General features: G+C 33.4%; 7 protein-coding genes, 1 non-coding gene and 1 pseudogene across 8 annotated transcripts; 2 read left to right on the top strand and 7 right to left on the bottom strand.

The window, feature by feature from the left end:
* Positions 1-4,017: 4,017 nt before the first annotated feature.
* LOC118059157 (uncharacterized) lies at positions 4,018-4,877 on the bottom strand. The gene has a single exon (XR_012170647.1). It is a non-coding gene; the product is annotated as an uncharacterized protein (transcript).
* A 2,451-nt stretch (positions 4,878-7,328) lies between these two features.
* On the top strand, positions 7,329-8,194 carry LOC118059159 (uncharacterized). The gene has a single exon (XM_035072006.2). The coding sequence runs from the start codon at positions 7,407-7,409 to the stop codon at positions 8,079-8,081; it is 675 nt and encodes a 224-aa protein (XP_034927897.1). The 5' UTR covers positions 7,329-7,406; the 3' UTR covers positions 8,082-8,194.
* Positions 8,195-10,676: 2,482 nt separating this feature from the next.
* LOC118059160 (methylthioribose kinase) lies at positions 10,677-14,001 on the bottom strand. The gene is made up of 6 exons (XM_035072007.2): positions 13,691-14,001; positions 12,966-13,275; positions 12,658-12,832; positions 12,355-12,556; positions 11,845-12,059; positions 10,677-10,999 (listed from the first exon to the last, which is right to left on the bottom strand). The coding sequence occupies exons 1-6, from the start codon at positions 13,874-13,876 to the stop codon at positions 10,831-10,833; spliced, it is 1,257 nt and encodes a 418-aa protein (XP_034927898.1). The 5' UTR covers positions 13,877-14,001; the 3' UTR covers positions 10,677-10,830.
* Positions 14,002-14,868: 867 nt separating this feature from the next.
* Positions 14,869-18,836, top strand: LOC118059164 (triacylglycerol lipase 1). The gene is made up of 9 exons (XM_035072012.2): positions 14,869-15,157; positions 15,609-15,719; positions 16,356-16,496; positions 16,700-16,810; positions 16,900-17,043; positions 17,126-17,166; positions 17,270-17,346; positions 17,528-17,623; positions 17,845-18,836. Exons 1-9 carry the CDS (start codon positions 14,990-14,992, stop codon positions 18,165-18,167), a joined length of 1,212 nt encoding a protein of 403 aa, XP_034927903.1. The 5' UTR covers positions 14,869-14,989; the 3' UTR covers positions 18,168-18,836.
* Positions 18,837-20,260: 1,424 nt separating this feature from the next.
* On the bottom strand, positions 20,261-22,050 carry LOC118059161 (gallate 1-beta-glucosyltransferase 84A24). Its single transcript, XM_035072008.2, has one exon. The coding sequence runs from the start codon at positions 22,034-22,036 to the stop codon at positions 20,435-20,437; it is 1,602 nt and encodes a 533-aa protein (XP_034927899.1). The 5' UTR covers positions 22,037-22,050; the 3' UTR covers positions 20,261-20,434.
* Positions 22,051-25,853: 3,803 nt separating this feature from the next.
* Positions 25,854-27,639, bottom strand: LOC118059163 (gallate 1-beta-glucosyltransferase 84A24). The gene has a single exon (XM_035072011.2). The coding sequence runs from the start codon at positions 27,548-27,550 to the stop codon at positions 26,042-26,044; it is 1,509 nt and encodes a 502-aa protein (XP_034927902.1). The 5' UTR covers positions 27,551-27,639; the 3' UTR covers positions 25,854-26,041.
* A 2,537-nt stretch (positions 27,640-30,176) lies between these two features.
* On the bottom strand, positions 30,177-34,336 carry LOC118059009 (UDP-glycosyltransferase 84B1-like; annotated as a pseudogene).
* Positions 34,337-35,218: 882 nt separating this feature from the next.
* On the bottom strand, positions 35,219-37,043 carry LOC118059162 (gallate 1-beta-glucosyltransferase 84A24). Its single transcript, XM_035072010.2, has one exon. The coding sequence runs from the start codon at positions 36,947-36,949 to the stop codon at positions 35,441-35,443; it is 1,509 nt and encodes a 502-aa protein (XP_034927901.1). The 5' UTR covers positions 36,950-37,043; the 3' UTR covers positions 35,219-35,440.
* Positions 37,044-43,831: 6,788 nt separating this feature from the next.
* LOC118059165 (gallate 1-beta-glucosyltransferase 84A24-like) lies at positions 43,832-45,772 on the bottom strand. Its single transcript, XM_035072013.2, has one exon. It carries the CDS (start codon positions 45,580-45,582, stop codon positions 44,107-44,109), a length of 1,476 nt encoding a protein of 491 aa, XP_034927904.1. The 5' UTR covers positions 45,583-45,772; the 3' UTR covers positions 43,832-44,106.
* Positions 45,773-51,285: the final 5,513 nt, after the last annotated feature.

Below are 51,285 nucleotides of genomic sequence, written 5' to 3' on the forward strand. Positions count from 1 at the left end.
CAATGATTCATGCCATTCTCTGCTTGATTTGGGAATTGCACAAAATAAAGTTTTGTCTTCTTGTTGTTCATATATAATGGTGTACTCCGTTTTTCATTTTATTTTATAATATTAATAATAATTATATTAATGTATTTTTGCAAAAGAATAAATCTAGCCTGATTTTATCCATCATATAAACCTGAGATGTTTGGATTATTAAAGAATAATATAAATTATATCTGGAGATCTTATTTAACAGCTTAAATTATTGGATTGAGATGGTTATTTGAGATTATTTTAGAACCTTAATGACTAAGCGGTCACATGTTTGAATCTCACCATTTCTATTTATGTAATAAAAATTAAGCACAAGTTAGTGTGGGCCTGTGCAAGTTTCAAGATCAGAGGGTTTTCACTTGAGGGAATGTGTTAGATAATAATATAAATCATATTCTAAAACCTCATCTAACAGCTTAAACTATTAGATTAAGATAATTTACTTATATTTAACATCATTTTTAAAGCTGAATATTACATTTCTTTTAAAAAATTAAAATTTGAGGTACATGTGCACTTTTATTTATTTTTTATAAAGTTAATCTAACAATGTATTTTGAAAATTATATATATCCCGATCCTTGGTTAATGATACGATGAATTTGTGTTTCATTTTTTTTTTTCGTTTCTCATCTTCAAGGTCCTGTATTTATGTGCTTCTTCTGATCTATCTACCCTGTCCTAAACATCTTCATGCTTTCTCTCGCTCTATCTCTAGCTAGCCAAACAAACCTTCATCAAAATAGCAGTAAGAACATCTCCAACTGGAGAGGCAAATGAAAAGACAAAATTAAAAAGATATCCTTTTAGCTTTTATTTTCTTAATTAAGCATTCCAACCCAGCAGCCAACTGGGAAGACAAAATAGCTCTTTAAGTTGAGAGGAGCTATTTTTACATGTTACTGTAGAAATAGCAAAAAAAAAGTAACTTTGCCAATGGCTATTTTTATAGCCATTGGTCAACAATATTTTTTTTTTCTTTAAAAACAAGGAAATAAACTTGTTCTTGTTTTAAATTTTTTCAAAGCATGATTTTTTTTTAAAAAAAATTGAAAATCAAAATTTAAAATATTAATGGTTTTTTCAAAGTTTGAATTTAAATTTACTTTTAAAAAATTAAATTTTTAACAGTAACATATAAAATTGAAAATTAAAAATATTCATATAAATAAATTTTAAGTTTAATTTTAAATTATATCTTTTAACTTTCATATTATTTCATTAAATTTTATATTATTTTTATAAATTACTCATATTAATTATATAATTAATTACATCATAATTATATTATATATAAAATATCTAAATTAGTTACATAATTATATAAAAATAAATTTAACATGAAATATATTAAAATATAAATGGCTTTTCTAAATAGCTTTTTACCATTGGAATGCATATAATCAAAAAAGCTATATTTATACTATTCAAAAAGTCATTTTATCAATTTAACTTCTCAATTTGGCTTTTTGCATTGGAGATGCTCTAAGAAAATCACTTCTGTGCTTTCTCCACCAAAACAAGTTCTAAACTTGTTACCTTCAAATGTCTCCAGCTCTTTTCTTTTGCATTTCGTACTAAAAAAATGATAAAATTCTTTGTGGTGGACAGTTTAGCAATGACAAATCTTTTAAGAGACCGGGGCGGGCAGTAGCCTCCCCTAAGATTTTTCATTTTTTCCATCGTATATACATTTAAATCCCTGTGATTTATAGTATTCAATTATACCCCTACATTTCAAAATCTATTTGCAATTAAATCTTTTATTTATAATTTTTCTTCTTTTTAAAAGCTAACCCCTCCCTCTATACGCACATATATACATATGCACACACACATTAATCTCAAGCAATAAAATACACATTTTAAAAGAATAATGCTTGCAAAATAGCCTTTTTTTTCAAGGAAAAGTTATGGTTATTGTAAGGCTTGATGAGCTCAATAAGTTCTTTATTGTGATTTCTTTCACTACGAATGAAATTTGCAACGAAAATGAAATTTTTGTTTTGAAAGGTTTTAAGTACGCAAAGAAATTTCAACCATGGAGGTAATTATAACGAAAATCCTTCGGGACGACAGCACATGGGATTTTTTTTTTTTGGCATGATCTTTTCAATTTACTACTAGTAGCAAATTTCATTCGTAGTAAAAGAAATCACAATAAAGAACTTGTTATAAATGACAAGAAAAAAAAATCAACATTAAAAGACTTCTTTCTCCTCCCTCTCCATAACATCACAAAATCCCCATAATTTTATTCAATTCTACAAATATTCCAATAAATTTCTATCCTTACATCTCCATTATAATGTTCAATAGAGTCCGAGCTAACTCTAATAAAGTTTGGATGGGTTTTAGCTGCTGACCCGGAAAAGCTCCTTACATCTTCATTTTAATGTTAAATATAGTCCGAGCTAACTCTAATTAAGTTGAGATGGGTTTTAGCTGCTGATCCGGAAAAGCTTTGCATTATCATTTCCACTTCTTGATAATTTTTCTGTCATTTTCTCTTTGTTCGAACGTTTTTCCAATGAACTCGGAGGCCAATTGTAAGGTTTCTTGGCTCTGTAAGAATCCGCATTTCATTTTCAGATCTTTTGCCTCCGGGGGTGCCGGTGGGCGGTGGCGTTGTTAATAACTTGCAAAAGTTGCCATGACAAGGAGGATGTCGAAAAGATTCAAGAAATACATTTTGCCTTGAGAATCTTCAATTGTTGTTTTCATGTGACGTACGTGGTTCTTCGAACTCACATTTATCGCTTTATATTGATAATCGCTTACAATAGGTACCTTTGCAAGTACTGTTCTCCTCGGTATCAACAATGCCGAAACTGTTACTAATTGGAACCATGTACTTCGTTGGAAAGTGCGTACGTAGCAAGAATTTGTTCCCCACATACCTGGTGTGTATATTTTGCAGCAAGAATTTTGTTTGCAGGAATGATTCTAGCAAAACATGACAAATATTAGAACATATAATTGTAGTTTCACTTAACAATCATGGTATGGTGTGCTCTGGTCTGGTCTGTTAGATGAATTGAAACTACCAAAAAAGTTCTAAGTATCTATGGAGTCCATGTTAATTGAGTAATGATGTGTTCTGACCTGACCACCTCAAAAAGTTAAGGACCAGTTCCGATGGTCGGAGAACAAAAAAAAAAAAACCCACTTCCGCTCCTGTAAAATGATAAATAATGAAAAAACGATATACATTTGTCCTTTGAAAAATAAGTTAAGATTCGCCGGGCTTTAGAGTTAAGACCCAGCTTTCTTATGGGCCTTCTTGGGCCCTAACAATATGCACTTATATTTCTTGATTCTAAAACAAACAACATTTGGGAAACAATTGGCTTCCCTAGTCCAGATAGTCCTATGATAAACCAGGCTGTTTTTTTTTTTTTTTTTTTTTTTTTTTTTTTTTTTTTTCTAGATTTCTTACTAAAGTTCGCAATTCTACATGACCATGTAGTGCATTCGTGTTTCTGTAGGCCCGGTTGCTAAATACCAAGTTATTATAGATGGAGCTGCCCAACACTTGCCAGATGGGTTTAAAGATGAACTACCCGAGGCCCAAACTATCTACTTCCTTTTAAACTATTAGTCCCCTCATGTTGTGGGCCTATCCATATAATGATATTTTGAATATTACAGACAACAATTAATTATTTTTTACTAAAGCTTTTATATGCTATTTAAAATATTACATAATCCAATCCATAATCCAAGCGTTGTCCTGAGCAGTTTCATTTCATAAATTTTCACGCAGTGCATAAAATATCAAAATGCCAAAACCATTCAAGAATTTTACAATCTCTTGTTCAAAAAACATGTATTTGAAGAACAGTGATTTTGGATTCCTTCAAATACAGTGGAAAACTTATCTTATTTAAAAGGCCTCCACAACTTTAGATGAATATTGCAAAATGAATAATATATGTATATCTGGAGTGTTAGTTAAGGTGATCAACACTATTTGGAAAAATAAAATACAAAGCCCAAATATATGTATATAAAACGGATACACGGCCTTAGAATTTAGTGGCAAATTTATTTATAATTTAATTAGAGGGCAATCCCTCATTTAGTTGTCTTATTTCTACTGGTATACATTAAAGGTATAAATATGTTGCTATAATATAATGGTACGTGATGCATTCTTAGTTCCCAAATTTGGCCTTGTAGTCCCTCCACAACTGATCAACAGGCTTTCCTAGCAGCTCAACAAAGAAGTTATCACTGTAAGTAACCCTCATCTTCTTGTTAAGTTCTGCCACAAACCCATTTCTAAGATCATTGCAGTAGTCCAGAAACCTAGCTGTAACACTATACCCTTGATCCCAGCTGTCACCCTCCCCTGGTTTCACCCACTGGCTAGGTGCATAGTTAGCTTTTAGCCTCATAAAATCAGCAATCCCTTCGATCAATCCAACAGGAGCTTTCGTGCCCGCGGAGCCGTCCCATTGCCAAGTGTGTGCCATCTCATGGTAAAGCACGCCATTGAAATCCCATTTGATGTCACCTTTAATGCCTTCAATGTAATCGTCACCTACATGAATCTCGTTGTTGCTTGCGTAGGCGATCCCTTCCATGTCGTCGACAAACAAGGACACACGAGGCACGTCCTTTCTGTCTGCTTCAGTATTTTGCTGGAAGAGTCTCCAGAAGAAGATAGTTGCTTGATCCATCGTCTTTATGGTGTAATTGTCTCCAAGTTCGTTACTGAATCGGATGCCACCAGGGGTCGTTGGAGCCCAATTGATAACAGTGTGACTAGGCATTGATATTTAGGGTCGTTAGGGTTAGAAGAAAATAGCGAGGAAGATAGATAGGCAAGCCATTATAATGGTGTTCTCTTTGCTTGATCATGTGTTGTGTTGCTCTGCCCTTTTATAAAGATTTTTTTGGTAATTACTAAGCCTACTGAATAACGTTGAATGCTTCGGTTGTTGTTTTGTACAAGTTGTTTAAAGAGATATTTTTTTTTTAGTTTAACGTGGGTTTTTTAGTCCGGTATTTCATTCTTATCTTGCGTGCACAAAACTCATTTCATTTCATATCTTATTAGCTTATAATATTATCCATACACATATTAATTCAACAAACCCATGGACCCTGAAGTTTGGAACGAACATAGCATATAAGCAATAATAGCTCCAGTGGCCACCATCAAATGTTTTTCTTGCGTGGAGGTTTCCTAATTAATTGGGAGGGAAGGGGGCAATTGCCCCACGTGGCTTGAACAGTGTACTGGCATTGATGCTTTAAGAGAAGAATAGATAGGCAAATGATTGTTCTCTTTGCTTGATCAGTCTCTGCCCTTTTAAACTCTTACTAAGCCTACTGAACCATAACGTTGAATGCTTCGGTTTTTTGAATTGTTAAAGAGATTTTTAATAAGAATAGTCCAAAGTCAACTGAATTTGTGGATACATGCGCTCCACCCGGTAGAGTCTCAATTTTTCTCTGTTGAGAAAAAAAAAAAAAAAAAAAACTTGGAATTTATCTCTCATTGGAATTTGGAAAAAAGTGCTAGCAGAGGTCAAGCGAGGGAGCCCTACTTTTAAAGAGGACGCAGTAGTCAATATACTTTTTTTTTTTTTGGCTAAGGTGCTGCTTTCCTTGACGGGGAAGGTTTCAACATTTCTGTTACGAAAGCATTTAATACCTTGGGGAAGGAGGAAGGAAACTTCTTGTAAGACCATTCTCGCTAGAAATATATCTAGAAACTAGAAACAGTTACAGATTGATCTGATCTAGAACAGCGGTCTCGTGCTTTGCTCATAAATCCTAAAAAGGAGCTCTCGGGGATTACATGACGATTGGAGGAAAACTAACTCCATTACTATGTGGTCTAGAGCCCACTGGTTGGGGTTAAAGGGACGGAATAGTAAAATATCCTCTTTTGCTCATCTGGTAATACAAATTAAAGAATCTATAATTCGAATGGAAATTTTATTTGGGTCTAATTCATAGAATAAATTAAAAGGTGTTCTATAGCATGTAATGCCGTGGCTAATTTTTAGAAAATCAGCTATGAATCTTTCATACTCGAACCCGACTTGATTAAGTTCAATGTATTTATTAGGCATTCATAACTTGAAATCAAGCTATAGCTAGTTTACCTACTTGATACACAAATTGGGTAGAATATTCAAAGGATAATAACACAAGCGACCTTTGTCTTGTCGGGATGCATGCTCGAACGAACAAGGATGAATGCCAAATTAATAATGGACATTTGCCCGCAAATTAAGCAGACAAATCTAGTGAATTTTTATGACTAGTATATGCAAGGCCAGGACAAAATGAACCCCATATTTGCAGGGACTAATCCAAGAAGGATCACTAACATTGGGGACCGAAAACCCTTTTTCCTTTAAGAAAGTAGAGGGCAAGTATTTAAGGACGTCAAGTTATTAAATCTTTTTTAGAGAAAAAAAAAAAAACAAGATTTAAGGATCAACGTAAATTTTCTATCTCTGGATTGGAGGGTGAAGTTTGTTAATAAAAGAATCACGTTAGGGAAAAAGGATTAAATTCTTCACTTTTAAGGGATTAAGCTTTTAAAAAACGAAGTGCCAAATATGTTATATCAACAAAGAGGAGGGCGCAAAATATTTTTTAACTTTGAGTGGTCAGGGCCTAGGGGTCTTGAATTTCCTATATTTCTTAGGAGCTGCAATAACTTGGTTGGAGTGAAAATTATGATTGATTTTTAAATAATTTTTATATTAAAATATTTTGATATCATTGTATTAAAATAATTTTAAAAAAATAAAAATATATTAATTTAAAATTAATAAAATAATTTTAATTTATTTTAAAAAATACTTTTAAAACCCAACACAAACAGAAATTTTTTTACGTGGGTGTTCAATTTAGTTTATAAAAGAGAATCTCAGCGTCTTTGGTGTATCGTAACGGTTGCTTTTTAAATAACTTTTCATGCTGAAATGTATGTTAATGATATTTTTTATTTTTTAAAAATTATTTTTAACATTAACACATCAAAATAATCCAAAAGATGGGAACACGGTTTTGCACCACTTTCCAAACGTAGTATGTGTCAAAGATGGTAGGCGACACGGTTGCCCGCCTAATTGAATTACTGTTTTGAATTTTCGAGTTCGAGGTCGGCAGAGAGCCAAGTCAAAAGTCCTCTGGGCCTTCGAAATGAATTTTTGATTTTTGGTTTTCATAAAACCTCTTTTTATAAATAAATATTGATAATTACTCATTGAAGTTTAAAATTTCTTCCTACCTGATTATCTATATAAACCATATACATTGCTACGACAAATACGTACCCTGCACAAATCAAAAACAGCAATAAGAAATCAACCTGTTTCACTACTGCTTGCTTGACCATGTTTCGCCATGTTTATGTCCTCTCTTTGCTAGTACTCCTAGCAATCAACACCGTCTCAGCAGTGGACTACACTGTCACCAACAGAGCCACTGCAACTGCTGGTGGAGCCCGATTCATCACGGACATCGGGGTCGATTACAGCAAGCAAACTCTAGCATCTGCTACAGATTTCATATGGGAGACCTTCCAGCAAACTAATGCTGCGGACAGAAAAAATATTCAGACAGTCAACTTGTTCATAGATGTCATGGATGGGGTTGCCTACGCAGTCAACGATGAAATCCATGTTAGCGACAGTTATATAGCAAGTTATTCAGGTGATGTCAGAACAGAAATCACTGGGGTGCTTTACCATGAAATGACACACATATGGCAATGGAATGGTAATGGACAAGCCCCAGGTAAACTAATTGAAGGGATTGCTGATTTTGTAAGGTTGAAGGCGAACTATGCACCTAGTCACTGGGTGCAACCAGGGCAGGGTGACAGATGGGATCAAGGTTATGATGTTACGGCTAGGTTCTTGGACTATTGTAATGATCTTAGAAATGGGTTTGTTGCTGAGCTTAACAAGAAGATGATGACTGGCTATAGTGCTCAGTTCTTTGTTGATCTGCTAGGGAAGACCGTTGATCAGCTTTGGACAGACTACAAGGCTCGGTACGGGCAATAGAAGAGCTTGGCTAATTAAGAGCAGAATCTATGAAATTTTGTGTTTTCAGCAGCTCGGATCAAACCATATATTCTAAATAAAATTTGAATAAGATCCTTTCAGACTGGCAACAATATTGTTTCATGGACGTCAGAACATAAACGTTGTCTGTTTTTTCGGGTGTCTTCTTCATTTTGCTAGTTGTTGGACCACAAATCTCACAGACGCGAATAAGCAAAATCATTAACCGTGGAAAAAAAAGTAGAACTTCTCTCAAGTTATCCATGAATGCACGACTCCTACGTGATTTGCATGAAATATTTCTGTGAAAATTGACAGCTGACAATTCCATATCTTTATACCACTATGACACCCAACTCACGTCACAATAAAATTCTCTAAGTCTCATAAACATGGAAAACTCATAAAAATATTTTCCATATTTTTGTGAACCCCGAGTAAATCATGTATGTATAAATATTTGATTTGAAAGCAAATATCTTTGATCAATTTTTCTAAGTTTCATAAACATATGGAAATCTCATAAAAATATTTTCTAAAGTAACATTTTCTGCAAATTACAAATGTAGCCTAAATGATTTCGTATTATATACTAATAAATTTATCTTGCATTTTTTTTAAAAAAAAATTCTTAAGGAAAAATTATAAACATATATATAACTAAAACTAGTTTTATTTCATTAGAACAATTAATAAATCACTAATAGGTGTAGACTTGGATAACAATTTTTTTTAAAGTAAATTTACAATTTTGAACTCTTAAATATGGATTATGATTTGCAGCACGTGTAATTTTAGATCAGTTTGTTTTGTGCTTAAAAGAATAACTAAAGTAATTTATTTTTTATTTTTTAAATTAAAAATCAAAACCGAAACATTGTCACAAACACACTATACCAATAATATAAATCTTCATTCTACACGTCATCTCAGTGAAGAAACACATTAACAACATTGTTTTAAAATTCCTTAATAGACATCAAAGCTTTCCGCGCAAGAAATCCTTAATTTAAGTTCTTAGCATGCAAACCAAAACATGTCTCTATTTTGTCATGTATTCAAAAGGTTTGAATCAACTTTAAATATACCTTTGCATATAATTGTCTTTGATTATCCTGGTGGATTATCTCCATTAATGTTGTTTCAAGTTACTCAGATCTAGGGAAAGAAACAACCATATAATTGCTTTTATTTTTCATTCCCCCACTTCATTGTCAACTTAGAGGTTCCCATCACAGATAATAAAGCGATTTTCTTATTTAAGTTATTATTTTGTTTTATTGTTTTCAAAAGAGCGGTTTATTTAAGTTAGAATTCATGTTGCTTTTGATCACGCATGCTTTTCAATACTTTACTGTATAGATGGTAGAAGTTGCTTTTTAAATTGATTTTTTTTAAAAATATATTAAAATAATATAATTTTTTTTAAAAAATTTTATTTTTGATATCAATATATTAAAATAATAATAATAAAAAATTTAAATAAGAAAAATTTACAATTTTTAAAATACGATTGGACGAGAAAAACAAAATACAACTTAAATTGGTAAAGAAAATTACACAACCTTTTCTTCTGATTTTTCTCCTCTTCTTTAATGTTCATCCTCTATCGTATTGGATTTCACGAGGCTTTGATTTGCACAGTCTACACGGTCACCAACAACGCTAGTGCAATGGCTGGTGGAGCCCATTTCATCATGTATATTAATGAGCTTGTATGTAGAATGAATGTGATTATTTTTTAAATAATTTTTTATGTTAAAATATATATTAATGATATTTTTTTTAAAAAATTATTTTTAATATTAATATATTAAAATAATTTAAAAACACTGAAAATATATTAATTTAAAGTTAATAAATTTTTTTTTAATTTTTTTAAAAATATTTTAAAAATACAAAAAAAACAGACTGTTCAAGCAAATACTAGCACGCGTGACAGCTTTCGAATGGAGGAACTTCCACCAGACTGACCCAGCAGATGGAGAAAATGTCCAAAGGGTTGCCTTTTTCATAATAGACATGGATGGTATTGGATACGCTGACAACAACAGGATTCATGTCAGCAGCAACTGATAGAAAATGTCCAAAGTTTTAGTGCTCTGTACCTGGTTGATCTGCTGGGGAAGACTGTTGATGAGCTTTGAATAGACTACCATGGACGGAAAATAGAACAACTTCGCTAATCGCTGAAATTATGAAAGGTTGCACGCTTGTAACCGTTTGCATCAATATATATATATAGGATAGGACTATTGCAGTGCCAACTTCTAAGCAAGGATGACTTTGGAATTGGCTTCCTTTCTGTAACATTGATTTCTTGCTTTTAATTGCAATGCCATGATTGTGATCGACCACGACAGTGAAATATTTTTATACAAGTACGCATCCGACCGTTAACCCATTTTAAAAGCCGGTGTACATTTTGCCCTTTGCTTTCAAATTGGTTATGGCATGGCCTGAGACAGTCAAAATTGAGTTTCTATCGGCTGCCCACATGAATCCACACACGTGTTGAAGTCATCCAATTATTTAGCTGTTCTTGAAAAGGTAAAAATGGAAAGAGTGAAGAAAATTGTTAAAAACTCTCACAGGGGGCAAAAACATTAGATATTTATTTCCATCTTTCAAGAGGACACTGACAGTCTGATAAGTTTACAGTTTAAGAAGTTTTACTACGAGGAAAATGTGAAGATGGGTTACACAAAGCTCCAACATTTGGAGCAAATTTTTACCCCCAAGTATGTCATCACTGTAGTTGCTGAATGGCTGATACTACTTCATCTATGGACTGGAATTTTCGCCTTTCCTTGAGAAGCATCTTCGCCAGGTCAAGAGCCGGCCGCTCACATTGGGCTCGTTTGCTAGCGTCAGGAATTGATTCAAAATCCTCCACATGAGCTACACCAACAATTCTCCTGCCACACAGATTTAAATCAGTGATGTTGTGGCATTGAAATTAATATATTCAATAATTAGGATTTTTATTGTAATTTTACACAAAAAAAGAGATAAGAGTGAATCACAGACTGTAAAATTGCACTTTCCCGGTATAAGACAAGTTATAACCACATTTCCCACAGGTCAAGCATATTCAAACTACAAATGATGGCGAGCTGATCATTGGTTTAATAGATCACATGATCTAAATGAGTCGCACTGATGCCTCAAAACCAAAAGCTGGATCTCAAATTTTGCTTCCAAACGTAAGATGCCCCCCCCTGTTTGGACTTCCTAAATAATCCCAGTCCCAGCGAACTTTAATGATCTATTTAGTGGCTTTAGATGGGACAAAGGATGAGGACATTGCCATGCAGTTTTCCCTGATTAGTTGGGAATCAAGCCATTTAGTTGATCTTCAAACAATACATCGCATAGAAAATCTAAAATCCAATGCCAAAAGTTACAATAAGGGAGAGCATGCCCTGGAAACATATACGATGATGTGGTCTCATACATCATCTCATAAAAGTGCCATGGTGAAACAAGGGAGGCATAACTTTCCAAAAACAGACAGCATAAAACATGATCAAACATAATAACAGTTTATTTTCAATTTTAAGCCATTTCTTCAATTCCCAATGAGAAGATTCACGCATAGCATTTACTTTCTCTAGAACTAGATACTTTTTTCTACAATAAGTTAATTAGCTTTGGATGCTCAAGCTCGGGGAAGAACACCAAAAATCTGAAGCTTGAACAAGGACTTTAAGAACAAGAATAAAGAAACTACAGTGAACAAAATGGGAACCAGTCAATTCACCTTATCATTTTGGCCGCACCAAATCCCAAGGTGTCATGGAACAAGTCTTGCATATATTTTCTCTGTACAAGCTGATGAAGCTCAGGGTTATTATAAATTCCTGGAAGATATGCCTCACCAGAGCCATCCTTGTGCTCGTCCCACAGTGCAGTGAACTTCTTGTAGAAAAGACTCCAAGTCTCTTTAATTGTCCTCAAAATCCATTCTTTATATGTCTGCATGCGAGTACAACTTTCAGAGATAAGCCTCAACAAACAACTAATGCTCCAATAAATATAAATATTACAAAGTAAAATCCACAAGAAAGGCTGTAGCTGTGCCTTCTAGTTCATAAAGAAATCGAAACAACCTCCTCGTTTATTAACACACGACCTATGAGAAGCATATCCCATGATTAAAGAGAGGAATAAGATATTTTGAATGGATGCATAAATGGAGTTTATGAAGATAAAGCATTTGAAACTAAGAAAGAGAAATGTATAAAAAAATAGAGTAGAAACTTAGACTTACTTTTCGGTCATTCCCTTGATCAGCGTGTCCATCTTGAGCATAAAAAGCCAAAATCAAGTTTCCAATAAAAGCTCCAATATCAAAACCCATTGGACCATAAAATGCAAATTCTGGATCTATAACTTGAGTAGATTCACGGGTAACCATGATGGATCCAGTGTGGAGATCTCCATGTACTAAGGCTTGGGCTCTCTCACAAAACCTATGAGAAAAGAAAAAAAACTCTAGTAAATCATACAATCAAATTAAAAGAAGTGGAAAAACTGGCATGTCTTGTGAAATGAATGAGCTAAAAAACAATACTTGGATTTCAACTCAGCAACTTCAAGCTTTAAAATATTATCTTCACGGACAGCCTCAGCATCACGATCAAGATAAGGGGAAGTCCAGCGGTTATATTCGGATACTTTGTAAGGGTCAGAGAAAACAACCTGCTCAGTAAGCCTGCATAACTCCACGTTCCCACAGAATTCAGCAACTGCATTGAGCATTTGAAGTGAGCACATCAGCACATTTCTTCAAGGTCGCTATGTTCATTGGACCAATGAGAAATCAAATATAACAAAAAACAAATCAAAACAAATGATAAACAACAGAGTAGAATAACTCACCGTTGTGTTTATGCTCAGTAGTAGTACGATAAAGAAGCGATGTGTGGTAAAGAGTCTTTGCCATATAATCTGATATGTGTTCTGCTAGCAATGGATACTCAATTCCAGCAACCAACCCTTTTCTCAGGATTATATGTGGGGGCTCCAAATATCGCATACCAATCACAGACATAATACGGTCAAAATGATAAACTTCAGGCACATTTTCAGGGCTCAATCGGCCATGCTCTCTAAGTGTCAATGCCTCAAAGTATGCTCTTTCCTTAGTCATTGGCCATGATTCTCCAATACAACGTACGTATGGAATTGCCTGACCATAAACACTACCAGATTAGAACAAGAACAGATAAGTTCAAACATCCACCCAAAATATTTCCATACCATTTCACTTCATAGGAAAAGAAAGCAATCTTGAACAGTGAATTGGAAAGCTCAACAATTAACTGATCAAACTGAATATGCCTTTTGGTATTACAGACAGTGAAATGCCAAATTTGAAGCAAATTCAATGAGTTTATATGGGAGATAAAATTGACTGGCCGTTTAATATATCTTTGCATACCAGCAAAATTGACTGCCCGTTTTAATTGCTTGTTCAAGATGCTTCAAGTTACAGAATCAATCGCTCAAATTCATTTCGTTTCCTACACTCTTCCATCAACAAAACAAACCCTCAAAGATTTTACGCATAAAATAAAAAACCCAAGTTGATTTCCTTCACTTACCTGCTTGATGACGAAAGAACCAGCTGGGCTAACAACGATGTAGACGAAATTGAGATTTCCATCGCCAACTTCTTTGATCTTCAAGTCGTCAAAATTGTTGCCGATCTTATCTGACAAAGCAGGAGTGGCCTTAATGTACTCCACTAAACATTTCTCGTCCAGTGGCCTGAACTCTGTGAATGCCATTTTTATACCGATATTGATCTGGTGGACGGTGGTGGCAATGAGGGTTTTAAGGAGGGAGAGATTAGACTTTAGGACGAGGAGGCGTGATACATGGTGGACATAATGGTAAGATTTGCGGGTCTTAGCGAACTGTATTGTGGTTCATTGAATCTGGTCAGGTGTTTGCCTGTTTAGTCAGTTTGACGAATACTATGACTAGGATAGCTTATTCCTGCAGCAGCTCCAGGTAGGCCACGTTTGTCACATTAGTTTAACTGGTTTATCATTTTTTTTTTGTTTTAAATTAATTTTTTTTCAATTTTTTTTATTGTTTTGATTTACTGAAATTAAAAATTAATTTTAAAAAATAAAAAATATATTATTTTTAAATTTAAAAAATAAAAAAATAAAATTGACCACAATTTCTAATATACCGTCAAAATTAACTAGTAGCATTTGTTCAGCACTTCAGCTATTTGTCTAGCTGCCTTTTTTTTCCAATTTTAGCTATTTGTGTCATAGATACGAGACCCATGGGGTCAAGGTAGCGACTTTACTTGTGAGTAAAGTTATTTTAATAAAACAATGTGTTTTGGATAAAAATAATAATAATAAAATTGTTTTCAATCTAGCAAGGGGTAAAAGTCATTCATCATAGAGTCAACGTTTTAAATGATAAAACTTTATACAAAAAATCAATAAATTAATACAATTTTTTTTTGTTCGACAAACTGATTTTTTTTTTAATTTTCTGTATTTTTTGTTATTTGACTAAATAATGTTTAACCTTTTTTGTGCTAACATTATTTTTTATAACATTAGCTGGCGCTTTTATTTTCAACCCTCCACAATGGTTTTGATTCATGATAAAAATAATTTTGACTCGCGGTAAAAAAGAAATTTGCTGCTGTAAAAAAGAAGTTATTCAGTAAATTCAGTAAAAAATAGCTTTACCCCTGGAAAATCCAATCCGGTTGTGTATTAAACGCGCTTAATATAGCGCTTAGGACAAGGCCCGATTATCACACATTCCAACAAGAAAAAATCCCACTCATCTCATCGTCATCGTCAGAAATCAGAAGACACCCCGCGGCTCAAAGCCACTTCCCTTCTTATTCACTCCAATCCCCGCTAATGGAGAGGCTGTTACTGATCGTTTTCGCAACAATAATCTCACTTTTCATTTCCACATCTGCCGCCGGAGAATTCAATTTCGAAGCCAATCCCCATCGCCGATCACTGGACGAGACTCTGTGTAATCAGCTCATTAAACCAGCTGGTTATTCTTGCACCGAACACACTGTACCCCCCTTCTCTCTAAGTTCTTAATTTTGGAGGAATTGAGTCGTTTTAACCTTTGAAATTTCGTTCTAGACTGAATTGATTGATAAAAAATAGGCACGATCTTGAAGCTAATTACAAGAATGCCATGAGGTGCTTGTTTGGTTTAGCAAGAAAGTAGATTCAGGAAATGAATAGAATTAGTAACTGATTTCGGAGAGTTTTTGCATTTGAACTAATAGTAAAAGAATCCAAGATTTATTTACTTTTGTATTTTAGTTGCTAAGCATCCGAACAAAGGCTTAATCTTTCTCCATGATTTGCTCTTCCTTTTTAAAGAATCTTTAATGGGATTTTCTTAGAGTATGCGAAATTAGTGAAATTCTGTCAATATTTTTTTGTTTTTGTTAATTTTCAATTAATGAAAGTTACGTTTCGTGTGGAATTCATCAAATTATTTAACTTTATTCAGGTACAAACTAAAGATGGTTACTTGGTAGCTCTTCAACGCTTGTCTTCACGTAACAAGGATCCAGGAGGGCAGAGGGGTCCTCCTGTCTTGCTTCAACATGGACTCTTTATGGTGAATTTGCTCTTCATTCTGCTTATGTTCCCTTTGCATTGATAGAATTTGATATTGAACGTTTGTTTGAATCTCATGTTTTTCAATGGGCATGTGTTCTCAGCTATTTTTCATAAAGCCAGAGTGAGGGAATTGGGGTAAAAATAAGGCTATAAGAAAACTATCTTTATGATTTCGTGACGAGACAAAAAGGAATGTGATAATTGTCATGGAAGAAAAGTGCAATTTAACGTTCATATTATAATAGTTTGTTTAACAAGATGGGTTAATCTTCTGTCTTCCTGAAGTTAAAAGGCATCCTTGAAACTGCTGAGAGAAAATTCCCTCATGTAAAGCACTGGAAGCTCAGGACTGGATGTTTAGACGTGTACAACTGTCTGTATATCATCAAGAGAAGTGTGCATGGAAATGGTTTTTGTTTTTTCTCCTGTTACTTTTCCGAACACTGGTTATGGTTTAAATCGATCTATTATATGGGAATTATGGTCTGAATGGTAATTGCAAGAGTTATAAAACTTAATGTGTCACTGGTTGTTGCTTGGGATAATATATAACTGTGATTCACCATTTTAGAAAAAAGTAAAATGTGATTTCTGGCATTGATTTTGATGTTGCCCTCCTCTAATATGCAAACAGGCAGGTGATGCATGGTTTTTAGGTTCTCCAGAGCAGTCACTGGGCTTCATCCTTGCAGATGAGGGTTTTGATGTATGGGTTGGCAATGTGCGTGGTACATTTTGGAGTCATGGACACGTATCCTTATCTGAGAAAGACAAGGTAGAGAGTATAGAATATGCCTTTCTCCCTGGGTTTATGATTCTGGTTACTTTGTGGATAGTTGTACTGGTAGCAAAGAGTCTGTCGATTGATGCAAAAAGCATGTGAATATGTCCCTGTCCGTGTATGTTTCAGTGGGTGATTTGTTACATATCCTGTTTTTTCATGCTGTAACTATCAGTGAGCACAGGCTTCTCTTTCAGGAATTTTGGGACTGGAGTTGGGAGGAGTTGGCTCTATGTGATCTTGCTGAAATGATACACCATGTACATTCAGTAACAAGCTCTAAAGTTTTCATCGTTGGACATTCACAGGTCTTACACGTCTTTCTCTTGCATCCTAGTACATCTGGTTTTCTATCCTTGCTTTTGTGCATGCGCTTACTTTATTTACTTGTTTTTAGGGGACCATCATGTCTTTAGCTGCTCTCATTCAGCCAAATGTCGCGGAAATGGTTGAAGCTGCTGCTCTACTGTGTCCAATATCATACTTGGACCATCTAACTGCTCCTCTTGTTCTCAGAATGGTTGCCTTGCATCTTGATCAGGTTTGTTTTGTTTCATATTCTTGGGATTGCATTGGAGGCACAGTTCCTGGTGGAAATGATCTTATAATTTCTTTTCTGACAGATGGTCCTTGCCATGGGCATTCATCAATTGAATTTTAGAAGGTTTTATCATACTTCTATCTCTATTTTTTCTTTTTGCTCCTTTTTTCTAGGGTTTAACAATTTTATTTTCGTTCATTTTATGATGTCTTATATTTATCTACAGTAAAATCTTAATTGACCTTTTGGATTCCATATGCGATGGTCATATAGAATGCGCTGACTTGCTAACTTCCATCACAGGTCTTCCCTCTTAGTCTCTCATGGAACAAAGTTTAATTTACCAAATATCATGTTTGGTGGGAAATTTTTTCTTACTTTGTAGTTTGCATAATGCTTGTGGGTAAAGTACCCCAATGTGGCTATTTGTGCAACATGATGTTTTTCTTATCTTTCTTAAGTGGGTGTTTCTTTACCTTTGCAGGGAAGAATTGTTGCTTTAATAGCTCAAATGTGGACTTCTTTTTTGAATTTGAACCTCACCCTTCATCAGCAAAAAACTTGCGCCATCTCTTTCAGAGTATGCCTTGTGCATCTTCTTTAGCAGTCATATATCAAGTTCATGTGAATACATTCTGTATTTGGAAATTTCGTTTTCACTCTCATGTTTAATAAAAAATGAATTCTGGATGCCAATTACTTTGTTTCTTCCTCTTTCTCACCGGGTAACTCTTTTTTTTTTTAAAAAAAAGAACTTCCTGTTTGCTAAATCTCTCATGCGCTTCCTGCTGTGCATTGCAGTGATTCGTAAGGGAACTTTCTCTCGCTATGACTACGGGATGTTTAAAAATTTGGAGCTATATGGTCAGTTAAACCCCCCAGCATTTGATCTCGGTCTCATACCCAAGACATTGCCATTATGGATGGGCTATGGAGGCCATGATTCTTTAGCAGACGAGACAGATTTGGAGCGCACTCTGAAGGAGTTACAGGGCAAACCAGAAATGCTTTATCTTGAGAACTATGGTCACTTGGACTTCCTTTTGAGCACACAAGGAAAGGAAGATGTTTACAACAATATGATCGCATTTTTCAGGTCTTTGGGGAAGTCCAGTAGTTCTTAAGTTGACCACTTGCAATATGTGACAATTACGTTTATCAATTAGGGCTGAATTAAACTTTTTATTTGCGTGCATATATTGTGAAAGGTCACACATTATTGTTTACTTGTAAATGTGATTGCCAATAGAGAATATGAGAGAGAATTTGGTGTAACGTTCTATCCTGTGTAGTCATGTACAGTGTTTCTGATAGAAGTTGGTTTTCCACCTAAATTAGTGGGCAGCTAACCTGCTGTTTTTTGGGATGACGATGAAGGTCCCCTTGAGAGAAGTCCCAGGCTTGATCGAGCTGAACTTCTTGCAGCCCTGCTGACTAGGAGAAGCCTTAGTGCCTTACAAATGGCTCCCGCAGAAAATATCAATCCGATTGCTTCAGCAGTGTTGGTAGAATGGAATATATATAATGGCAACGAAGAAAATGAAGGTGTGCTGGAATTGAAGCTGTATCGATTGGATAATTCAGTTTGTCAGAGACATCGAGAGCCAATGTCAGAAGGTCCAAATAGTGGCTTGAGCGTGGAGGCAAGGCGATAGAGAAACTAGTTACGTTGTTGTGTATAGTGGGGTGTGATTCCTTCTCTTTCCTTGAAATTACTCCTGAAATGTTGTTTCCATCATCTTCTTCCTTAGTTGAAGGTTCAATGAAATGCGCAACCTCTGCCTTGAACAGAACTTTTGTGAGAGCTAAAACAGTAAATATTAGATGAATGCTTAACATGGGTCACCATCCATTTCATTATTTTAACACTGGGTTAAAACAAGCCCCCCATTAACTTCATAATAAGTCGGATGATTGCACCAGCTCAATAACTTTTTCATTGGATTTCACTCCAGCAAACCGGAAACCTAACTGGAACTAGTGGACTTGCCAGCGAACTGAAGACTTCTTCGCTTCGCTTCGCTTCATCAGCAGAAGATTGTATGTTGCTGTCTGAGGAACCACCCTCAGCCACTGCTGTCTCGTCTGCCTTCTTCAACTTCAATCCATCTTGCTTCATCTCCGCTGCTTCAGGCCCCACCGTGGCCTCCGATAACATCCTTGCCAGCGATCTGAAGACTTGTTCGCTTAACTTCATCAACAAAAGATTGTATATTATCTGTCGGAGAAACATCTACAATTCTGAACGGTAACGATGGTAGGTCTCCTAAAACTAAGTATTTTCTTGTCTTTGATGACAATGATAATGATGGGACAAATAAACATATATTGAACATAGAGTAATGATACAGAGAATGTAATTGATAGTTACTGTTGTTGGAGATAAGTTTGAAGGTTATATTTTATTATATGAAAATAAATTTAAATTTTTAAAAGAAGATAAGCACGAATGGGTAGATAGCATTCATAATAAATAGTGCTGATTAGCAAGGGTGGTAGAGATGACAGACGACGGAGGTGTTGAGGATAATTCTAGTTTGATAGGAGGCAGTAAAAATGGCAATAAAGATGGTTAAAAAAAGGGTTACTATGAGATTAAAATGTGGTGGCACAACATAGGTGACTCGGAACAAGATATATATCCTTCCCCTTTTAATTTAAAATCTAATTACGATAATTACTAATTATAATTCAAATATTTTTAGAAATATTGAGATTAGAGTTTATATATTTTTTTAATGTTCAACCCAAACAAGTTATATTGAATGAGATACGACTGAAAATTAGTATTGTTTCACGCTATAATGTGCATACTCACATCAAGATTTTTGCTTTTATTTAAAGATGTGTACTGATTACACATGTTTATATACAGCAAACATGCTAGTTTGCTATTTTTTTTTCTTTGCTAATAATGTTAATTTAAACACTAGTGAGGAAGATAAGGATGCATAACAGTATATATGTTGTCATGGGGTAGTGTTTTGGTATTGTGATAAAGGTTATTTTTTAAAAGTGTTTTTTTTATTTATCAAAATTATTAAAAAAAATATAGAAAAATTAATTTAATAAAAAAAATCAAATTTAATGATGTATGATAGTGGTTGTTTTTCAAAATATTTTTGATCAGAAATAAATTAAAATAATTTATTTTTTAAAATTTATTTTTAATATATTATTATATGAAAATAATCCAAAAACATCAAAAAAAAAAATATTTAACTTTAAAAAATATTTATTAATAGCTAATTAAAAGAAGCAAAAAAGTAGACAACTACATAACAAGAGTAATAAATTTCATCATACTAACAGTACTGGATTAAAACCAATTCCATGTTCACTGCATATATATATATATATATATATATATATATATATATAGCAAATCTCCTCATGCCGATGACCCCACCAGTTCAGCCACTTTCTCGTTGGACTTCACCACTACCGACACTGGAAACTCATTAGAACCATTGCACTTCCCAGCAATCTCGGACTCATTCGCTTTTACAATATCGTCCGTAAAATATCGTATATTCCAGTCGGAGGAACCACCCTCAGCCACTGCTGCCTCCGCTGCCTCCTTCCATTTCATTGCATTCTCCTTCATTTCCACTGCCTTAGGTCCCGCTGTGGCCTCCAACAAGCATTTCTCTATCTCATCACGAGTAATCAGTTTGTTCTCTGCTTCTCCGCGGCTCATTCTCACACCAACCTTAAAGATGTCCACCAAATATTTTGCATTAGTTACTTGATCACCCCATTGAGGGAAAGCCACCACTGGCATGCCTGATGTGAGTGCTTCCATAGTAGAGTTCCACCCACAATGTGTTACAAAGCACGCAACTGAGGGGTGAGCTAAAACCTTCTCTTGAGGACTCCACTGCACCACCTTGCCCCTGTCTCCTGCTTTCTCCAAGAACCCATCTGGCAGAACAAGGAGGTCATGTCCTGCATCTTTGTGAGGTGGTTTCATAACTAACAAGAATGAGACGCCCGAATTCAATAACCCATAAGCGATCTCGTTCCATTGGTCTTGCTTCAATTGTACGACACTACCGAAAGACACATAAACAACTGATGAAGGTGGCTTTGTGTCAAGCCATTCGATGCAATCATCTGCCTTCAGCAAGTCTCCATGCACCGTTGTCTCTGGTGCCTTGGGATTTCTGAATAGTGGCCCAACGGCCTTGATGGGGAAGATTTCAGACATGTGCTTGATAAGATCTGGTTCAAGCTCTTCGAATGTTTCCATCAGGATGCAAAATGGCTTGTCAAGATTTTTGTACTGACCTAAAATAGCCCTCCTCAAGAAAGGATAAGGAGTTGTGGGATGTAAGAAACTAGGCACTTCATCATGTTTTAGGAGAGGCATGCATGGTAACTGGACATCTATCTCGGGGTGCTCCTCGTCAGGGAAAGGTACAGTACCGTGATAGTAATGGTAATATGAGGCAAAACAAGCGCAGGATTGAACCCAAAGCATTGCAGAAGGGAGACCTAGAGTTGTGGCCACATCTGTAACCCAAGGAATGAAAGGGTTGTTTATGAGGCAACAAACAGGCCGTCCTTGCTCTGCATTTTTCTTGATCATTTGAGGAATTACTTGTTTGCCAACAAGCTCAAGTTGAAGTAAGTATTGATCAAGGTCTTGGTGCCTATCCTCGTCCTCTGTCCATCCATCTTCAAAGAATTCAAACCTGATAAAGCCATCACCAAACGGGGTCAGCTTATCTATGACGCCACTGGCTTTTCTCATCTGTTTGCCAATGGTTTCAGTAGTGGAGAAGGTGACAAGGAAGCCTTTGGAGGCAAGAATTTTTCCAAGTCTAAGTAAAGGATTTACATGGCCTTGGGCTGGGAAAGAAACAAGGAAGAGATGGCCAAGAGACTCGGAAACCATTTTTCTCTTCCGGGGTTTTCTTACAGGCAGAGAGACGGAAGAGATTGATGAACAGGAGAGGACTTGATGAGTTTGGGAATGAGTGGTGAGCATGGAAAGAAAGGATGCAGATACATATAGCATTTATAAGGAGTTGCATTCAAAGTTTTTAGTGATGGACTGTTAGTTGGCTGACGGTCAAATGCATACAATGTTTCAATTATAACTCTTTCCTTGGCTTCTTCGAACAGAAGATGAAACCAAATTTGATTACGCTAATAGTTAACTGTAGCTTTCAATGATTTTGCAACACTCAGAAACCCAAGACATCGGGTAACCAACAAGTTATACCGATTGAATGATGAAGATTAGTTACTACTAGTTACATGTCCCGTGCGATGCCGCGAGTCAATTATTTTTTGTATTTTAAAAGATCTAAAAGTGTTAGATTTTTTTGTAAAGTTATACTCACAAATCTTAATTTTGGTTGCATCGCCTGATCCAAGAGTAATGTTTATAATATTAATAATAACATTAAACCCTTAGCATAAAAGTGTCTGGACTACAATACCAGATCCAATAGCATTGGACGCGGGTCTGGCTGCAAGGTCGTGTCATAAAAATATGATAATTAAATAGATTAGTTAAAAAAAAAAAACCAACAAGAAGAAAAAAACTAATGAAAAAAAAATATATATATATGAATTAATTGGGTTAACCTTCAAATCAATTTAACCCGTCATACCTTGAATTCACATCATGAAAGTTTGATAATTAAAAAAAAAAAATAAATTAATGGGTTAATCCAAAATTAACGGCTAACTCGTGAAACCAGGTTAACTTGTCAAACCTAGAATCCGTGTAATGAAAGTTTGATAACTAAATAGAAAAAAATTTAACATTAACAATTTAAATTAAACAAAAAAAATTAATAAAAAAAAAAGGCATCAGCCTTTTCACTGTGGACTGCACTGTGCAGTCCACAGTCAAAGGCATAAAAAAAAAAAAACTAAAGGGATCAACCAAAAACTACTTAGAAAAAAATTTAATATTAATAAACTAAATTAATTAAATAAAATTAATTAAAAAGAAAAAAATAAAAGAAAAAAAAACCTCTAAGAAGAAAAAAAATACTAAATAGAAAGAAATTTAACATTAAAAAAACTAAACGAAATGAAAAAAATAATTAAAAAAAAAAAATTCAGGTTAACTCGTTAAACCAAGTTAACCCGTAAAACCCGGGATCCGTGTCATGAATGTCTGCTAACTAAATAAAAAAAAAAGTGAACATTAACAAACTAAACTAAACAAAAAAAATTAATTAAAAAGAAAAAAAAAATCTGGATTAACTCGTCAAACCATGCTAACCCGTTAAACCTAGGATCTGTGTCATGAAAGTCCGATAATTAAATAAAAAAAAATTAACATTAACAAACTAAATTAAACAAAAAAATTTATGAAAATAATAATAAAAAAAAATTAACGGGTCAACCCGGAATTAACTGGGTTCACCTGTGAAATCAGGTTAACCCGTGAAACTCGGGATATGTGTCATGAAAATCTAATAACGAAATAGAAAGAAATTTAACATTAACAAACTAAACTAAACGAAAAAAATTAATTAAAAAGAATAAAAAGCAAAAAAAAAAAATCTATTTTAGCTTGTCAAACCAAGTTAACCCTTTAAATCCGGTAAACGTGTCATGAAAGTCTGACAACTAAATAAAAAATTAAACATTAATAAACTAAATTAACAAAAAAATTTTGTTAAAAAAAACAAAGGAAGAAGCGAAAAAAATCACAAAAAACATAAAAAAAAAAAAAAAAACAGCTAAAAAAACTAAGACAACTTAAAAAAAAAAAAAACGCCTAAGGAATCAGTGTTTTATTGTGGAAATGAAAAAATTAATTAAAAAGAAAAAAAATCTGAGTTAACCCATTAAACCTGGAATGCGTGTTATAAAAGTTTGCGATAGAAAAAAAATTTAACATTAATAAAAAAAAATTATTTTTAAAATATCCATTAAAAAAAACAAAGAAAAAATAAAGAAAAAAGAAAAGCAAAAAGTAAAAAAAAAATCTGAAATTAATTGGGTTAACCCTCAAAGCAAGTTAACCCGTCAAATCAGGATTCACGACATGAAAGTTTGATAGGTGCATAGAAAAAAAAAATTGACAGGTTAACCCATAATTAATTTGGTTAAACCTATGAAATCAGAAAAAAAAATCTAGGTTAACCGGTTAAACCCGGAATTCGTGTTATAAAAGTTTGAGATACAAAAAAATTTAACTTTAACAATTTTTTAAAAAATATCAATTAAACAAAAACAAAGAAAAAAAAAACAAAAAGCAAACAGTAATAAAAAAAGACGGAAAAAAAAAAGACAGCTCAAATAAAAAAAAACAATGAAAAATATACTTAAAAAAAAAAAAAAAACAAAAAGGCAAAAAAAAAACGTGAAACCGCAGGGATATTCAATTGCAAGTGCACTAATTCATTCCTTGACTTCTGGTTGTCTATGAAAGATTCTGCACTAGCCAGTATATGCTTTCCAGCACGTCATGCTAAGAAGGGATATTCACCACTCAGCAATACGATATTTGTATTGTTCGGAGTTCTCATCCAATTGAATCCTGATGAGAGAAGCCGAAGCTCCCACAAAATTACAGACCTACAAAAGCAGACAAGAGAATCCATTTCATAGCCAAAAAAAAAGATAGGCTTCCAGTTTCAAATCTGTAAGTGTGGCCATCCTTTGAAGCAGAACGAGAGACCAGTTAAATGGTGCCACTTCAACAGCTACCAGTTATTACAGCTGTTTTGAACATTAGTTCGAGGTCTGCTTCACTCTGCAGAAGACGTGAATAGTGTACATCTAATAGTGTTTTGTGCTGGTGAATGGTTCTGGTCAACTTGTGTGTGTGATTTGTGATTTGCAGGGCAACGCAGAGTACTGTTTTTTATAGAAAACAAAATCATACTTTTTTATATAAATAAATTATATTAAAGTTTATAAATGATAGCTGTGAATTATGCATTCCAAAAACATTAAGGATTGGTTGAGATTGGAATTTTTTTTCATGCTACTCAATATGAAAACTTTGTATTATATATTTGTGTTTGGAATATTGTTTTGTTTTTTCTATTGAAAGATTGTTTTATAATTTTGAAAATACCTAAAATAATTTATTGGAAACTCACATTGACATAGAAATTCTTGCCATTAGTCTAGATTAGAGGGAGAATCAATATATTTCCTTAAGAAAAGACAGAGAGAGATGATGATTAAAATCCCTTTTTTTTTTTGGGTTGGATTAATTTGGTTGCACGATGAGTCTACCTAGATAGCCACAACATAATAATTTTTAAATACAAGAAAATAAAATTTAAAATATTTTATGAATTAAATTATTTTGAAAAACATGCTCGTTTGCTATTTTTTTTCTTTGCTAATAATGTTAATTTAAACACTAGTGAGGAAGAAAAAGATGCATAAATGGTGTATATGTTGTAATACGGTAATGTTTGATATTGTGGTAGAGATTGCTTTTTAAAGTGTTTTTTGTTCAGAAATACATTAAAATAATATATATTTTATTTTTAAAATTTTATTTTTAACATCAGCACATCAAAAAAATTCAAAAATATATAAAAAATAATTTAATAAAAAATCAAATTTAGTGGTATTTGATAGTGGTTGCTTTTCAAAATATTTTTTACTCGAAAATATATTAAAATAATTTATTTTTTTATTTTTTAAAATTTATTATTAATATTATTATATCAAAATCATATAAAAATATAGAAAAAATAACTTTAAAAATATTTTTTTTTTTTAGCAAACACAATACCAGCGGCATTGTCAATCGATACCTTAAAAACAAAAGAAATCAGGTAAAATTGTTACTTTTGAAATTACACTACAACAACTAGTCAACAATACCTTAAAATGATACATATGGCCTTTATATGGCACTTGGCCTTTACAATATGTTATTAATAGCTAATTAAAAGAAGAAAAAAGTAGACAACCACATAACAAGAGTAATTAATTTCATCATACTAACAGTACTGCATTAAAACCAGTTCCACGTTCACAGCACATATAGCAAATCTCCTCATGCCGATGACCCCACCAGTTCAGCCACTTTCTCGTTGGACTTCACCACTACCGACACTGGAAACTCATTAGAACCAATGCACTTCCCAGCAATCTCAGACTCATTCGCTTTTACAATATCGTCCGTAAAATATCGTATATTCCAGTCGGAGGAACCACCCTCAGCCACTGCTGCCTCCGCTGCCTCCTTCCATTTCATTGCATTCTCCTTCATTTCCACTGCCTTAGGTCCCGCTGTGGCCTCCAACAAGCATTTCTCTATCTCATCACGAGTAATCAGTTTGTTCTCTGCTTCTCCGCGGCTCATTCTCACACCAACCTTAAGGATGTCGACCAAATATTTTGCATTAGTTACTTGATCACCCCATTGAGGGAAAGCCACCACTGGCATGCCTGATGTGAGTGCTTCCATAGTAGAGTTCCACCCACAATGTGTTACAAAGCACGCAACTGACGGGTGAGCTAAAACCTTCTCTTGAGGACTCCATTGCACCACCTTGCCCCTGTCTCCTGCTTTCTCCAAGAACCCATCTGGCAGAACAAGGAGGTCATGTCCTGAATCTTTGTGGGGTGGTTTCATAACTAACAAGAAGGAGACGCCCGAATTCAATAACCCATAAGCGATCTCGTTCCATTGGTCTTGCTTCAATTGTACGACACTACCGAAAGACACATAAACAACTGATGAAGGTGGCTTTGTGTCAAGCCATTCGATGCAATCATCTGCCTTCAGCAAGTCTCCATGGACCGTTGTCTTTGGTGCCTTGGGATTTCTGAATAGTGGCCCAATGGCCTTGATGGGGAAGATTTCGGACATGTGCTTGATAAGCTCCGGTTCAAGCGCTTCGAATGTTTCCATCAGGATGCAAAATGGCCTGTCAAGATTTTTGTACTGACCTAAAATAGCCCTCCTCAAGGAAGGATAAGGAGTTGTGGGATGCAAGAAACTAGGCACTTCATCATGTTTTAGGAGAGGCATGCATGGTAATTGGACATCTATCTCGGGGTACTCCTCGTCAGGGAAAGGTACAGTACCGTGATAGAAATGGTAATATGAGGCAAAACAAGCGCAGGATTGAACCCAAAGCATTGCAGAAGGGAGACTTAGACTTGTGGCCACATCTGTAACCCAAGGAATGAAAGGGTTGTTTATGAGGCAACAAACAGGCCGCCCTTGCTCTGCATTTTTCTTGATCATTTGAGGAATTACTTGTTTGCCAACAAGCTCAAGTTGAAGTAAGTATTGATCAAGGTCTTGGTGCCAATCCTCGTCCTCTGCCCATCCATCTTCAAAGAATTCAAACCGGATAAAGCCATCACCAAACGGGGTCAGCTTATCTATGACGCCACTGGCTTTTCTCATCTGTTTGCCAATGGTTTCAGTAGTGGAGAAGGTGACAAGGAAGCCTTTGGAGGCAAGAATTTTTCCAAGTCTAAGTAAAGGATTTACATGGCCTTGGGCTGGGAAAGAAACGAGGAAGAGATGGCCAAGAGACTTGGAAACCATTTTTGTTTTGACAGGCAAAGAGACTGAAGAGATTGATGTACAGGAGAGGACTTGATGAGTTTTGGGAATGAGTGATGAGCATGGAATGAAAGGATGCAGATATATATAGCATTTATAAGGAGCTGCATTCAAAGTTTTTAGTAGTCGATAGATCTGTAAAGACTGTTAGTTGGCCGACGGCCATTTGTATACAATTTTTCCATTATAACTCTTAATTTCCTTGGCTTCTTCGAACAGAAGATGAAATCAAATTTGATTACGCTAATTAATTTACTGTAGCTTTCAATGATTTTGCAGTCATATTAGAGCAAAATGTATAATGTGATTATAGAAGCGTGAAACACATCTATTTGCAATTTGCAAGTCGATTACTATTCTCTTTTTCCGATAATGGAAACCAGTACTGGTCAAGAAAAACACTCAGAAACCCAATACATCGGGCAACCAACAAGTTATACCGATTGAATGATGAAGATTAGTTACTATTGCAAGTGCACTTCATTCCTTGACTTCTGGTTGTCTATGAAAGATTCTGCACTAGTATATGCCTTCCAGCACGTCATGCTAAGAAGGGATATTCACCACTCACCACTCAGCAATACGATATTTGTATCATATATTTGTGTTTAGAATATTTATTGTTTTGTTTTTCTAATGAAAGATAGTTTTATAATTTTGAAAATACCTAAAATAATTTATTGGAAACTCACATTGATATAGAAATTCTTGCCATTAGTCTAGATTAGAGGGAGAATCAATATATTTCCTTAAGAAAAAACAGAGAGAGATGATGATCAAAATCTATTTTTTTTTTTTTTTTGGGTTTGATTAATTTGGTTGCACGATGAGTCTACCTAGCAAGCTACAACATAATAATTCTTAAATACGAGAGAATAAAATTTAAAATATTTATGAACTAAATTGTTTTTTTTTTATTGTTCCATGCTTCGAGAAAAAGAAAAGAATTAAAAAGAAGAAGAAAAAAAGAGCAAGGGAATCTAGCCCTTACCAAAACCCAGGCCAACAACCCCAGAGGTGCGTTTAGCTGGGTTATTACCCATCAAATATAAAACGAGAACAACCCAAGAGGTGTCGTTTAGCCCTTAAATACACATTTTTTACCGCGTTTGTTACTATTTTGAAGAACATCTTATTTGGGTATAAGAATTGAAATGCTGTCACAATCCATTAACTTATTTGCTACGAACTAAACGTTGGCCTGCCTGTGCGATAAAAATATTATTAAAAAACTTTAATATTTATTTTATTTTATTATTTATTTTAAATTAATTTTTTATGTATTTTTTAAATAGTATTGATGTGTTGATATTAAAAATAAATTTTAAAAAAAATATTTTATTTCAATATATTTTTAAATAAAAAATATTTTAAAAAAGCAACGGTTGCTTCACTAATAAATATATTTTAAATCTTTTAAAAATTTGCTAAATAAATAAGTATAAAAATTCTCAAAAAAAAAATCTCATTACTACCTTAGCTAGAAACACAAGATAAGACATTTTATTTTCAATCAATATTAATAATTAGCATATTATTTTTAAAAAGTCCACCTTTTATACTAATATATAATTATTCATTAAAAAAAAAATTAAAAATATTTATAAAAGCCTTCAATTCTTTTCAAAACAAAGATATAATTGAATAACCACTTAAATATTATTTTAATAAATTGATTGAAATATATTTTTTATATAAAAAAGGAAACATCCAAAAACCTGGTACTAATGTCTTTAGTGGCAGAAAGGGAGGTGGGCCATGCACTATCCTCGTACACTATTGAGCGCATAAATAATGGAAACCTGGGCCGCAACCGTTAACGTTGGTGCTGAAAAGTGAAGCACATATAACTCATTAGAAGTGGAGATTAAGGTTTGAATATGAAAATTTACTAAAAAAAATTATAAAAAATAAGGAAAATTAGTTTTTTATAATTAAATTTTATGTATAAATAAATTGTAACCTCAACCATAAAAGTTAAAGAGGTTACATATCTGCTGGTACAGAAAAGTGAAAACTTCTTCATATTTATTTTCAGTGAAAAGAGGTTACTTTTCGTTTTCCAGACGAACAATATCCTGTTACTTTCTTGTCCATCAGTTTAAGGTGGTGTTTGGGACTTGAAATTGCAGCAGCAGCTTTTGATATTGAATGTTTAAAAAATATATTTATTTTGAAAAAATATTAAATTAAAATTCCTTTTATGTTTTTTCAATAATTTTGATAATATAATGATAAAAATTAAAAAAATATATTTTTAAAAAACATATTTGCAATGAACTACTGTTGCAGGCATGAATATTCCATCAATATCAATATATTAAGCATTATTTTATTTTATTTTATTTTAATATCATCTGTTTTCTCACATCCAGACCATGTATATTTCTTCAGTCCGGTTAGAAAAATGATCATTATTAGTGCTAAAAGTAGAGTAACACAGTCTTAAATATGATATGATCTACATTTCATGATTTGAAATTCTTTCCTTGGAATAAATAACAGGTAATTAAACAAAACTTAATAAAAAAACGCAGTAATCCTAGCATTATCCAATCACATTATTGGCCTTCGTTGCCTTGTGTATATTGATGAGGAACCGTGCATTCTACATTGCATGCTTCAATTGAACACAACTCTCAATAATTTCATCTACAAACAACAGAATATTCTTGTCCGATGAACCACCACCGGCAACTGCCTCTCTTGCCGCGATCCTCAATTCCCTTGCGTTGGATTTAAGCTCCACAGACTTTGGTCCGTCCATGATCTCTCTAATACATCTTTCAACTTCCTCGTTGCTAACAATCCCATCTTGATTTGCTCTAAGCCTTAGACCAATGCGAAAAACATCAACAATAAGTTTTGCATTTGTTGGCTGGTCGCTCCACTTGGGGTATGCAATCACCGGCACGCCTGCAGAAATTGTTTCTAACACAGAATTCCATCCACAATGAGTTATAAAACACGCAATAGCTGGGTGGGCTAAAACTTTGGTTTGTGGAGACCATGATACAATCACCCCTTGGTCTTTCGTCTCCTCCAAGAATCCTAATGGCAATTGTCCTGCACCATCAGGTTCTGGTAAGTCTGGTTGCTTAACCACCCAAATAAATGGACTGTTACTGTTCTTCAGGGCTTTTGCTATGCACTCCATTTGTTTTGCTGATAAGACAACAACGCTTCCAAAAGATACGTATATAACTGAAGAAGGGGCTTCCTTGTTTAACCATTCAGTGCAAGTATCTTCTGCTTTCCACATCTCGACACCCCTATCGTGATCTTCATCTTCACCAAGAAGTGATGGAGGAACTAGAGGGCCAATGCCACTACCAGAAAATCAATAAATACAAATGGAAATACCGAGGGAATATTTCCGTCAGTAACTTTCCGAGGGATTTTACCGACGGAAATATTTCCAAGGGATTTTACCGACGGAAATATTCCCTCGGTATGTACCGAGGGAATTGCTGTGGAAAAAAAAAATAAAGCAAAGCAAAAAAAAAAAGATGACGTGTCATTTTTTACCAACGGAATTACCGATGAAATTTTTCCGTCGGTATTTTACAGAGAGCTCTAGAACTGTATATCTTCCAATTGCACTGTTAATTGCTTTACTTTACGGATAAAATCACCGACGGATTGAAAATTCGTCGGCGTGTTTTGGCGGTTTTCTGAAAAAATTCAATTGATTTAAAATTTTCATTTAAATATTACAGACGGAATCACCGACGGATTGAAAAATTATCGGTAATTTTTGGCGGTTTCTGAAAACTTTTTACGAAATTGAAAATTTAAATTAAATATTATCGACGGAATAATTAAAAAATATTAATATTCAATTATCCGTCGGTAATTCGCCCCAATAAAAAACCTGAATCCGCTTATTTCACAAGAGACAGACTCATTTCTTCTTCTTCTACTACTACTACTTCTATTTCTTCTTCTTCTACTACTTCTTCTTCTTCTTCTTCTTCACTATATGTAAAAAAATATCAATATCTATTTCTTTCTCTTCTTTTCTCTTCTCATCTCCTTCTCTTTTCCTCCATGCTCGGGTATGTCTTCTTCTTCTTTCTTCTTTTATCCTCTTAGCTTTTTTAATTAATATGCTTCACGAATGTTTTTTTCCTTAGCTTCACTTGCAAGTATATTAAGGTAAGATCTTTCTTTTTTCTTATTTTTTCATGATTTTTCACTATATTTGTTTTTTATTTAATTTTAATTGATTTTGTTCTTAATAATTGTATAAATGTTGTTGTGAGTGTTTTTTTTTTTTTTTTCATATGAGATCAATTTTTAGTTGATTTATTTATAGGATTTTTAAAATTTTAGCAATTGCAACTTCATTTTTTTCATATGAATTTTTTAGTTGAATTAATTTTTTTGTTTTATTTATTTGTTACAAATTTTTTTGAGTTGATTTTCTTATTCTTTTTTCCAAGCATTTTGAGTATATATTATACAATGTTGATTTATGTTAATTTAATTATTTTATAATTTTATAAAATGATTTTTTTTTAAAATGTTTTTAAATAATTACCGACGGATTTACCGACGGAAATTTCCGTAGGTAAATCCGTTGGTAATAAAAAAAAATTTACCGACGCGTCTGTTCCGCCAGTAAATCTGTCGGTAATATTATTACCGACGGACAAAAAATTACCGATAAAAGATTCACCGACGGAAATTATCCGTCGGTGATTTAGTCGGTAAATTAATTACCGATGGAATATGTGTCTTACGCCGACGGAAAAATTCTGTCGGTAAAACTGTTAAATCTTGTAGAGGGGACTAATAGGGCAGAGATCAGCCATGGACTCAATAGCATCTTTCTCAAGCCCAAAGAATGAGTTCCCAAGAACCCATTTATACCTCTTCATGTTCTGGAACATCTCTGAGAACATTTTAGGCAAGCTACCAAATAGAATTGAAGGAAGAACAAAGGAAGGTAAATCTTCTGTATGCAACAGTGGCAAGCCTGGCAACTCAACACTCATATCAGGATCTGTTAAAGTAGGAAATGAGTTTAGCTTATTGTAAAAGCGATAATAAATGGCATAAAGTGAACATGGCTGTATCCAAAACATGGCACAGGGAATTCCATGATTGATGGCAACATCAGCTACCCACGTAACAAATGGGTTGGTGATGATGCAAGAGAGCTTTTTGTGACCATTACTGGGGAAATGCTCCTTTATAAGGTTTGAGAGATTGATGGTTCCAAATTTGGCTAAACTCTTCTTGTACGATTCGTAATTAGCCATGCGGTCGTAGTTTAGGCTTTGACCATCAGAGAAGAAGCAAACTTGGACTCCAGAGATTGAGATGGGGGAGGAGGTGGGGTTGATGGTGGAAGATTTGAGCATGCGGTGACATGGAGACCTTTATTGACTAAGCGTTTACCTATTCTAAGCATGGGGTTTAAGTGACCCTGAGATGAGAGTGCCACCATTAGCACATGAATTTCTTCTTCTTTGTTTTCCTTCAAGACTTTTCCATGACTTCACAGTTCACACAACGAGCGCGAGAAAGAGAGATGAGGTTAAGGAGGGCAGGCGATGGACAAATCACTGTATATGGAAAAATCACGAAGGACAACTCAGCAAAGTATAGACGCAGGCAATGACGCATGGCATTGTAGGTATCCAGATAGGAGGGGGTTTGGAATTGTTATTAAAAAGTGATTTTTAAAAAATTTGATTTTTTTTTAATTTTAAATTAATATATTTTTAATATTTTTAAATCATTTTAATGTATTAATCTTAAAATTAATTTTTAAAAAATTAAAAAAATTATAAACATGTTTTTTAAATAAAAAATAATTTAAAAGTAATAACAACCATATTCCCAAACACATTTTAAAAACCTAAGAAGATAAAAATGACAAAACTCAAATCAAAGTGTTAGTCGTGTATCAAATCTCAAAAAGAAATTAGAAATAAATAAATAAAAGTGTTAAATGATCATCATGAAAAAAGAGAATAAGAAAAAAATTAAAACGGGTAATCTATTATCGTTGAAAAGTGATTGAGATTGTTATATATTATTTTAAAAATCTCGGTCCACTTTAAGATTCTCAATGCACTTTATTAGTGCTCAATCGTTGTAATAAGAGTTATTTCTTAAAAGAAATAAATTAAAATAATATATATATATATTATATTTTAAAATTTATTTTTAATATTAACACATTAAAATAATTATATAAAAAAATTAAAAAATAATCACATCAATAAATGATCTTTTTAAATTAAAAAGTTATGAGTTCATGGTACATAACTTTATAAAAAAATAAATTATATAAATTATAAAACTTAATCTTTAATAAAAATAAAATTAAAAAATAAAATTAAAATTAAAAAAATAAAGAAAAGATGAAAAAAAATATTATAGTAAATAATAATAGGGAGGAGGGGTACAGTTTATTTGCTAAAATGACAGGCACGTCCCTTCATGGATGGGCCCAAGTATATATGCAGCCCATCAGAAGTAAAACATGGGAAAAACACACAGAAAAAGAACTGTCGACCGGCACACACAACAGCTCCCTATTGCACAGCCACCTGGTTAGGAAGAAGAACCTTTCCTCGCCGGGAACCATCGCCAGCCGCCACAACGCCGCCACCAGTAGCATTGCCACCGCTAGAGAACAGAAGAAGAAGACCAGAAAAACAGAGGGAAGGAGAAAAGATAAGAGAAGAAAGGCAGAAGGAAAATACTGAGAAAGAGGAAAAACAACCAGCAGCGTCCTCCGCCAGTCCCCATCTTCGCCCACCATCAACAACAGCACCACCACTGCAGGTCAGTTTCCACCTCCTTTATTTTCCTCTTCTCCTTCTCTGCGTGCAACCTCCACTGTTCACGTTTCTTAGCAGAAACCGCCCTTACCTTGCATTATTCGTTGTATAACGAACCAAATATCAACCCAATTCACTTCACTTGCGTCCTACAATTACTGTCGTTTGCTCAAAGCTATATATTTTTCTTTCTAGCAGGTGACTGATCATTATACTGGGAGCAACTATCGAGGAGCCCGAAACCCTCGATTCCTTAGAGACGTGCTATGTGTATTGGAATGATGAGTCTCTCTTTTATGTTATTCATTATTAAAATGAAAGCAAGGAAAACAAAATGTCATATCTTTGGCAATAGAATACTCAAGCCAAAAATATGCTTAAATGGCTTATATTGAAACCTTCGATATTGTGCTCCATCTGCATGACTAAGATGTACATATGGGCCACGATTAATGTATATACTCTCTTTGAATATTGTCAGCATTATTAACTAAAAATTCAAATATTTGCCAATATAATTAATTCTAGATCACGTTCAAGAGTTGTGATGTTAAATTCTTAACCATGCATGATCCTTTCTTGAAGACTGAAAAAATCATTGAGACACTATATTTTCAAAACTAGAAAGTTCAGAATTTGTTGTCCTCCTCCCACTTGATAATCTATCACCTACTTTCTTAAAATATCAACCCATACGGTTCTATTTCTTTGAGTTTTGAATACTGCTCGACATTATAAAAATCCTAGATATAATGAAATTTATACTCAAATCATAATTAAGACAGTCATAAATATAATAAAAACTAAAAATATTACAACAATTTTAATTTTCAACAACCATTACAAGCAATTCAAACGAATAAGATTTTAGCAAATTATAAATAGGAAAGTACAGAAATTCGATAACAACCATACATACGGCCTTTATATGGCATTTAGCCTTTACTGTATATTATTAATATCTAATTAAAAGAAGTAAAAAGTAGACAAGTACATAACAAGAGTAATTTCATCATACTAACAGTACTGGATTAAACCCGTTCCATATTCACTGCATATATAGCAAATCTCCTCATGCCGATGACCCCACCAGTTCAACCACTTTCTCAATGGACTTCACCACTACCGACACTGGAAACTCATTAGAACCATTGCACTTCCCAGCAATCTCGGACTCATTCGCTTTTACAATATCGTCCGTAAAATGTCGTATATTCCAGTCGGAGGAACCACCCTCAGCCACTGCTGCCTCCGCTGCCTCCTTCCATTTCATTGCATTCTCCTTCATTTCCACTGCCTTAGGTCCCGCTGTGGCCTCCGACAAGCATTTCTCTATCTCATCACGAGTAATCAGTTTGTTCTCCGCTTCTCCGCGGCTCATTCTCACACCAACCTTAAGGATGTCGACCAGATATTTTGCATTAGTTACTTGATCACCCCATTGAGGGAAAGCCACCACTGGCATGCCTGATGTGAGTGCTTCCATAGTAGAGTTCCACCCACAATGTGTTACAAAGCACGCAACTGATGGGTGAGCTAAAACCTTCTCTTGAGGACTCCACTGCACCACCTTGCCCCTGTCTCCTGCTTTCTCCAAGAACCCATCTGGCAGAACAAGGAGGTCATGTCCTGCATCTTTGAGGGGTGGTTTCATAGCTAACAAGAAGGAGACGCCCGAATTCAATAACCCATAAGCGATCTCGTTCCATTGGTCTTGCTTCAATTGTACGACACTACCGAAAGACACATAAACAACTGATGAAGGTGGCTTTGTGTCAAGCCATTCGATGCAATCATCTGCCTTCAGCAAGTCTCCATGCACCGTTGTCTCTGGTGCCTTGGGATTTCTGAATAGTGGCCCAACGGCCTTGATGGGGAAGATTTCAGACATGTGCTTGATAAGATCTGGTTCAAGCTCTTCGAATGTTTCCATCAGGATGCAAAATGGTTTGTCAAGATTTTTGTACTGACCTAAAATAGCCCTCCTCAAGAAAGGATAAGGAGTTGTGGGATGCAAGAAACTAGGCACTTCATCATGTTTTAGGAGAGGCATGCATGGTAACTGGACATCTATCTCGGGGTGCTCCTCCTCAGGGAAAGGTACAGTACCGTGATAGTAATGGTAATATGAGGCAAAACAAGCGCAGGATTGAACCCAAAGCATTGCAGAAGGGAGACCTAGAGTTGTGGCCACATCTGTAACCCAAGGAATGAAAGGGTTGTTTATGAGGCAACAAACAGGCCGTCCTTGCTCTGCATTTTTCTTGATCATTTGAGGAATTACTTGTTTGCCAACAAGCTCAAGTTGAAGTAAGTATTGATCAAGGTCTTGGTGCCTATCCTCGTCCTCTGTCCATCCATCTTCAAAGAATTCAAACCGGATAAAGCCATCACCAAACGGGGTCAGCTTATCTATGACGCCACTGGCTTTTCTCATCTGTTTGCCAATGGTTTCAGTAGTGGAGAAGGTGACAAGGAAGCCTTTGGAGGCAAGAATTTTTCCAAGTCTAAGTAAAGGATTTACATGGCCTTGGGCTGGGAAAGAAACAAGGAAGAGATGGCCAAGAGACTTGGAAACCATTTTTGTTTTGACAGGCAAAGAGACAGGAGAGATTGATGTACAGGAGAGGACTTGATGAGTTTTGGGAATGAGGGATGAGCATGGAATGAAAGGATGCGGATATATATAGCATTTATAAGGAGCTACATTCAAAGTTTTTAGTAGTAGATAGATCTATAGAGACTGTTAGTTGGCTGACGGCCATTTGTATACAATTTTTCCATTATAACTCTTTCCTTTGCTTCTTTGAACAAAAGATGAAATCAAATTTGATTACGCTAATTAATTGACTGTAGCTTTCAATGATTTTGCAGTCATATTAGAGCAAAATGTATAATGTGATTATAGAAGCGAGAAACACATCTATTTGCACTTTTGGATGTCGATTACTATTCTCTTTTTCCGATCATGGAAATCGGTAGTTAAGGCATGTTTGAAAATCTTTGGAAAACACTCAGAAACCCAATACATCGGGTAACCAACAACTTATACCGATTGAATGATGAAGATTAGTTACCTGTGCAAGTGCATTTCATTCCTTGATTTCTGGTTATTCTTCTTTAATAAGATTAGAAAAGCATTATAGTGGACAAAAAACCAACTTAACCGTATAATACAAGAACAAATTGCAGAGAATTATGCAGATGAAACTGAATTAAACAAAAAAAAAAACGATTTTATATGTATAATAATAAATTGTGAGTCAATGAATTTGACTTTCCATTTACAGACACGGTGCGCTCTTAAAAAAAAAGTACATCTTCAGTTTTGATTGACCCTACTGTAAATAATATTCTTTGTAATATTAGTTTTATATCTAGTTCGTCAGAAGTTCGAAAAGCGATCGATGGGGATGCCTTAATGATGGTTCGGGAGAATTAATAAATAGCTTCCTGGATTCTACACTAGCATATGCTTTCCAGCACGTCATGTTAAGAAGGATATTCAGTTGCTGCTTACGTTCAAATAGTGACATATTGAACGGCATATTGTTTTTTAAAAAAATATATTAAAATAGCAGTGTATTAAATTAATTTTTGTTGATTATGAAAAAATTCATGATTATAGACAGGAAAACATGATAACCTCATTTAACCTATATAAAAACAAATCAAGAAGATCAATATGATAAATCAAATATTGAAAGCCAAAAAAAGTACAAAATCTAAAAAAAGAAGGTAAAAAAAGCATGCAACTCAAGAAAATAAACCAGTGAATACAAGTAATCTAAAACAATGTTTGGTTCCAATAGACAAAATTGATCAGATTCCCATAAAAGTTTCACCATGTGATAAGGGTCTTGAAGAAATTCGAGTTAAATTCCTTCCCTCTCGACCACTTCAAAAAGAAACCTTCGTTGTCATTAATCATAAATAAAGATTGTTATTGAGGTGGCCTGCGCTCGATGAATAGCCTCCTTTTCTTTTGGGGGCAAGCCAAATGATTAATTCATTGAAACAAGGAGCGAAAAGGCACTCAAGCGGAAAGAAAAGCATCCTGATGAGAGAAGACGAAGCTCCCACAAAATTACAAGCCTTCAAAAGCAGACAAAAGAAATCATTTCAGACCAAAAAAATGTATGCTTCCAGTTTCAAATCTGTAAGTCAGTCAATCCTTTGAAGCAGAGCTCGAGACCGGTTAAATGGTGTCACTTCAACAGCTACCAGTTATTCCAGCTCTTTTGACCATTAGTTCTAGGTCTGCTTCACGCTGCAGAAGACGTCAATTGTATGCAATTTTTCGTCTGATCTCGTAAATAATACATCTCCTTTGTGCAGTACTTTAACTTTGACTATATATACATGTGCTTTCCAGCACGTCATGTTCGAAAAACGAAATTGTTTTGGGTTTGATGGGTGGATGAGAAAACATACCCATCACCACTCTTTCTTTCTTTTTCTTTTTTCTTTTTTTATCAAGAACGACGGGGCTAAAGCCTAACGCATAAAATTACAATTTACAAGCAACACAAGCAAGGTAACATATATTCCATGAGTATCTTCAACGAACGAGTTTGAAAACATCCCATGATAGTCTTGTAATTATGGTGATGAATCTGTGGGCATGCAAATGAACAGATAGAGTAATGGTAGAGCAATTCAATTTAGTTGGTGAACATTGTTTAAAGTCCCGAATTTGAAGGACAGATAGTACTAAGAAAAACACTAGTTTCTCTTTACAATCAACGTGTTTTGTTGAAGATGATATATTTGCTAGTATTGAGTTTGTGATTGTAGGAGAGTGCCAATCAAATCAATGGAGGGTGATGGATGATGAATATCACCAATGGTTGATCATTTTAAAAAAATTAAAATAGTTCGTTATTTTAATTAAAAAAAATTAAACTTTGTTTTACTCAAAATCAACTCAGATTTTTTATCAAGTCAGATCAAGTTATTTTTTCAAAAATCATATTATATAATAAATAACAAATAACATCCTATTAATTATTTAATTTTCAGATCTATAAAAAAAAAAAAAAAAAAAGTACAGATACAACGAAAAAGGACAAAATGAAACTCATAATTTACTCAAAATCAACACAAGCAAGGTAACATGCATCCCGTGAATATCTTCAACGATCAAGTTTGAAAACATCCCATTATAGTCTTGTAATTATGGTGATGAATACGGGCACGCAAATGAACAGGTAATGGTAGAGCAATTCAATTTAGTTGGTGAACATTCTTTAAAGTCCCGAATTTGAAGGGCAGGTAGTCCTAAGATAAACACTAGTTTCTCTTTACAATCACCGCATTTTGTTGCAGATGATTTGCTAGTATTGAGGTTGTGATTGTAGGAGAGTGCCAATTAAATCAGTGGAGGGTGATGCATGATGAATACCAACAATGGTTGATCATTTAAAAAAATATAGTTTTATCTTGATAAAAAAAAAAATATGAAGAGAATAAAAGCTGAGTTTTTATTTGATTTACCCAAAATCATTCTAAATTTTTTTATCAGATCAGATAAAGTTATTATGGTATACAATAAGTAATTAATGATATCTTATTAATTATTTTTCAGATCTACATTAAAAAATATATAGATATAAAAAAAAATCATAACTTTCTAAAAGTGATAAAAAATATATTTATCTAGAATTTCTCTTTCATACTTATATCTATTTAAAAATATATTTAAAAAATAACTAATAAAATATCACTAATTAATTCATAAACACCTAGAAATTATTTCTAGAGTATTCCTTTTCTATTTTTTTTAACACGAATCTATTTAAACTCTATACCAGCCTATTCTTAAATTAACATGTTTTTATAATAAATAACAAAACACAATTTTGAAATTGCGTTGGCCTTCTTGTCATATCTTCGAAGTTTGGTAAATGTCCTCTCTCATTCTTTACTTTTTCAAATACATCATTAACTTTCATCCAACAAAAAAATAATTTTTTTATTTTGTTATATTAATACATCAAAATTATAAAAAAATATTAATGATATATTTTAAAATTAAAAATATCTTTAAAATACAATAAAAGACAAAAATAAAAGTTATTCCAATCACACCCGAAATGATTGAAACAACCTTGGATTGGATGTCCGTAACCATAGAATGCTTGCACCTGGTGTATTTTTGTCACCTCTTGGCTATTGCACTTGAACAGCGTGCACCTAATAGTGTTTTTGTGCTCGTGGGGTCGGGTGATTTGTAACTAATATCCATGTAACGCGTCGAAAACAGCTGTCTTTGCATCGGTGTGTTTTTGAAGAAATAATACATGTTATTTTTAAAATATTTTTTATTTTAAAAAATTATTTTTAATACAAACATATTAAAATAATAATAAAAATTTAAATAAAAACAAATCTTTAAATTTTCATGAAATATAATTTGTATGACGTTTCTAACAGCTCATTAAGTTACAATGCATTTGATTGGATTCTCTTACTTCAGTCGCATGTCTTAAAAGCATTTTAAATAACAAAAAAATTATTTTTCAAAGAAAACTTATTGATATGGTTTTTTAATAATGTGAATATAATTTTATTTATACACACACATATATTCTAATAAAAAAAATTAAATTAACAATTCATTTATATTTTAATATTGATACTTTTAATAAGAAAACCTATTGAATAATATATTTTAATATTTTTGATAGAAATGGAAGGCTTCATTTTCTTCAACATAAAAGTAACTTTTTATTTAGCTCTTTCATTGAAGCCATAAAATAAAAAAGAAAAGCTAAAAACTTACTTTTGACTACTCTCTCATTAAAAATACCCTTACAAGCCACCTTCCTTTTCGCCAGTCATTTTCACCTGCCATTATATGTGTATGAACATTTAACTTTTTACCACAATTATTCAAGGTGATGAAAGTTAAATATGAGTTATTGAGTTTAAATCTTATTTTGTTAATTTATCATTGATAAAAAAAAAAAAACCAATGAAAAGAACAAAAAAAAAAGTCTTCAAATCTAGGCTTCAAGTACCCCAGCCATCTCCAAATAACATCGTGTAATTTAAGGCAAGCTTCTGTGTTATGATGTTAACATATCTATGTCAACATATTTATGGATGTCACAACTAACATATTATCATATCAATAGATATATCATGTTATTGTGTTGATATAATGTTATTAACATTACACAATCATCTATATAACAATTGATATAGTGATTTATCACTACCATGATATTTATATTTACTAACGGTATTTGTACTATCATTCCATTGGTAATTAATTTACCAATGAAATTATCGATGGAAATGTTATGTCGATAAATCCTTCATTGGTATTTTTTTGTCTGTCGGTAAGTCTATTGGTAATAAAAAAATTATTTTACCGATGGAAAAAAGCATGAAAAAAAAATATATTTGCTTCATTTCATCGGTATTTTCTCGGCATGTCCATATATAATTCCGTCGGTAATTATTTAAAAATATTTTAAAAAATCTATTTTACAAAACTATAAAATAATTAAATTAATATAATTCAACACTCTATAATACTCAAAACACTTCAAAAAAAAAAAAGAAAAAAATCAACTCAAACAAATTTGCAACAAATAAATAACAAAAAAAATAAATTCAACTAAAAAAATTCATATGAAAAAAATAAAGTTGCAATTGCTCAAAATTTAAAAATCCTATAAATAAATCAATTAAAATTGATCTCATAAGGAATAAAAAAAATCCTACAACAACATGCATACAATTATTAAGGAAAACAAATAAAAAAAATAAAAAAAAACAAATATAGTGAAAAAAAAAAACACGAAAAAAGAAGAAATTTTTTTTTATCTTAATGTAAAAATCATAAAGTATATTAATTAAAAAAAAAACTAAAAAGAAAAAAAAGGAGAAAAATACATACTTGAGCATGGAGGAGAAAAGAAGGAGTTGAGGAGAGAAGAGAAGAGAAAAAAAATAAATATTGATATTTTTTACATATAGAAAAGAAGAAGAAGAAGAAGAAAGGAGCCTTGTTTGTTTTGAAATTGAGGATTCCACACTTTTTATTGAGGTGTGTTTACTAACGATTTTCAGACGAATAATTAAATATTAATATTTTTAATCAAAAAATTTTAGAAACCGTCAAATATCACCATCGATGATTTTATCTTAAATATTTAATTTAAAATTTTAATTTAATCAAAATTTTTTAGAAACCCGTCAAATAACATTGACGACCTTTTAATCCATTAGTTATTTAGTTTTTAAAAAACAACAATTAACAGTGCAATTGAGGGGTGAACAGTTCCAGAGCTCTCTGGAAAATACCAATGGTATTTTTCGTTGATGATTCCGTTTGTAATTGATATGATAAACAATGTTAACATTTTACTAACGAAATTACTAACGGATTGTACCGATGGAATAAATTCCATCAATAATTTCATTGGTAAAAATGACTCGTCATTGGTTTTTTTGCTTTGTTTAAATTTTGTGTATTTTTTAATATGGTGATATCAACAATAAATTTAAAAAATATATATTATTTTAATATATTTTCAAATAAAAAAATACTTAAAAAAATAACTACAACTCTACAGGTTTGAAAACATGTGAAAACAATATGGATACAATTCTCAAAACAAAAAATAAATCTCATTCCTACTTAAGCTAGAACAACAAGATAAGACATTTTATTTTTAATTAATATTAATTAGTATATTATATTTAAAAAATCCACCTATTAAACTAATATATAATTAATCATAAAATAATTAATAATATTTATAAAAAAACTTTAATTTTCTTAAAAACAATAATATAAGTGAATAAATATTTAAATATCATTCTATAAGATGATTCAATATATATATATATATATAAAACATCCAAAAACCTGGGAACAATGTCTTTAGTGGCAGAAAGGGAGGGGCGCCATGCACTATCCTCGTACACTATTCAGCGCATCAATAATGGAAACCAGGTCCGAAACCATTAATGTTGGTGCTGAAAAGGGAAACACATGCGAAAGAGGTTTCCGTTTCCGTTGGTAGTGAAAACGTTTTCGATTTGTGGGCTCCATAGAAAGGACATTTATTTTCAGTGAAAAATATTACTTTCGTTATTAAATTAAAGTTTTTTCCAATAATTTTAATAAATTAATGTTAAATATATATATATATATATATAATAATTTAACATATTTTCAAATAAAAAATATTTTTAAACATCATATTATATAACAATACATGATCCTGGATTGAAGACCGAAAAATCCTTGAGACACTAATTTTTCAAAACTAGAAGGTTCGGAATTTGTTGTCCTCCACCAACTTGATGATCTATCATTTATACTTTCTTAAAAAATAAACATATACCTTTGTATTTCTTTGAGTTTTGATTACTACTCGACATTATAAAGATCCTAGATATAATAAAATTTATATATACCCAAATCATAAGACAATCATGAATATAATAAAAACTAAAAATATTACAACAATTTTAATTATCAACAGCCATCACAAGCAATTCAAACCAATAAGATTTTAGCAAATTATAAATAGGAAAGTACAGAAATTCGATAACAACCATACATATGGCCTTTATATGGCATTTGGCCTTTACTGTATATTATTAATAGCTAATTAAAAGAAGGAAAACGTAGACAAGTACATAACAAGAGTAATTTCATCATACTAACACTGGATTAAACCAGTTCCATATTCACTGCATATATAGCAAATCTCCTCATGCCGATGACCCCACCAGTTCAACCACTTTCTCGTTCGAACCAATACACTTTCTAGCAATCTCAGACTCATTCGCTTTTACAATATCGTCAGTAAAATATCGTATATTCCAGTCGGAGGAACCACCCTCAGCCACTGCTGCCTCCGCTGCCTCCTTCCATTTCATTGCATTCTCCTTCATTTCCACTGCCTTAGGTCCCGCTGTGGCCTCCGACAAGCATTTCTCTATCTCATCACGAGTAATCAGTTTGTTCTCCGCTTGTCCGCGGCTCATTCTCACACCAACCTTAAAGATGTCGACCAGATATTTTGCATTAGTTACTTGATCACCCCATTGAGGGAAAGCCACCACTGGCATGCCTGATGTGAGTGCTTCCATAGTAGAGTTCCACCCACAATGTGTTACAAAGCACGCAACTGACGGGTGAGCTAAAACCTTCTCTTGAGGACTCCATTGCACCACCTTGCCCCTGTCTCCTGCTTTCTTCGAGAACCCATCTGGCAGAACAGGGAGGTCATGTCCTGCATCTTTGTGGGGTGCTATCATAGCTAACAAGAAGGAGACGCCCGAATTCAATAACCCATAAGCGATCTCGTTCCATTGGTCTTGCTTCAATTGCACGAGACTACCGAAAGACACATAAACAACTGATGAAGGTGGCTTTGTGTCAAGCCATTCGATGCAATCATCTGCCTTCAGCAAGTCTCCATGGACCGTTGTCTGTGGTGCCTTGGGATTTCTGAATAGTGGCCCAACGGCCTTGATGGGGAAGATTTCGGACATGTGCTTGATAAGATCTGGTTCAAGCTCTTCGAATGTTTCCATCAGGATGCAAAATTGCTTGTCAAGATTTTTGTACTGATCTAAAATAGCCCTCCTCAAGGAAGGATAAGGAGTTGTAGGATATACGATACCAGGCACTTCATCATGTTTTAGGAGAGGCATGCATGGTAACTGGACATCTATCTCGGGGTGCTCCTCATCAGGGAAAGGTACAGTACCGTGATAGTAATGGTAATATGAGGCAAAACTAGCGCAGGATTGAATCCAAAGCATTGCAGAAGGGAGACCTAGAGTTGTGGCCACATCTGTAACCCAAGGAATGAAAGGGTTGTGCACGAGGCAAGAAACAGGCCGCCCTTGCTCTGCATTTTTCTTGATCATTTGAGGAATTACTTGTTTACCAACAAGCTCAAGTTGAAGTAAGTATTGATTAAGGTCTTGGTGCCAATCCTCGTCGTCTCCCCATCCATCTTCAAAGAATTCAAACCGGATAAAGCCATCACCGAACGGGGTCAGCTTATCTATGACGCCACTGGCTTTTCTCATCTGTTTGCCAATGGTTTCAGTAGTGGAGAAGGTGACAAGGAAGCCTTTGGAGGCAAGAATTTTTCCAAGTCTAAGTAAAGGATTTACATGGCCTTGGGCTGGGAAAGAAACAAGGAAGAGATGGCCAAGAGACTTGGAAACCATTTTTGTTTTGACAGGCAAAGAGACAGAAGAGATTGATGTACAGGAGAGGACTTGATGAGTTTTGGGAATGGGTGATGATGAGCATGGAATGAAAGGATGCAGATATATATAGCATTTATAAGGAGCTACATTCGAAGTTTTTAGTAGTAGATAGATCTATAGAGACTGTTAGTTGGCTGACACATCTATTTGCAATTTTATATTAGTTTGGGAATGAGTGATTATTATTCTCTTTTTCCGATCATGGAAATCAGTAGTTAAGGCATGTTTGAAAATCTTTTGAAAACACTCAGAAACCCAATACATCGGGTAACCAACAACTTATACCGATTGAATGATGAAGATTAGTTACCTGTGCAAGTGCATTTCATTCCTTGATTTCTGGTTATCTATGAAAGATTTCTGGTTATTCTTCTTTAATAAGATTAGAAAAGCATTATAGTGGACAAAAACCAACTTAACCGTATAATACAAGAACAAATTGCAGAGAATTATGCAGATGAAAACTGAATTAAACAAAAAAAAACGATTGTAGATGTATATAATATTAATAATAAATTGTGAGTCAATGAATTTGACTTTCCATTTACAGACACGGTGCGCTTTTAAACAGAAAAAAAGTACATCGTCAGTTTTGATTGACTCTACATTAATTAATATTCTTTGTAATATTAGTTTTATATCTAGTTCGTCAGAAGTTCGAGAAACGATAGGTTTGGATGCTTCCTGGATTCTTCGTGTCTGTTTGCTTCCTGGATTCTATACTAGCATATGCTCCAGCACGTCATGTTCGAAAAACGAAATTGTTTTGGATGGATAAGAAAACATACCCATCGCCACTCTTTCTTTCCTTTTTCTTTTTGTTTTTTATCATGAACGACGGGGCTAATGCCTAAAACATAAAATTACAATTTACAAGCAACACAAGCAAGGTAACATATATCCCATGAGTATCTTCAACGATCGAGTTTCAAAACATCCCATGATAGTCTTGTAATTATGGTGATGAATCTGTGGGCATGCAAATAAACAGATAGAGTAATGGTAGAGCAATTCAATTTAGTTGGTGAACATTGTTTCAAGTCCCGAATTTGAAGGACAGGTAGTCCTAAGATAAACACTAGTTTCTCTTTACAATCACCGCATTTTGTTGCAGATGATTTGCTAGCTAGAATTGAGGTTGTGATTGTAGGAGAGTGCCAATTAAATCAATGGTGGGTGATGGATGATGAATATCAACAATGGTTGGTCATTTTTAAAAAATAGTTTTATTTTGAAAATAAAAAATCAAGAGATTAAAGGCTGAGTTTTTATTTGATTTACTCAAATCAATCCAAATTTTTTTATCAGGTCATGTCAAGTTATTTATAAAAAAATTCATCGTATTCAATAAATAACTAATAACATCCTATTAATTATTTTTCAGATCCGTATTAATAAAAATACAGATACAATAAAAAACAAAATAAAAACTTATAATTTATCAAAAGTGATAAAAAATATATTCATAAAGAATTTCTCTCTCTTACTTATATCTATTTAAAAAAACACTCAAAAAATAACTAATAAACATTACTAATTAATTCATAAACACCTAGAATTTCTAGAGTTTCCCTTTTCTATTTTTTTTAACAGGAATCTATTTATACTCTATATCGGACTATTCTTAAATTAACTTGTTTTTATATTAGTCACGAAACACATTTTGAAATTGCGTTGTCCTTCATGTCATGTCTTCGAAGTTTGGTAAATGTTGCTCTCATTCATTACTTTTCAAACACGTCATTGACTCTCATCCACCAAAAAAATAGTTTTTTCAAAGTTTTTTTTTTATATATATTAATATATCAAAATTATATATATAAAAAATATTAATGATATACCTTAAAATTAAAAAAAAATTAAAGCTATTCCAATCACACCAGAAATGATTGAAACAATCTACAGGCAGAACACCAGAAATTTAGGAATTTTTTTAACAATATTTTATTTTAAACATCTTAATTAATTGAATATGTGTAAATTAATTTGTATACTTGTATTAATAAAAAATAAAATAAAATAAAATGCAGTCACAAAACTTTTAACTTATTTGCTACGAACAAAACGTGGTCCTGGATTACTGATTGCTGGTGGGAAACCATTAATGTTTGGTGCTGAAAAGTGAAACACATGCAAAGAGGTTTCCGTTTCCGTCGGTAGTGAAACAGTGAAAACATTTTCAATTTGTGGGCTCCATAGAAAGGACATTTATTTTCAGTGAAAAATATTACTTTCGTTATTAAATTAAAGTTTTTTTTCAATAATTTTGATAAATTAATGTTAAAATATAGATATAAAAATAATAATTTTAAATATTTTCAAATAAAAAATATTTTTTAAAAATCAGATTATATAACAATACCAAGAACTGGACTAGATTAAGCCATAAAAGATTAAAAAAACACATAATTTCATAGAAAAAGGGAGTTCAACTCATTTTCTTTGCTTTAGAGAATTAACTAGCGTTGCAGGCATGAATTATTCCATCAGTATCAATATATTAAGCATTATTTTATTTTATTTTAATAGCATCGGTTTTCCCACATCCAGGCCACGTATATTTCTCCGGTCCGGTTAGAAAAATTGTTAATCATCATCATGAAGAAAGAGAATAAGAAAAAATTAAAAGTGGTAATCATTTTCGTTGAAAAGATATTCATTTTTTTTTTTAATTGGTCGAGTAGTCTCACACTCTCACTCTTATTATTTTGATACCTTTTTTTTTTTAACAGCACCACAAGTCGGATGATCCATTTTCATTAATAAGAGATTCTGATTGGTATATTTTATTTTAAAAAATCTCGGTACACTTTATTATACTTGATACGGTAATAAAGATTTTTTTTTTAAATCATATTTTAAAAAATAAATTAAAAATAATATATATTTGTTTATTTTTATTATTATCCCATCAAAACAATTCATAAAAAATACAGCTAGATTGCGTAATTAAATGATATTGTTAAATTAAAGAGTGAGGAATTGATGCTAGTATAATCTCAGAAAAAATAAATTATAAAATTTAATTTTTAATAAATTTAAATTTTTTAAAAAAATTATTGCATAAATAAGATTATTGGAGGAGGGGTATTTTTTTTTTTTTTTTTGCTAACATGACAGGTGGCGTCCCTCCCTGGATGGGCTCAAGTATTGCCCCTTTTATTCCACACAAAAAAAAAAAAAAAAAAAATGCGGTCAAGGGAAAACCACCCAGAAAGAGAGTAGTATAGCTACCGGTCCCAAACTCTCGGCGGACGGTGATTTCAACACTCAACCCAAGTAAACAGAGCAAGGCCAGCTTTCTTTGATGAATGTTGAGCTCTAACAGCTCTAATTTCTTATAATTATATAGTGAAAAAAGACTTTTTTTCTATATATATATAAACTCAAAGTTTGAGCATTCTGTTGCTAAACCTTGCTATTAATTATTTTATATTCATTATAGTTATTTAATTTAGGCTTCCACGCCACTAGAATGATCACAGCTTGCACAGTAATAGCCGTGCTTGTAGAATTAAAAGATTTTCCGGTTACAAATTATTTTGAAGGTTTTATTTGTTAAATGTCATCTTATTTTTTTTTATTATGGTAATTAAATTAAATTAGATATTTTAAAAATAAAAGTTTTATTTTCAAATATCATTAAATATTTGTTAAATATTCGATACTAAAAACTAAAGTAAAAAAGACGGTCAATTTTTAAAACTGATATATGATTTTGGTAGAAATATAATTGAATTAATTCTTAAAATTAAAATTACAACTGAAGATTTGATTGAACAAATAAAAAATAAAAATTTGATTTTGAAAATTAACATATTTTAGCGTTATTTTTTTTTAAATGAAACATTGTTTTATGCATTGTTTATAAAAAGGTCTAAAATAATGTTGTTTTGAACGGTATTAGCTGTCTTCTTCTTCCCTTACTAGCAAAGGTGAGGAAAGAAGAGTTTTCTTCCCCTCCTTTGCAGCGTCCGTTTACCTCACTCCCTCTCTCTCCCAAAAACCTAAAACCCAAACACAACCCATACCCGCTTATGGTTTACCACCATGATGAAAAAGCCAAGAGAAAGATGCCCTGCAGGCAACTTTTGGGGCGGTTGTATAGAGGTTGTCCCAGCCATCCTATCCTTACACCATGACTGGATAGGGGTAGTAGCTTCCCTTATAAATATCAGGGGAGAGAGAGGAGCAGGGGACGGCAAAAAAATACGAGTTAAATTATAGAGAGAGAAAGAAAAAGAAGAACAAAAGAGAGAAATAAACAAGGATACTTGAGAACAAAACAAGAAGAGACAACGGGGAAAGAACCAAAAAAAAAAGAAGGGACAAAAACTAGAGAAGAGGAAGAAAACAAAGACAGAGAAGAGTTACAACAGAAATAAAACGAGGGAAAAACACACAGAAGAAGAACCGTCGACCGGCGCAACAGTTCCCCATTGCACAACCACCTCGTTTGAAAGAAGAACCGTTCCTCGCTGCAAACCATCACCAGCCGCCACCAGCAGCGCCGCCACCGCTAGAGAACAAATGGAGAAGAATAGAAAAATAGAGGGAGGGAGAAGAGATTGCAAACGAAAGGCAGAAGGAAAATACAGAGAAAAAGGAAAAACAAACAGCAGCGTCCTTCGCAAACCACAACCAATTCTCCTATTCTTCCACCGTCAACAACAACACCGTTACCGCTGATCAACTTTCACCTCCTTTATTTTCCTCTTCTCTTTCTCTGCGGACAACCTCCACTGTTCATGTTTCCGAGCAGAAACCGCCCTTAACTTGCTTTTTTTGCTGTATAACGAACCAAATATCAACCCATTTCACTTCACTTGCCTCCTATAATTACCGTCGCTTGCTCACAGCTATATATTATGCTTTCTAGCTGTTGCCTGATCATTATACTGGGAGCAACTATCGAGGAGCTTGACACCCTCGATCCCCCACCACCTTTTTTCATTGCGCGCGTTTTTGCGCCATCGCATGCATGCACGCATTCCTTCGTGCTTAGTTGCTTACACACACACCCCCTTGCTCACAAATGATTAATTAATCCTATGCTTAATTGTGTTTCTATTGAATGAAACTTGTATATGCTTGACGTTCATGATTAATTTATAAACGAAGCTTTTCCCTAGGTTTTGTTGATGATTATCAATAAACAAGAATGATTAGTATACAATAAACAGTACCCAACAGCAATTAGAGCGCACGATTTACATATGCAGTTCTTTGACCATTGACCAAATAATTAGCCTTCATAACTAATATTGTATTATGCTCGTACTATGTCCTATCAAGTTAATCGATCAAAATAGTTGGAGTTAAGTTCGACGATTATATTTTATCATATGAAAATAAATTTAAATTTTTAGATGAAGATAAGAACGAGTGGGTAGGTAGCATTCATAATATATAGTTAATGCTGATACAGCAGATGGTGATGTTGCAAATTACAGGACTAGCAAAGGTGGTAGAGATGACAGACTACAGAGGTGTTGAGGATAATTCTAGTTCGATTGGAGGCAGTAAAAGTGAAAATAATGATGGTTAAAAAAAAGGGAGGGTTACTGGGAGATTAAAATGTGGTGGTACAACATAGGTGACTCGTAACAAGATATATATCCTTCCCCTTTTAATTTAAAATCTAATTACGATAATTACTGA

This window comes from Populus alba, chromosome 9, assembly GCF_005239225.2.
Source record: "Populus alba chromosome 9, ASM523922v2, whole genome shotgun sequence".
NCBI lineage: Eukaryota > Viridiplantae > Streptophyta > Magnoliopsida > Malpighiales > Salicaceae > Populus > Populus alba.

Coding starts and splice junctions, on each gene's coding strand:
- LOC118059159 (XM_035072006.2), top strand. CDS start 7,407: ATGTTTCGCCATGTTTATGTCCTCTCTTTGCTAGTACTCCTAGCAATC.
- LOC118059160 (XM_035072007.2), bottom strand. CDS start 13,876: ATGGCATTCACAGAGTTCAGGCCACTGGACGAGAAATGTTTAGTGGAG. Junction 12,557..12,657: donor GTTGCTGAGTTGAAATCCAA/GTATTGTTTTTT, acceptor CTTTTCTCATAG/GTTTTGTGAGAGAGCCCAAG. Junction 12,060..12,354: donor ATCAAGGGAATGACCGAAAA/GTAAGTCTAAGT, acceptor ACTCGCATGCAG/ACATATAAAGAATGGATTTT.
- LOC118059164 (XM_035072012.2), top strand. CDS start 14,990: ATGGAGAGGCTGTTACTGATCGTTTTCGCAACAATAATCTCACTTTTC. Junction 15,158..15,608: donor ATTCTTGCACCGAACACACT/GTACCCCCCTTC, acceptor AACTTTATTCAG/GTACAAACTAAAGATGGTTA. Junction 16,497..16,699: donor CCTTATCTGAGAAAGACAAG/GTAGAGAGTATA, acceptor CTTCTCTTTCAG/GAATTTTGGGACTGGAGTTG.
- LOC118059161 (XM_035072008.2), bottom strand. CDS start 22,036: ATGCTCACCACTCATTCCCAAACTCATCAAGTCCTCTCCTGTTCATCA.
- LOC118059163 (XM_035072011.2), bottom strand. CDS start 27,550: ATGGTTTCCAAGTCTCTTGGCCATCTCTTCCTCGTTTCTTTCCCAGCC.
- LOC118059162 (XM_035072010.2), bottom strand. CDS start 36,949: ATGGTTTCCAAGTCTCTTGGCCATCTCTTCCTTGTTTCTTTCCCAGCC.
- LOC118059165 (XM_035072013.2), bottom strand. CDS start 45,582: ATGGTTTCCAAGTCTCTTGGCCATCTCTTCCTTGTTTCTTTCCCAGCC.